General features: G+C 40.8%; 3 protein-coding genes across 5 annotated transcripts in view; 1 reads left to right on the forward strand and 2 right to left on the reverse strand.

Annotated features, from left to right (window-relative positions):
• The window catches only part of tbl1xr1b (TBL1X/Y related 1b), an 11,719-nt gene extending 5,259 nt beyond the window's left edge, over positions 1-6,460 (reverse strand). The window contains exons 1-7 of one of the 3 annotated variants that reach the window (XM_017472615.3): positions 6,257-6,460; positions 3,480-3,554; positions 2,132-2,232; positions 1,320-1,465; positions 904-1,111; positions 320-452; positions 46-187 (exon numbers count right to left, since the gene is read on the reverse strand). In XM_017472615.3, coding sequence (XP_017328104.1) covers positions 46-187; positions 320-452; positions 904-1,111; positions 1,320-1,465; positions 2,132-2,189 — 687 coding nt within the window. In that variant the 5' untranslated portion in view covers positions 2,190-2,232; positions 3,480-3,554; positions 6,257-6,460. The other 2 variants (XM_017472616.3, XM_017472617.3) reach the window with 2 other exon arrangements.
• A 14,614-nt stretch (positions 6,461-21,074) lies between these two features.
• Positions 21,075-26,666, reverse strand: kcnmb3 (potassium calcium-activated channel subfamily M regulatory beta subunit 3). The gene is made up of 4 exons (XM_017472619.3): positions 26,576-26,666; positions 23,171-23,374; positions 22,470-22,644; positions 21,075-22,201 (listed from the first exon to the last, which is right to left on the reverse strand). Exons 1-4 carry the CDS (start codon positions 26,608-26,610, stop codon positions 21,818-21,820), a joined length of 798 nt encoding a protein of 265 aa, XP_017328108.1. The 5' UTR covers positions 26,611-26,666; the 3' UTR covers positions 21,075-21,817.
• Positions 26,667-27,600: 934 nt separating this feature from the next.
• On the forward strand, positions 27,601-38,462 carry mfsd8l2 (major facilitator superfamily domain containing 8-like 2). The gene is made up of 12 exons (XM_017472620.3): positions 27,601-27,834; positions 28,562-28,747; positions 29,216-29,278; positions 29,408-29,527; positions 30,067-30,146; positions 30,276-30,588; positions 31,708-31,781; positions 33,622-33,835; positions 34,703-34,825; positions 34,928-35,058; positions 35,290-35,407; positions 36,571-38,462. The coding sequence occupies exons 1-11, from the start codon at positions 27,759-27,761 to the stop codon at positions 35,368-35,370; spliced, it is 1,461 nt and encodes a 486-aa protein (XP_017328109.1). The 5' UTR covers positions 27,601-27,758; the 3' UTR covers positions 35,371-35,407; positions 36,571-38,462.
• Positions 38,463-54,144: the final 15,682 nt, after the last annotated feature.

The following is a 54,144-nucleotide window of genomic DNA, read 5'->3' on the forward strand; positions in this document are numbered from 1 at the left end:
ACAACAACAACGGAATTGTGTGGGGGCTTGTGGTGCGTCTCTCACATTCCAGTCCAGTGAGGTGACGTCTTTGTTGCTCGGCACGTCCTGGCCTCCTTCTCGGATGCAGTGGCGCAGCACCAGCTGGGTGGAGCCTCCTGAGCTGCTTTCACTCAGGTTCCAGATCCTTGCCGTCGAGTCCCCAGACCTAAATGCAAACAGAGTGAGTGAGCATGCACCACTTCTGCACCGACGCAAACTTCTGAGCATGACGTGATGATATCCGCCCCCCCCCCAAAAAACAAACACACAAAAAAAAGTCTAAACAGACGTGACTGACCCTGATGCAAGCAGGTCGCTGACCGGATTCCAGGCGCAAATGAACACCTCGGACTCGTGTCCGCGCAGCACCATGGCCTTATGGGCCGGGATCTCCACCGCCCGGTCCACCTCCATCATGTCTGCGTGGTGGTCTGCCAGGAAAGAGAGAAGCTCTTACACGTAAACATATACAGAAAGGTGATATTTTTTTCCCCCCAAAGCACTAAGCGTCCATTTTCTGTGGAAATGCAGCACGGACAAAATGACTGACAGTTCCATAAGCTCGGACAGACAAAGCAGAGATCAGACGTTGGTGCTTCTGCACGTTTCAGATAGTTAATATAAAGAATATAGCTTAAAAAAAAGGGAGAAACTACAAGGGGCATGAGAAAGAAGTCACTTGCTAGTGTGAGCGTAAGTATTGGCGATCATGATAAATCGGGTCTCAGGTGTTGGTCAAAATGCTGAGCTTTAGCGCCGCCATCAGGACCCAAGTACGTAGCGAGGTAGAAACGGCATCTCCGTGACGATTCTTGTCTCTCTAAAAATTACTATTTAAACGGAAAATCAGAAGAGACTACACCCCCACCATCCCTCTCTTACTAGATAAGACGTGCGCGCCGTTCTCCTCTCCGTTTGCGGCACTCTCTCCGTTCTTGGCACCGGTGCTTCCCGCTGTCCCCGGTGCGGCCTGCTGCTGCTGCGCCATCTTATCGCGGTACACCTGCTGACGCGTCTGCACCACGTCGGGCATCACGGCGTCGATCAGCGACAGAGACTCGATCGGGCGGCCGTCGAAGAGAGTGCCATCCTGAGAACATAGAGTTAGGAATGCATCCACAGCATTTTTATTTATTTTTTTTACTCATACCACCTATAATGACCAATGATAGCTGATGGTCCATTTTCTCATGCTTAAATGGATCCACACAACCTTAACTACTGTTCATTCTGCCTAAACTAGTCAGCCAGACCACAGCAGAGATAAACAAACAGACAGAGAAGGCGCACACGCTCACCTCGTTGATGCTGACCTCGGCCTCGACGTACTGCAGGCCCTTCTGGATGATGGAGATGAGCGCTGCGGGGGGAACGAGCGCGCCGTTGATGTTCGACTGGCTGATGTGGCTCTCTATGCCAAACGTGAACGCTGAGTGAGAGAATCCTGCAGCAAGAGTCGAATATGAATGAGTATGTGTGTAATATGTGTGTGTATACACATACATAAAATTATATATATATATATATATATATATATATATATATATATATATATATATATATATATATATATATATATATATATATATATACACACACACACATATATATATATATATATATATATATATATATATATACACACACACACACACACATGTATATATTATATATATGTATGTATATATTACACACACATATAGTGTGTGTGTGTATATATATTTATGTATATATGGTATAAGTGGGATAATCCACAGCTGAGCATCATCACTGAGCTTTCGATTAGGTGCTTTCAGTGCTAGATTACTACTGCGCCTCATGTTATAGGTCGCGTATCACTAATCCAGCACTGAAGGCACCACGTTTATAACCAGCCATGCAGAAAAATGACACGACACGGTTAATTAAATATGTACTCTAGTGCCGGATTTGCCACCCTTCCCTATTTGCCTCATTTTTAGCGTGGTGTTAGGGTTTCCGACAATCAGATTGGCGCTCAATTTTAAAGAAAGCTTGATTTATTTATTCATACCACTACCACCCCCCCCCCCCCCCCCCACACACACCCCCCGAGAGCAAGACATGCTCCAACACCACCACCCACCCCTACCCGACTCCTGTAGGTATCTGTACACGAGGAAGTTGACCTCATCGCTGCTTATGCTCATTTTGGATCCTGGCTAAACCAAGACGTCAGGGCGAGAGAGGAGCCTGGGGAGAGAGGGAGAGAGAAAATCGTTAGAAAGGTAATTCCAAAGAAAAATGAGATTATATTTCTATAAGAGCATGTCCTAAAGTAAGTGCTTCATTCATTACTTTTTTAAATTTTTTTTATTTATAAACAGTTTTACTTATCCAAGCGGTTAGACTTCTCCACAATCAATACTAACAGTGAATGGACACAGCGCATACGATGGCCTTTGTTGAAGTCGGGTTATAAAATGTTCTGAGAGTAGTCCACGCTTTTAAGGCATTTAACAAGAAAATACAGCAGCAATAAGTGAAAAATGTGGTGAGTCTAACTTTACACACTTAGTATGTGACCAGATTCGAGCCTGTAACTATAAGCATCGGGTCTGGATTTGTTACACGTTAGAATTTGTGAAAAAATGATGGTCCAGTGACGGGTCTTTTTTTCGCTCTGGGATTGTGGTCCTTTATTTATATAAATCTAGAGTCGTGTCTAAATTTTTGTGTAAAAGTTTGCGTAAACCAAGCTAGAGGTTTCTGCAGGATTTATAAAAGTTCCAGGATGTTTTGTTCATGCGAGCATACGTTGATCACATATAACGTGCAAAGTTGGCTGGTTCGTGACATTTGCATGTAGCGACGCCCACAAAACTCCATAAATGGTCATGAACAACTGAAAGGCGGAAATGGAAGGTATTTTGACTCACTTCTATGCAAGTAAAAATGTTTAATAATATATAACAACGTTAATCTAAATCTTCCGTCAACACATTTGTTTATCGCGTTCCTCTGTTTATGCTCCGCCGTTTCGTTATTGCTGAACGCTTCGTTTTCAATTATGAGTTTGGGTTTGCTCATTTTCTTTAATTAATGACAATGTAAAACGTCTGGTTTTCTCCCCAAAATATTCTCGATGGCGTTTTTAGTCCCTGACCAAAGCGAGCTAGCATGAGGATGTTTCTGATCGAGACTGCAAAGCTCTTCGACAAGTTGCTCTGGATAACGGAGGCTACGAAATGCTGTTAATGTAATCAAAATAAAAAGTATAAACTCCACAGTATATTCCTCCTGTTACACACACACACACACACACACACACACACACACACACACACACACACACACACACACAATCAGGAGCACGAGTAAGCTGTGAACCCCTCTCACCCGCCCAGAATTTATGGGAATACCAAATTTCTTGCGTAGAACGCTCGTACGGACAATTCACGGATATAAAGCGCTTGATAGAAGGTGTGTGTGAAACTCACCATGAGATCAAGCATGGATCAGACGCTCACACACTTGCGGTCCATTGGTAAGCGTGACGGAAATCTTCAGCCAGACTGGAAAGGAGAAAAAAAAAAAAAAAAAAAAAAAAAAAAAAAGAGAGAGGGGAAAAAAGTAAAAGAAACAAAAGAAGTTAGGCACATCATATAAACAAACAAACAAATAAAAACAAACACGAGAGAAACACAAACATGAGAAATATAGAAACATTGTGCTGCGGAAGAATAAATTGCTAAAATAATCATCACATTTTGCCCAGTAATGAAACTGCAATTATTTAAGAACTGATTTATTCCTCTTCACGTTTTACCTGATAAACATCTTTTTATTTTAAAGCAAACTAAGTCCACACGAGGACTCGATCCTTGTGACAGATGCCAGTTTTACGAAGTGTCGGAAAAACAAACACCGCCGATGGTTTTTATATTACATCGTAAAGTTTCGTGGAGTCACTGACCTGAACAGCGACAGGAGTCTAAGAACCTACACTTTTGGACAGAGGAAAAAGACTGTATTTATGAGTTTCGGATAACGATCAAGAGATATATGTGTTAGGAAAAGACAGACGACTATGATAGAAAGAAAGAAAACGAATTAGAAAGGATGGGTTGGGCAGCAGAGAGAGAGAGAGAGAGAGGCTGAGGAAAGATTATTCGAAGATAAACAGAAGAAGACAGAAAGAAAGAGGACGGACAGAAAAGATCAGAGGACAGACAGAAATGGTGATAATGGATGGACAGGAAAGTCAGGATCAACAACAGACTGAAAAATAAGAGCGAGAGAGCAAATGAGAGAGAGAGAGAGAGAGAGAGAGAGAGAGAGAGAGAGAGAGAGAGAGAGAGGTGGTAAGACAGAGGTGGTGAGAGAGAAACAGGTAGACAGAGAGGAAAAAAGTGAGGCAGGGAAAAGGGAGAGAGACAGAAAGAGACAGAGCACGTTCAGGGAAAAAGGTCAATGATGGACAGAGAACAAGGGAGGTGTGGAGAGAAAGATGAGAAGAAATCAACTTTTTGGAAAAGACCAGAGAGAGAGAGAGAAAATGAGAGAGAGAAAGTGCAAGAGCGAGAAAGTGAGAGAATACAAGAGAGAAAGCGTGTGTGAGAGAGAAAGCGGGAGAGCAAGAGTGAGAGAAAGTGCGAGAGAGGAGAGCGAGAGAGACTAAGAGAGTGAGCGAGAGAGAGCATGAGAGAGACAGCAAAAAAAAAGAGAGCATAAGAGAAAAAGCGTGAGAGCAAGAGTGAGAGAGACTAAGAGAGAGTGAGCAAGAGAGTGAAAAAGAGAGCACAAGGGAGAAAGAAAGAAAGAGAGCAAAAAAGAGAAAGTGCACGAGAGAGAGAGAAAGCATGAGCAAAAAAGCGTGAGAGCAAGCGAGAGAGAAAAAAAAAGTGGGGAAAAGAAAGAAAGCATGAGAGAAAGAGAACAAGAGAGCAAGAGAGAGTGGTACTAAGGAATTAAACCCAGTCACACTCCAGTGAGAAACCAAACATGTATTACATTTGTGCATGACTTGGTCATCCCCACACCCTCATCCCCATTCCTCTTCACTTCTGCCTCCTCTCTTAACCTGGTCTAAAGCCTGGTCCGGTTCAAACAGGGCTTTACATTTCAGTAAAAATCTTCAAACATGTCATTTATCTGAGCGCGAGAGGCGTTTGGGGGGTCACAAACACCCGCATCCTGCTTTGGTCACGTGGTCCACTTCTAAACAACTGACTAGCAGGAAAACAAAAACACCAAAACAAGATGCTGAAGGTCGCGTTACAAATCTCTCGGTGCGGGATAAAGAGTGTTCAAACCTGTGCAGAGAGACGTGCGCTGTCTACTTAGTCCACTTTGATAGGGGATATGAGGCAAATTGGAACACAGCCACGCTTCCAACGCGCCGTGTATTTATATTTATTCACATTAATGACAAACAGATGATATACGTATTCTAGAATTTTCTAGAATAGTTAGAAAGTTAGCTAACATGCTAGCTAACTTAGCTAGCAAACGAAAACGCTAACATAGCTAGCTAGTTAGCTAAATGTCTGTGTTTAACATTAAATTGTTTACTACTTTATTATTATTTATTATTTACTTCATAGTCACGCATTAAACAAGACGGATACATACAGCTAGCGAGCTAAGTTGCAACGCCGGCTGTGCAAAAGTAGTCAAGTAGCTAATGCTAGGCTAAATCACAATTCTAGTAGGTGTAGTGCACTACATAGGTTGTACAAAATACCGTTATTCGTAACTTCATATTGATATTAAAGTGAGCTGAAGTGGTGAGTAGGTTAACATTAATATTATTTGTTATTGTTGTTGTTGTTTAATTCGATGGAAAACTCGGCTAACACCCATCCCCCACTCTTACTACATTACGGCTCAATCCTATACATCTCATCACTACACTAAATAGTGAACGAAAACTAAAATGGCGCCGACGCAGAATGTAGTGCACTCTGCATCCTAAAGCTCGCCGTTTAGGACGCGACCCTAGGGATACAGCCTCTGCTTGCACATGCTACAAGCCGAGCGCTTCAATGTGACCCGCTGCTAACTTTAAACGCGGCACAGCCTCCATAGTGAGAACACAAAAGTCTGAATTAAAGCCCAAGACATAAAATTATCCGAGTGAAAACGCGCAGTGATTTATTTCCCTCCCGCAAAAAAATAAACAACAAACAATACCGCGCCACGGCTGCGTTAGCCACCTAGCTAGCAAGCGAACAGTTAGGCCTCGCGCACTTTGTGCTAACTTGAAAGTGCTTACGTTGAGATCCTGGGTCACGCGCCGGTTTTTTTTTTTTTTTTTAAATCCAGACGTTGCACGAGATCTTGTTTTTTTTTTTTCTTTTAAACTCCAACAGCGTTGTTGTTTTGTGTGCTGTTTATGCAGGAATAACGAGCATGTCCCCGGTTTAACGTGTGTAATAGAGAGTAATGAGACTTTCAGAAAGTCGTATGGAGCAACGAGCTAATCGGCTCAGAGGAAGCAAAACTGACGTCATCAAACCTCAGTGACCTTCCGGGCGAAAATGAGGCGGAGTATGGTAGAATAGTATGCATAAGGTACAGTGGTGTACTGTTTACACCAAGGGCGTAGGTTTGGTCTCAATATTGGTAGGGACACCCACCCACCCCGGAAAAAAAAGGACTGTTTAATGTTGACAACCAAATGGTTTATTAAAATATAACATCTATATTTACATTAAGATCTGTATTTATATTTAAATACAAATTATACAAAGCAACAGATCAAAGACTAAAAGATTCTAAATTCTAAAATTCTGCCCTCCCAAAATATTGGTAGGGACATGTCCCTGCCGTCCATATGCAAATCGCACCCTTGGTTTACACCGACTGTTTAGTGCAGTAGTATGCACGAGTAAGCATTCGTTTAAACGTCATTTTCATTTTAAAATGATTTATAACAACAATAATACTAATTTAATAATACTATAATAATAGTTATATACTACTATTAATAATAATACTAATACTGTTGTTAATAGATATTAAAATATTACATAATCATTAAAGCTGCAGTAGGTAAAATTAGCTCCTCCCCCAGGATCTATGACAAGCATAGACTGTACAAGATGGACAACGCACCTTCACTCTCTTCCGTTGTAGAATGGTCTGCACTTATATAGCACTATCCAAAGTGCTTTACACTGTCTCTCATTCACCCATTCAGACTCACACATCAATGGTAGCGGAGCTGCCATGCAAGGCGCTAACTTGCCATAGGGCACAACTTGGGGTTCAGTGTCTTTCCCAAGGACACTTCGGTATGTGGAGTCATGTGGGCTGGGAATCGAACCTCCAACCCTACAATTAGTGGACAACCCACTCTACCACCTGAGCCACAGCCACCAGTGTTCTGCGCAGTAGCGAGCGTGAAGCGGAGCCACGCTATCAAGGTCCTCCCCACACTCCCACAGAATCGACACACCCCTGAACTTCACACCGCCCAACTCATTATGTCGGCGTGAAGTAAACAGTTATGGAATGAAAGTTAAAGCGCCAATCTCTCCCCGAAGATCCTGAAAGAAGTCCGTCGGTCCCTCATTGACTACTTTGCTCGGAGAAATTGTCACAGCGTCACGGCTGCCAATCATGGCGTCAAACAACTAACTAAAATCGAACTTGTTTAAAAAAAAATGAACACTTGAACTTACATCGGAGTGATTTAACAACTACCTAAAATGACAGAAACCATTGGATCTATTTGAAGTGTAATTTGATTATTTTGTCTCATGTCCCATTAGATTACATGGAGGGGGCGGGGTTTATGACCTGTACTGCGTCCAGCCAGCAGGGGGCGATCGAAACGGGTTAGCTTCACTTTTCAGGACTTGTGTGGCACACTCAATGGCGATGGTTACCCGTAGAAAGTCTGACAGGAAGCGCGTCCAAACACAAACATGGTTCCGGAGGTTTTTCTCAGCGACTTTATACACTTTCGCTATTGTTTTTATTTTATCATGTGCCATATGATATCTTCCAGGTTATTTCTACAAGTAAGGAATGAAGGTATTGCACTTTTAAACAACAATTGCGCGTTGTTGTTGTTGTTAACTATTATTTGTTTGCTTTATTGAGGCTCCATAATAATACAAAGAATGACAGAATAATTTGCATAATATAGTGGTGTACTGTATACAAATACTGTTTAGTACAGTGGTATGCAGTGTCACAACAATAATAATAATAATAATAATAATAATAATAATTATACACTGCAGCCACCACTGAAAATATTTTTTTTTCTCATTAAACAGTTCTAATTATTAAAGAAATGACAGTAAAACCGTATTTCGTTTGCATATTTGAATTGTAGTCGAATACAGGATTATAATTCAATCGCATGTACTCATTTTCCCGTGTCTGGTCACTGATTGGCTCCGCCCACTCTGCTCTGTTTCACGGTTGTAGATACCAAGAAATAAATCAATGTGTTTATTTATCATTTTAACTTTTTTTTTTATTCTAAAAATAGTCCACTCCTGGGGATATATATATATATATATATATATATATATATATATATATATATATATATATATATATAGTAGTAATGGTTCTTTTAAGCGAGTCGATTCAATGAATTCACTTAAATGATAAGTGTTATGTGTTCTTCACAAGTGTTCTATCACAAGTGTTCTTGTGTTATGAAAACCAGCATCATTCAATAAAGGTCTTTTTTTGTTATTAGTCATATTGTCATATTTAGGAATTTTACCGTGTTTTATTACTTTAAAATCATTTTGCACACTTAATTCATTCATTCATCTTCATCTCCATCCTGCTCAGGGTTGCAGTGGATCTGGAATAAGTGAGGAATAAACCACTTTTGGAATGCTGTGTTATGGGAAAACAATCAACAATGGTGATAGTGTGAAGTGTCCTGATGCGAAGCAGAGTCACTCTTACACCCTGAAGTTGATTATTTTCCATCAAATGTATGTCCTGAATTGTTTTATTCATTTTATAAGACAGCTATTCGCCAATGATTACAATGTTTGTTTTTTGTTTTGTTTTGTTTTTTTGTATTTACTAATAAATGACACTTTTTTTTTTATCCATTTAGAGTTACATTTAATGTTGTGGGACATCTACAAAACGAATTAGTTTGTGTTATCGCTTACGTTGCAGCAGCTCTAAAGAGTTATTCCCTCAACAGCCTCTTTTAGTATTAAATTATTGTTTAGTTGTTACTATAGAAATGATGACATTAATACTATGCTTCAGAGCCGGAAATACTGTCGGAGCCTTTCCGACCAAACAGAATCCAGAACGATGTCTCAACAGTTGCACTTCTGATCTAATGACCGAAAGGTTGCGAGTTCAAATCCCAAGACGACTTGAGAGCTACTGACATTTATTTAACCCTCAAATGCTCAGCGCTGTGCTTGGATTCTACCTCGCTTTTTTTGGGGGGGGGGGATCCCCGGGGGGGGGATCCCCACGAGCCCAATATATAAACATAAACAGGAAAGCAAGGAAGTTATCAGGAAATTACTTTATTTATTCCCCCCGTTCATCGTTCTTAATTTCTTTGAGAAATGTTATCCATAAGCATAAGGCATCACATCGTGATGAGTTCGGGAAATGAAACGTCGCTCTCTGGGTAAAAGATGAGCATGATTTGCAGAAATAGGAGCACAGCGGGAGGCTGATATGTGTTGTGGGAACTCTACAATCTCACACACTTTAGTCCTTATTTTAAATACGAGCTCAGAAAATGGAGCTCAGCGGGATCCATTGCATGTGCTCATGTATTAATGGACACACACACACACACACACACACACACACACACACACACACACACACACACACACACACACACACAAAAACAAGCCTTTTATAGCCTACATGATGCTGATTTATTTTCATATTGGCTTAAATTCTAACAACTGGCCATCAATCAACATCAAAATTATACACACAGGAATATATTGTATTTTTTGTAATTAGAAATGAAATGCTGTCTGTTAAAAACTTGGTACTGATCATAAAATGATGCACTGTGACATATGCAATAATAATAAGTATAATAATAATAATAATAATAGTATGAATGGGTGTGAGTGTGTGAGTGTGTATGTGATTGTGCCCTGCGATGGACTGGCACCCTGTCCAGGGTGTACCCCGCCCTGTGCCCGATGTTCCCTGGGATAGGCTCTAGGTTCCCCCGTGACCCTGAAGAAGGGGTATGCGGTAGAAGATGGATGGATGGATGGATAATAATAATAATAATAATAATAATAATAATAATAATAATAATAATAATAATAAGACTGGATTTAATTACTACTATATAAAACATGTGGAAAGAAATTAGCAAGCTAACTCGAGATGAATGTTTTTGATGAATGTTTTGGTCCTCTAAACCTAAATTCAGTCTTATCTTTCATAATAATTACCTAATACTTAAATATTACTAAAAAATAAATAAATAAAAATAAGTATCCCAACAGTGCCCCCCGGTGGTGTGATGTGGCATTGACTGTTTGTGTGCATGTCTGTGGTTTAATTTTTTATTTAACCTTTTAATTTATTATTTTTTTAATAAAACCCGTTAACCCTTAACGGTTGTGACGGATTCTTGATTGCTTTATCACTATTAAAACGTTTTTAGCTGCATTTGAAATGTAGAAAATGTCCAATATAAAGTAGTGATATGGTTGCTCTCAATCAGAAATCCTGTCAAGTTAGCTTATCTTAGCCAGCTTGGTAGGGTTCACTAGGTCAAGAATGTAAACATGACCTAAAAGTCCTCATTAAAAAAATAAACCCCTGTTAGGTTAGTGAATATTATCTAGCTAGCAAACAAAGATTACAAACATTTATCATTTATTTTCCTGAAATCCCCTTAGGTTAGTTATCTATCTATTGTTAGATGGATATTCAGATATATCAGTCCATTCAGAAATCCCCTCATGTTAACTTCTGTTAGCTAGCAAGCATTATCAGGGAAGTTTATGATATGAACAAAATATTTAATCCTGTCAGAAATCCCCTCAGGTTAGCTTATGTTTGCTAGCTAGCTAGCTTTAGAAGGGACAATTAGACTCATTTGAATAAACTATTCAGCCTTGTCAAAAATCCCCTCAGCTTATCTTATGTTAACTAGCTAGCTGGCATTAGCAAGGGAGATAATTGATATTTGTGGACAAGATATCCACTTCTTTAAGAAATCCTGTCAAGTTATCTTGTCTTTGCTAGCTAGCAACCATTAGCAAGGACGTTTACAGACTTCTTTGAACAAGATATCTAATCTTCTCAGAAGTCTTCTCAGGTTAGCATATGTTAACTAGCTAGTTAGCATTAGCAAGGAAGAGCTTAGACTTTGTGAAGAAGAAACCCCTTCAGGTTATCTTGTTTCTAGCTAGCAAGCATTAGCAGGGAAGTTTATGATATGAACAGGATATCTAATCCTGTCAGAGATCCCCCTCAGGTTAGCGTATATCATCTAGGTAGCTAACAAAAGCGTATATTAGCTAGGTATATAGCGTATATTATCTAGGTAGCTAACAAAAACTGTACAAATACATCCAAACATCTGAATACCGTCTTCCTTCTTTCTAAGATTTTTCAATTCTGTAGTGTATAAGCTGCAAACCTTACAACACTCACCAAAATGGATTCTTGTAGAGGGATGAACTTAAAACTGAAGGGACGGTGGATCCTAAATGGAACATTTTCTTGTACAGACCCATATAGCAGAAAACCTCTCCAAACGTTCAGCATGGCTTTAACACACTCTAGCAAACATCAAGTGTAAATGACTATGATTATGCAGAGGTTAGAAAAGTGGCAAAGTGCTAGAGGGTGACTCGGTTATCTTCCATTTGAGACGTTTAAGGTAAATGAAATCTTACACAAATGCCAGCTAGTCGTAGTTGTGGGTGTCATCTGTCAGAGATTGGTAGCAGAAAACATGCCCATTCATTAATGGGAGAAGTGGGTTATTGTGCTGCCCTCAACCTTTTAATCTTTTGATTCTGTACCTCCCAAACCCCGCCCCCGCAAGTTATCCCTGAGGTCTTCATGTTCTTTTGATGTGCGTGCACAGAATATTCATTTGCCAGAAGAAAATGCTTCCACGGTGCATCTTCACAACCTCCGCCGCTTTACAGTGTTTTCCTCCTTTCCTCTCAAGGAGAAAATAATCGGCGTTATTTGGAAGAGCGACTCAAGAACTCCATTCCTTTGCACCTTTCAGTTCACAATCTGTCAGCTTTTTGATCCTGAGGAATGCCTGCTTTGACCGTGACTAAAGGCTTGATTATGGTTTGTTGGTGAAGATGGTGATGGTAGTGAAGGACTCATCCGTATGATTGCATGATGCTGTATCGCAGCCAACGTGTGTGAAAGAGAAGCAGAGCTCCTTTAATTCATTTGATAAATGGCAGTCCTCGCCTCCTTTTCACCACGGGAGGCCTAATGACTTCCCGTTAGATTTCTGACTTGTTCGGACGGCGACACTGATTACATTGCGCTATTTCTGTACAGCGATTCCGACTTCCCAGTCATCTAGAGGTACTGCGTCTACAGGTACTACAAATATCTAATTTGATGAAAAACTCTTAGAATGTAACCCAAACTCAAAAACGTGTGTTTAAGATTTTAAAACCACTGGAAGCTACTAGAAAGTGAAGATGAACCATTTTTCATATTACACTGGGCCCAAACTTTTAGTTTAGCGAAACACTGGACAAACTCTGACACCAATTCTGCCCATAATAAAAAAAATCGCAGGTTTATATCAGTTTGCGCATACGTTATCGTTTCTATAGTAACAACTCCTTCGCAGGGACTTGCCAGACACCCCAAGTAATTTAACTCTAATCCATCCGTTCCTTTTCCTGTACCACTTAGCCTGGAGCCTATCCCAGGGGACTCGGGGGAACAAGGCGGGGCACACCCTGGACGGGGTTCCAACCCATCACAGGGCACAATCACAAACATGTTCACACACTACGGACAGTTTGGAAATGCCAACACAACGTATGTTTTTGGAATGGGGGAGGAAACCAGTGTATCCGGAGGAAACCCCCGAAGCACAGGGAGAACATGTAAACTCCGTGTACACAGAGTGGAGGCAAGAATCAGACCCTGAACCATGGAGGTGAGAAGCAAACGTCACTTATTATTTTTGTTACATAACAAAGAGAAACAGCTAATCACTGATACGGTGAAGTGATTTGTAACTAGATCTTTATTTAACATTTATGAAAGGAGTCTCCAATCCAAGGTAAAGCTGTCCATTTACATGTTCCTCCATGGGTCTAAGACTAAGACAGTGGTCACCAACCCTGTTCCTGGAGATCTACTTTCCTGACGACTTTAGCTCCAACCATAATGATGCCCACCTAACCATCTAATCACTGCCTTAAGAAGATCTTGATCAACTAAAACAGGTGTGTTAGATTTTAGTTGGAGGCGAAACCTCCAGGAAGGTAGATCTCAAGGAAGAGGTCTAAGAAGACATTGTGTCACATGCTGAATTTTCTTTGTCTCGTTAACTTGAAATGACTGTTTATAGCTGCTATAATGTAAGTGAGAACAGGAAGTAACTTGTTTCCGAAGATGGTACTTTCAAGACATGTTTTTAATGGAAAATATTCATCTTCTGGTGAACCCCCCACCTTCACCCCCCCACATCACACCAGTGTTTATTTGCTGATTTTCCTATAACAGCGCACCCGCAATAGTTTTATTGCTCAGATAATGGTTCTCGTCTTCCGTAATGCTATTTTTGTTGTTGTTGAGAAGGTTGTGTAAGCAACGTGAAGCGGCGATTTTTTTCAGACCTTTCCAGGATCTTTCTTTCTATACTGTTACGGTGTTAACCTTTGTAGAAGCTCATAAGCGTTTATGATAATGTTCTCTGTTACCAGGGACAGTAGAAATGATGCAGCCGCAAGCACTTTCAGGTGCTGAAGCATCAATTCATCAGCTTCACAGCCAGCGGACAGCATGCCATATACACGCCATGCCGTCTTTACAGAGAACGCTGAGCCAGCAAAGACATCCAGGCCTGCCTTTTTTATTTTTTATATAGGCTTTGGGAAATGGGACTATACTATGATGCTGAAAAGACGGTCGCTGCTGTTCATGTCTTGGGAAAGTGATGTAATTAAAAGTAGGCCACCATGACGCTTCGGTAATATACAGTCGCTCAGCGTGAACATGAAAATAAAGAGTGTTAGGTAGGAGAGGACATGCGCTACCATTCGACTGAAACGTTGGAAAAAATTAAGCACTTTGGGCTAGGACGTTTTTTTTTTATATAAAATGCTTAACACAGTTGAAAAGAAGTTGTTTATGCTCGGAGCTCATCTGCGCACTCCAGCCCTGCATACACACATACACACACGGGTCTTATAAAAACCCTTTACGACTTTCAGCGTGGCCCTCCGAATCATCAGGGGGAAGAGGGCCGATGATGAGGTTGACTCAGCAAAGAGGGTTATTAGCTGCTAGCTTTGGATGGAGGGGATTTATTTAAGCAGACAGACCACACGCTGTGCGTTTTTAAGCCGTTTGGCCTTCTCTTGAACCGACGGGTGCCTCCGTCCAATTAAGGAAAAAAGGAGAGAGAGAGGAAAGGAAAGAAAGAGATTAAATATGACAAGAAACTTTTATGTTGAGGAAGGAGCGCTCAGGCTGTTCCACAACTGACTTGTTTGTAAACAATGCTGCTTATTTTCCAATTGGAATAAGACCTTATTAGCAGATTAGCAAAACCGCTTTGTACCAGCTAACTATTTTAGTTTAACTATACTATTTATGTTTCCAAGAACGATCAATCTGTTACACTTTCCAGGTTTTGTGACATCATGTTTATCAAAGTTTCCTACAATCTAAGTGTTACTACCTCATGACTTCCAGCTTTCCCAAAGTATAAACACAGAGCTTGCGCTAAAAGGATTGCTCTTCTCATTGCAATTATTATGCTGCACTGAAATGATATGGGTATAGCTGTAATTATCATCTTCGAACTAGGAAAAGGCGTTAACATTGAGTGAGAATTCCAAGCCGGAATTTTGGGAGCTATCAGGACATCCATGATAACATGTAACTGACTGTGAACGTATCACATGTCCAGGAAAAGGCATCTTAAACCAGGAAACCAGGAAATAGGAATATTTCTATTTTTCAAACATGAATTACAACTGATCTATTGTAAAAAAATATATATTTTTAAACCTTCAGAATATGCTGTTTTTGGAGTGATGATGATTTGAAGCCATTTTTCAATAACATCACATGTCCTGAAGTGGCTTTTTTTACTCCTCTTATACTGTGACCATTTGCCAATGATTACAATTTTATTTGTATTTATTAACAAGTACCATCCATTTATAGCTATGTTTAACGTCGTGGAAAAACAAAAAGAAGTTAGTGCAAGTTATCGCTTATGTTATAGCAGCTATAAACAGTTGTTCGCTCAGCAGACTCACTCTTGAGGTTAATAAGACAAAAGAAATGGCACTCGTTAATTAATTAACGAAAAACCTGCAACCCCCCCCTCCTCCCATCGTTGGTGGACACTGGAGACTCCTTCCATGAATGTTAAGTAAACGTCTCCTTACAGAAAATAATGAAATGCGATGTATAACGAAATGCGATTGGTTGTATCTTTTATTGCTGTTCTTATTATGTTCTGGCAGCGATCCATCGTGCTGTTTGATCAAATAAGGAATTCTTCCTGCTAGCTGTTTGCACAGAGTTGGCACCATAGAGTTTGGCTAGATAGCTCGGATTATGCTTACACACATAGGTGCATTTCTTACATGTCACATTAGTGACTTTTCTTTCACATAGTGACTTTTATTCCCCAGGCCAGATTTTTTTCCCCTGAAACGTCTCACGTCGATCGGAAAATGACGCTCCAGAAGGTATTTTGCTCATGCTAAATGAGACCCCATTGCTAACTTGTCGCTTAAATGTTCAGACCGTTCAGTGTAATCATTAATGCTGTGTATACACAAGAGCAGGAAGCTTCATTCGTCTGTAAATTGATTAGCCGTCCTGAAAAATGTGGTTAATTAACCGGAGCGGGTCGCATTATAAATATTAATGAGCTTGTTTTGGGAAAGTGCTCTGTTAGTGTCTGATAGTGAAGGATTAGCACTACAAAAGACAAAGCTGCTTTGTCATAAAAACTAATGCTGTACTTAGAAGGGAATTTAATGACACTAGAGGAAAGAAGGATGGATCACCTGACATATGGGGACAAAACAATCATTCCTAGTCAGAAATGCTGCATTGTACAGCGTTAGAAATATAGAGTCGATGACAAAATGCCCATCCATCCATCCATCCATACGTCCATCCATTTTCTGTACCACTTATCCTTACTGGGTCATGGGGAACCTGGAGCCTATCTCAGGGGGCACAACGTAAGGGACACCCTGGACGGGGTGTCAATGATTACAAAATGTTCACACTTTATTTCATCTACAGTATGGATACTTCATCGATTCTGTAGAAACTTCTATATTTTGTCACAATTCATGAAAAATGACTAGGTGTTTCTTGGTAATCTTAAAACAAACAAAAAAAAGCAAACTCGTATAATAAATAATAAATGATTCCCAGGAGATCCTGGGTCGTGAGATCACCATTGTTTAAAGTGTGTTAAATGTGTTTGGAAGATATGTAACCTTCATAAGGAGTATTTTAAGAGCGGATGTGACACTCGTAGTGAGTGTTATCAATTCCAGAGTAAAAGAAATTTCCAGTTTTCATTTCAAATTTCCCATTTTGCTTCAGACCTTTCCGGAGTTTTCTTCGGAGACGGTCTTTGGGCAGATCTCAGTACGGATCATCAGGAAAGTTCTTTCGGTTATGGAAAGAAAGGTCGTCAACGAGGAGAGGTCAGCTAATTACCTTGAGTGTCACACATGGATGCTTTATAAACATTTCCACTAATTATGCATGCACTTAGGTTATGGTACAACACTTTAAGGGATTACAACATGATAAAATCTACAAGATGCAAAAACATTTATTCATTCCAGATTCAGTTTGTTGCTCGAAACAGGATATGAGATAACGCCAACAACTAATTAACCATTTCCCTGGAGCTCCAATATTATAGAGTTTGTCTATGCTCAGGAAAACAATTACAAAGACAAAGAAATTGAATTTAAACCCAACAAGACACATCAAGACAGCCCCTCCAGGATTTTGCAATCGTCGGAAACGAATGCAAAACTCCACGATATTCGGAAGAGCTTGCAATTTTTCTAATTTACCGCAGATTTTGGCTGAGACACGTCATCACGCCAAGCGTTCTGTCAAAGCCCTCTTCGATTCATGTACGTCAAACATGAGTACAACTGAAAGGTCTCATTTATCTACAAACATCACTGCGGAAGAACGCGCAAAACAATTTCCCACGATTGCAGTTTCGCAAAAAAGGACAAAAAACTTGCAGCAAAAAAACCCCATGAAATTAGCGTAAGGTTTCACACATGCTCCTTCATTTAGGAAAAAAAACTGTCAAATGATATGTTTTATTGTATGGTTTTTAGTAAATCAGTTCAAAAGTATGTATCTCTCTTTCTGAATGTAATCTAAATAAAATTAGTTATAATAATAGTTAACTCGCATAGTTAGTAACGAATTAATTAACTAAATAAAACGAATAAAATCTAATAAATGGTGATTTTACATTGTGTTGATAAACTCCAAATGGCTAAGCCGCATGAAACTGAATAGTCATTCTAACAGTTGCTAAATCAGTGCACACTGATATACTGTTATTATATATATATATATATATATATATATATATATATATATATATATATATATATATATATATATATATACTGTAGTTATTGTATTACATATCAATTTTGGTCATTTCAACAATTTATGAACACCTTGAGGTCATATTACCTGATCTTCGAACCCTAACCCTAAACCTAGGGAATTTCCCCAGTGTGCGATCATTAAAGTTTATCTTCTTCTTCTTCTTCTTCTTCTTCTTCTACTCCGCCATGATGTACTTTGTGACCTGTATCACTGTGTGCACTTGTATAGCAACAGATTAAAAAAAACACCCAGCTTAGTGTACACCACCACTCTGCAGAGCTTTCCAGTAGCTTCTACATGCTTCGTTAGCTTTAAATGACAGATTTGTTGTTGGGTTTTCTCCTTCACGGCCTAGCAAGTGGACGGAGCAGAGCGTGCGTACCATCCTGAACATCTCATTAACTGTGGAGATGAACATATGGATTTAAGTCACTGACTCTGAATAAGGAACCTTCTGGAACCCTGGAACCTTCTGTACTTTTATATCGGATTATGATGGAATGTGAAAGTGTTATGGAAAAACATGGATTTCTCCACAGTGCTTCTACATCTCGAAATGTCAGGAGGACCACGCTGCTATTTCCACTGGGATAATGAACGTCTCAGAGAACTTGCGGGAACAGCGCCACATCCCGTGCTACTACGATCCCTCTGATCACCAGGCCAACTTTGTCCTGAGCCGATTATATGGGAGCAGCGCCATTTTCCTCTCTTTTTTTCTGGCCTTCTTGCGTGCTAGTGGGAGGAACCACAATCATCCTGTTGGTCAAACTTATATACTCAGTACCTGTCCATCCTGTGTGAAGAATGTTCTGATAAATCAAAATGGTTTATTGAATAGTGCCACAGAGTAATAGGGATTACGTTTATATTTATTTAAGTGAAATAACCGAAAAAAAAGCAGAGCAAACATAATAAACACATATCTGAAATAGTAAAGGAAGAATCAGTCATTCAGCCATTCCAAAATATGGTGGAAAACAAAGTCTAGTTTATTGCACAGCATTTCAACAAGCTAAAAAAGTAAAGATTTGTTTTATTCAAGAATATACTTTTTAACACATTTTTATTAGCAGTTTAAGGAATTCGCATATAAAAACTAAAATCTATCTGACCATGAAGAAAAATAAGCTGAAGCACTTTAGTGATACTGATGAGAAAACATGGTACAATCTTTCCTAACATAACTGGTTTGAAAATAAGAGACAACATTTTTGTTTTGTCTCTAGAAATCTGGAAAAGTTCATAAAATGTCAACATTGGCCATAATTTGTCAATATTTTAACAAAATCTTAATGTTATTAATGTGTTAATGTTTCCTAATAGCACACCGAACGAAAAATTTGTGTGCATATGTTGATAAATGCCAGTGAGACAATGATTACCAAGCACGTTCATGGGTTTAAATTTAGCCACCCCCACAAAATGGCATAAAAGGCAAAGCAGAAAACTTCAAAATGATGACTAAATGGTGAAAGAGCACTTCTTCACTAAATCTTCCAGTAATGCAGCTCAGCCACTGCAGTGTGTCAGCTACCATAGACACACACTAAAGCTTCCTTCTTTTTATAGGGTGCCATTACTTTTATCCTAACCGGCTATCCGATCTTATTTGTCTTCAATTATGAATTTGTTTGGATCGCTTCCTTTCAATCTAAGTTAAGGTTCACATTAGTGAGTATTCTTATACATAAATTTACACAAACTTCTTTATGAACATTTTACAGAAATAACTGGATTAACTGCAATGCTCCTACGAAGGACTTACAAATAAATCTGTTCGTGTTCAGTGTTATTAAAATTTAGATTAGGCAAATTTGCTCCACATTGATTTAATGTCTAATAGTACTTAGGGATGTCACAATACCAAAAATCCAGTAGTCGGTACCGATACCACCAAAAGTACAAGATACTCGATACCAAAGTCGATACCACGGTGTGGTTTAAAAAAAAAGAGAAAAAAAAATTCAAGATAAAATTAAAAACTCCTGGAGGACATCCTCCTCTGGCTGATATTGGCAAAAGAGAGAGAGAGAGAGAGAGAGAGAGAGAGAGAGAGAGAGAGAGAGAAAGAGAGATTTTAGTTATCAAACACTGGTCTGACAATGACTAATAACAAGTGCTAAGGTGCACTCCTAAACGCGCACACGCGCGCACACACACACACACATACACACACATACACACATACCTTATACTCTGAATGCAAGCATTAGTTTAAATTCACTGATGGTGGCAGGCCAAAAAGATTTATTAAAAGCATGAACATGTGAATAATTATTGTGACATTAGGCAACATTTGCTGACACGACACGGGCTGAATGGCGATGCATGGTGGACCATTAGGAGGTAGTTTATAACATTTCATGGAGCATAACGTTAGCTGGTTTCACGGGCACAATGCCAGCTGCTTCAAACAAACATAATATAGGACGTCTTTCATGTGCTTCACCAAATTCCAGGTGTTTCCTCGCTTTGTTTGAAATGAACGAGTACAACCGATGCTACCTTTCCTCTCTTTTCCTCTCAATGAGTCGGGGCGGAGCTAAACATGTTCAGCTAAGCTAATCTTAAGTAGTTTTTCCCGTGTGCTTGTAGGCGTTCTTCTTCTTCTTCTTCACCACTTGTGGACCGACTAAAACACCTGCACGTATTTCCTGCCCCCATCAGGTCCGGAAGAATTGCAACCTCAGTACCTCCATTTACACCGGTACTTATGCTACTGCAGAAAAACAAGTACCGTCACATTTTAAGAATGTTGGTACCGACTTGGTAACAAAGTATCGGTTCTCGTGACATCCCTAATAGTAATACATCAATAGAATTAAAAAGAAGGTGGAGCTTGAGGTGTGGTCATTCTCCAAAACTTCAATTATGTCATAACTCCACTGAGACACTTCTAAAGGGCCCAAATGTGTTCTTTCTAGCAGTTCTGGGACTTGATCTCATAACCTTTATAACTACCTCAGAACGTTAACCACTGAACCAGCACTGCCCACATTTCACCGTTTCATCAGGACTTCCTACAAGAACTACAGACTCGAATATTATCAACTGTATTTAAGAATTAGCATGAAAGCACCATTGAGGGGTCTACATAGAACCTTTAAGGGTTGCCCAAATGGGCAAAGCAAAAAACTATTTATGGGGTTGATTGAACACTAAAAGTTACTATATATATATATATATATATATATATATATATATATATATATATATATATATATATTGTTAAGTAATTTTATAAATGTTATCCCTTAATAGTGCATAGATAGGACTTCATAGTAACAGTTTCTGTTAGCTCTTCTTTTTTCACAGAAATGTCCTATTTTAATTTCAGAGCTAATGGTACCATTTTTGTCACAAGCACAGCAACAAAAATAAGGTCACCAGTGTCCTTCAAAAGCTGCAGCAGTGCTCATATTCACCTGGCCTTGTAAACCACTGGGCTGCAAACACAACTATGTGGCGCTCCTGTGGAGTTGCCCAACGGATGGAGGTCTGATCTTTTCCTGGCACATTGCTGGAGACCAAAGTAATACCAAATCCTTGTAAAAATCTAGCTAGTGTGACTCTGCTGGATGGTTCTTGCTATCTTGCTACTAGTCTATGCGACTAGGAGCCCTGCACTGGCTATCCTGGCAACACCAGGTGTGAGGCGGGAATACACCCTGGATAAGACATTCACATCTCGGGGAAATTTAGAGTCACCAATCCACCCACCTGCATAGGACATGTGGAACTCCTCACGAGTAGCTTGTGCTCAGGATCAAACCCGAGAACCTGGAGCTGTGAGACGCCAATGACAATCTGCTGCCCAACATTTTTAAGATGCTTTCGCCCAATCAAGATGATGTAGTAAGCAATTTAAGATTAAGGGTGTTGCTTAAGAACCACTCAAGGGGCAGTCCTGGGATTTGATCACTAGGTCCAAGCATTAAGCACTGCAGTGTCATTGTATTGTACACATGGAGCTCGGTTAGTTGCCTTAGTCTTCCTCCTCTATGCTGGGACTCCAAGGCCTGCAGGGTAGAAATTTGTAGAGTTTGCTCTGCCCCGCTGCGCTCTGCCTGTCCTCCATTCCTTCTTCTTCTTGAATCATTTCGTTACACATATGAGCGAGGTACTGCGTGAGCATGACCAGACCGACCAGCAGCGCTCCTCCGGATAGCATGAGGCTTGGCCACACTAGGCACTGCAGCGCAACACGCAGGTTGTGTCGCTTCGTCAGGATGGCATCCTCCGGGTAGCGCCAGTCGCTCAGGTAGCACCTTACAGCCTGGCCTCGCAGTTTACAGAGGGTGTCTTTGATTTTCTGAGCCTCTTCCATCATGTCAGATTTGTTTTGGTGGTTTTTCGGGGTGTAGAAACACTAAAGGGAAAAGAAGATGCAGTCAGCGATGGATGGCAAAGCATCCAGAAGGAAGGAAGTTTAATGGTGCCCAGTCATAATCCCAACCCTGTGAAATAGTTAAATAAATTTAAATAAGACCTTTTTCTTTGGTCTGCAATGTAAACAGTTGCTGTTGTTTGTGTGGCAACATTCTTACAATAACAGCCCATATTGCAAATTTATATTCAGACCTGTTTTAATCTGTGATACCGGCTCTTTAAGGTTCTCTCATTACAGACAGCAGTACCTCTGGGCTCAGGTTCACAGCTGCTTCATCATAGCGCAGATGCAAGGTTTTTTCAGATGTTTCAGCTGTGACGTTCACCAAGACCTGCAGACACGGATAATCGCTGCCTCGTTCATCAGACTCGTTTAGGAACTCGGCCTGGATCAGCGAGCAGTTGGTGTCGTCTCCCCAGTCACTGCACGGCAAGAGCACTTACCATAAACCGGCATGTTAAAACACTGAGAAATAGATCGTGAGTTTATTTTTCATGACCAAACCTATCAAATTTTGTAACAAAAATGTGAATGAAAATGTTTTTCTCTCCAATATAATACCATTTAAGGACCTACTGTCTTAAACATACAAATATTCTTATTTATTTATTCATAAATTACATTGAATGCCAGTCATTTACATTGATTTATAATATTGCACATTACATTGAGTAATTAAGTAAAAAAAAAAAAAAAAAAGACAGCTATATGGCAGAAAAATGATCTTAAATCAATCAAAATATTTGAATGTTTTGAACTTATAGTAAATGGTACTAAATTTCAGAATTGGAAAAAAAACTTCCTTTACTTTTTCCTCACATTATGCTTGTAGAATTTTGCTTAACCTGACAGAAGTGTAAATTTTCCAGTAACATTCCCCAACGACCCAGGAAACCATTGACATGCCAACTGTAACCTGTATAACAAACACTTTCTGTTTGTCCTTACTTGTGAATACACGGCTTTACCACAACGATCCCCACCACAAAGTACATGAGGATGGAGAAGGCCATCATGCTGAAGCCCAGGAGCAGCGTCCTCTCTTCTCCTACACTGGAAACAGAAACCTGGGCTTTGGCCTTGTCACCACCACCACCACGTTCTCTTCTCCGTTGTGACTCAGGCACGTTGGTTGGGTACTGAAGGATCTCTCTGCAAGAGCACAGACCATCTTGAAAAGTGATGTAGGACCAAGTTTTAGAATTTGAAGTTGAGTAGTTACAATTAGAGATACGCTGATACTAAATTTCCCAGCCGATATGATAAACGATTATTCAGAGATATACCGATAACCGATACTGATAGTTCTGACTTTTATGCCTTCTTTTAAATGAATAATAATTAATTCCACAATTCTGAAAGAAATGCAAATAAAAAATTGTATTCTCTCCATTTGAACAAGTTGTTTGACAGTAACTGGTCTCATAAACAGAAGCAAGAAAGCATTTCTATTTCATCACTGACATCAAACTGGTAATATATAGGCCTAATATAAACCTTTTTTTGATGATATTAACTCATACTAACATTAACTGGATATGAAATATACTACTCTACAAATATAGTTTTCTGTTTTTTGTGCTTTTTTGTCACTCATCTTCATTTAAATCTTTCAACGGTGTACTGGCCCTGTAATTCAGTGAGAGCAGCACGCGAGTAGTGCGGGGAAAAAATTTGACTCGGCGCCGCTTCACTGCTGCTCACTTCCAGTGTAAAATTTTATCAGTGCAGAGATTACAGACAAAACTGCAGTTTTGTCATCATTCCACACAAGAAACATCTTTACACACAGCATGAAATCGATGTGTTTTCCCGCCCACTTTTGATTGACAGGATATAATCAGCCCTGATCATCGGTTGTTTTTAAACTATTGGCCAATAGCCGATAGTGGGGAAAATAGCCTTTATCGGCCGATACATCGGTGCATCTCTAGTTACAATATAGTTATAAAGACTGAAGACTAAACTGCTGGAGTATATACACAAATAAATAATTGAAAGAAGTAGGCAAGTACAAATGACAGATTTGTAATAGTAACATTAGTTCTTCGAGGATTCGACAGTCATCTGGATGTTAACTCTTAGCATCAAGAGTTTTCACTATAGTTACTGTAGTGAGGTTTAGGTTTAACCCAGGGATGTGTATATGTATATACTGTACATGTATGTATTTTTTTTTTTACAGCGCCTCCTAGTGACTAGGAGGGTCTGATTGACTTTTAGCTATGATCAACACTGATTTAACCCACTGAGGTAGCTTTTCCTACAACCTCATTCATCAAAGGCAACAAAATTGACTTCCACTTATTTGAATTCCCGCAGATTCAATAGTCAATAGTACAGGACTGGGAAAAAAATTATGCTAGCTAGTTTTACAGAGTTCCACAACTGCTTCAACATGAAATATCATATCACACTTTGCGCTGTATTATAGTTTAGTTTGCAATATAGCTTTCATCTTTAACCAAAGGTTCACCAATTGGTTCAGTTGGTAATATGTTGCAGTAACGTTCCAGTGAGAGAGAAGTCTATAGCTTTCTCTAAGACTTAATCGATTTCCCCTGAATCGAATCCAAATAAAAACTGATCTCTCATTCCCTGCCAGAATTCCCGGGCCTCACCTCGTGCGCCGTCTCCGGAGGTTGATGTGAACAGGAATGCTGAAGGACCCTCGAGGGGTCGGACTCAAAAGCATGCCTAATTCTGATGAGCTCCAGCACCGAGTTATTTGAATTTGCACAGTTCCTGGTGAACACGCTTCTGTATGGTGCCGCAGAGGGCACTTTGGGGACAGGCATCTTACAGCCAGAGTTTAAAAAAAACAAAAAAAAACAGGCCTGCCTTCTGAGATCTAATGCCCCAGGCAGGGGTTTCTATAGGAACCATCACCACCAGGCAACATAATAATTATGTCCAATGGGACCATTATTTCAGCTGGATGTGTATTCGTACAGTGGGGCTTACAAGTCTGAGTCCACTAGCACCAGCTACATTATTTATCAAAAACTCTACAGGTTTTCAGTTATTATTAAAAAAAAATCATCATTGTTTATGCTGAATGATATCCAAGTTCCCTGTTCCTGTTAGTGGACTTTTTGAGACCACTGCGATTTCTTGGCCAGATATTACAACAGACTGAGGGATAACATGTTCCTCTAACGATAGATCTGTGATTAAAGATAATTACCACGTTCTGCTTACGTCATCAATCATCATGATCTGGGCTTAGCAGGAATATTTGTAGCTGTTCTGTGAGTTTTGCATCATCCTATGCCATCCTCCTACTGGTTTCAATTTTTAATGAAAACTTTTCTACCTGGGCTGCGAATTTAACTTATGCGAAAAATTGGAATAACGTATAAAACATTGGCAAAAAAAAGCACAGTTTCCGTGCACTTCTGAGGAAACTGGAGTTTAATCTCGAGTCAATTATCCAATCACAAGATTTGTTGAGGTAAAGTCACGTGACATTTTTGATGCGCATCGAGGAATTTATTCTATGTATACTCTATGTATTATACGTACAATGTGTTTCCATCGTAGTTTATGCACTTCTTATGTCTTCTCATCGAATAAAAAAAATCAAGCACATATGTTTTTTATGCGCATTTTGGAAATTTTATTCGTATCTGGTGTTTCCATCCAGTGCGATATCCCAAAATTCACGGACGGAAACATAACTATTGACTGTCCTTGGTCGCAGTAGCACTAAATTGGCTGAATTAAATCTAAAATCTTAACCCAAAACCAAAGAACTCTTTTACAATTTTTTTGTGTGTGCCTGAGACAGCTTTCGTTGTAGCGGCCTTTTAAACTGTACAACACAACTTTAACAATGGACATTGTCTCAAAGCAGCTTCACATAAACATATAAACGCAGATATATATAGATCTTAAGCGTGTGGATTTATCCCTAATGAGCAAGCCGGTGGTGACGGTGGCGAGGAGAAACTCCCTAAGATGTTATGATGAAGAAACCTTGAGAGTAACCAGACTCAGAAGGGAACCCATCCTCATCTGGGTAACAATGGATAGTGTGAAAGTAAAGGAAAGTTCATTATGGTTTTTATATAAAGTCTGTTTGTTGAACTAGTCCACTGTTCACTAAAGGAGACCTGAGTGCAAAATTGTATGTGGTAATTGCAGTCCTAAGGCCAAAGAAGCAACCGTAGTCCCAGCAACCACAGCGATGTCCATGTAAAATTGAGGTCCAAAACCATTTCTATTGTACTTCAAGTGGTACCATCATAAGCAACCTCCAGTCTGTAGCCTCCAGTTGATGAGAACCATCTTGCCCTGTGGAGAATTTTGATTTCAAAACATAATATCATTGATTAGAATTGAGCATCTTACCCCAAAATATGGGTTCTCCTTTCTTCCCGTGGCATCGCTGCTCACGCCCGGATTTCTCATTAAAGACTTCTGACTAGAGGACAGAGCTCATACATCGTTAAAACTCGCTCAACCACACTTCATGAACACGTTCATGTGTGAATAATGAATGAATTTAAAATAGTATCTATTATTCACGAAACACTGATGTTAAAATTTGGAAACATTCGAAATACAATGTAGCACACCTGCGTAGCTTTATCTCCTGAGGCTAAAGGGCTTGGCAGCATGCAAGTCAATCAACAGGCCTGCTATTGAAACTGTTCAGTGTAGGGCCTGAGGATATGGGATACTATCCAGGAAATTTATAGCATTTCGTTGTTATTATTATAATTTATTTTTTATCCCACCACCCACTCTTTCAGAGGACAATGCAATTTTTTGGACAGCCATTTCTAAGAGATGGAGAGGAAATGTTTTTAAAAAGTAAAGCAAACTTATTAAAACTTAGAGCTGACGAGGGTCTGAAAGTTGGTCAGTTCCTGTGGTGAAAACGGGATAAAACTCTTCAGGATGTCCTCTTAGTGAAGAATTATCGACTTTGGGTATCTCTTCACCCAGTGGTTCAGTGTTTTTAACCCACCATCCTCTTTAAAACGGCCATATTTTCCTAGGATCACGTGAATGAACTGAAATGTTATCAGATGATAACAATGAGGCTCAATGAGGCTCATTTGGAAGCTAATACGCTGTTCATCTTTCCACAAATTGCCCTAAACTTAAAAGCACTTTTTAAAATGGAATCAGATAGCAACTCATCTTTATTTCAACACGATTAATAATACATCGACTTTGCTACTGGTCAGTGTACTATTTCAGAGGCTTTGACCCTATGCAGGAGGCGATCAGGCTAGCCGAGACAGAAATGCCTCCTTGACAAAAGTGTTTTTATTTATTTAATTTTTTATAAACGCCTCAAAGAAGTGAAACATCCGCCTGTTTTTTTCTTCTGCGTGTAACCTTGATTGGAAAAATCGGCAGCAGGGCACAGAGAGATGCATTGAAACAGCCTCCATGCGGGAGAAAGGCCTTAAGTGAGGGCATCACGTCTCTCATTTGGACCATTTCCTCAAAGCGAGGACAAAAAAACAGAGCAATGAAGACGCTTTGGGTGAAATAAGCACCATTGTAGTAAGTCATACTGATGGATTACGGGCGTAAGAGGAAACTTTCTTTTCTGACAATTGGACTGCTGTTTTTCCTGAGCGGGATTGAATATGGTGAGTGTCTGTGTTCGGGGACTTAGAGGTTATAACAGATTGTTTGTAGATTGAATATGAAGTGTGTGTGTGTGTGTGTGTGTGTGTGTGTGTGTGTGTGTGTGTGTGAGACCGTCTATCCAATTCCCAAAAAGCACAACCGAATGAGAAACCAGAAAAAAAAAATGTATAATAAAATTTGGTGAAGAGAAAAAAAAACGATTTAGGCTTATATCAGACTCATATTAAAGTCTTCGTAATTATAGTAAGTTTCTTTTTATGTATTCTTTTATGCCGTCGTGAAAATGGATGACTCCTTGATCTTAGTTTTTTTTATATTGTATAATAAAACCACTGGAAATGAGATGTGGGTTGTAAACCTGTAAAACACAATGAAGGAGGCGTGGCCTCTGTGCATGTCAGTTCCAGGAAATGAGGGGTGGCCTATAAACCTTTCAGTTCCAGTGAAGGAGGCATAGCGTCTGCACCTGTCAGACCAACAGAAGGGGTGTGGCCTGTAAACCTGCCCATCCCAACAATCTATGTGACTCCCAAGTTCTCATCGAAATTAAATGTAACCTGTTGAATGTACATGGGGGGGTGCAAACATTTTCCCTTGACTATCATCAGGTTGTATACTGTACTGTACATCATGTGATTTGATTATACAGGTAATGACTTCCCGCATTCCCCTAATTGACCTATGATGTTATCCCACTCCCTCTCTCTCTCTCTCTCTCTCGCTAAGCCGTTATCCTCCCGACTATATGGAGGTATCTGCAGATTCTCAACGCCCCGCCATATTTCCTCGGACTCGGCCTGTCTGCGTTCAGTTTCAGTGGACTTGTGACGGGGCCGTTGTTCGGACGCTGGTCTGATAGAACTGGCGCTACAAAGACCATCATCCTTTTCTCTAACCTCTTTGAAATTGTCGGTAAGTGTTGAGAGAAGGAGCCTGGGCCAAAATCGTGAGATCCACACTAGCATGTGATTTGTCAGGAATAAACACACTTTTGGAGTGAAATAATCAACAACAGAGTGGTGTGATGAAGCAGAATTATAGATAGCATCCCAAAACCAGATTATTTTCCCAAATCAGCATATCATGAAGTGTTTTATTTCTCGAATACCATAGCAACTGGCCGACAATTACAATATTTTATTGCTTTTACTATCATGTCTATAGTGACAGGGATTTGTATGATGGGCATATAAAAAAATGTAAGCATTGGCCAATTGATGTAAGAGGAATAAAAGCTTCAAAACATGCAGTTATTGGAAAAGAATCAACTTTGGGGGTTGGTGGGGGGGGAGGGGCTTGTTTTCCTTTAACAGCACGGCCCAAAGTGTTTTATTCCTTACATAGTTCATATTGCACACTAAGAACTATTTCTTCATCTAGGGAACTTCATGTACTTCATAGGCTACTCAAAATGGCTTCTCCTGTCCAGTCGACTTGTTGCAGGTGAGAATGGGCTTTGGCTTCGATCTACCAGTTGGTAACACTCATTAAACTACAAATTCTCATGTAATCAGTTGGTGAATCTTTAAAACTTGCATTTTACAACATGGCTTCTATATGAAACGATCCCAGGCATCGGCGCTGGCGCAGGGTCATCCATTTTTGGTTTCCTGACGCGGACCACCGTCCCTGAAGAACGAGCTCGGGTGTTTGCCGCTGTGATGGCATCACGCCAAGCCGGACTCCTGATCGGTCAGTCGAACTCCTTTGTGGTTTTGTGGTTTAGTATGATACTAAAGTCAGACTCCATTACTGAGAACTGGTCAGAAGAAGACTGAAATGGCTAGGTACCTTAACAAATATTAGCACATAGATGAGCGCTGATAGAGAAAGATAGATCTTATTGTGGAGCATCATTAAATCTGTTATTTAAAAAAAAACCTGAAAGGATATGGCACAACAAGAATTTGGTGCTAACACCACCATGCTTCGCCTACAAATATTTTATCAATATGTTCTCAGAGCACTCGATTCGTTGAATTTACTTTGAAGTTCATAAACCTGTAATGTTCAGAAAATATTCTAAAATTGCTAGCTTCACGGTTTCAACTAGTGGATTGCTCTCACAGGGCATGGGTTCAGGAGATTGTCTTGTTGTAAAGGAAGGAAGGATCATATTTCTGAAAAGCAACATTTTCACCCCATGGGAGAAAGGAGTTGTTGATTATCGATAGAAAGCATAGGTCTTATTGTGTGTTTTCTTCCATGATGACATACTTTGTTGTTTTTAGGGCCTGCTTTTAACATTTTCCTTCGACTGTGTGATTTTCGACTGGGACCCTTCATTGTGAACAAGTACACCGCCCCGGGGGTAAGACTGCCCAAAACAAGCCGTGGAAACATATTCTATGATGTTTTAAAAGTGAGATTAACGACACTGTTCAACTGTTGCTGCTACACCTAAACTCTAACCCGTTCTTTTACCCTGGATGTGCTCCAGCTCTTCATGTGTGCCATGTGGCTGGTCCTCCAGTTAGCAGTGGTTCTGCTGTACTGGGATGTCCCTCCGCTGGACTCCGTGCCCGAGATGTACACTGCCCTCCGCCGTGTCAAGGAGGAAGAAGAGCGGCCGCTCGTGCGCCTGCAGGGTGAGGATGGTACACCAGGGTCAGGCTCCTACACCATGGCGATGTCTGATCAGACCGAGACGCGGCTTTCAGAAGAACTCGGGCCATCCGAGTATGAAGCGACGCCTGCCTCAGACAGTCCTCATTCCCCTGATGACCCCTTCGAGAACTTCAACGCCAGCCAAGGTGAGTTTCGCGTTTGCTGAAGTTATAAAGGACGTGAAGAATGTGCGTGAATAATAATTTGAACATAATTTAAGAATAATTAGTGAATCTGGTGAGCTATGAAAGGGGGTTGTTAATGCATACAGATATTTATACAGATTTAATTTATGTTTTTGCTACCTGCACAACTGAGTGATTCTAAACATTGTTATTTATCTCCAACTGACCTTCAGAAGACGGGAAAAAAAGCCGGGCTACGTGACAGGCAGTGGGAATGGGGGAAAAAAATTTATGACCGTATTGGAGACATCTCTTTAGGGCTGAATTTCGTTATAATAATAATTATTCTGAGGGTTACAGAAACATATACACACAGGATACAGATTTTAAGCGTGCAAGTGTATCTCTATTGAGCAAAAAGTGCAGAAAGTAAAAGAAAGTTCATTATGGTATATACATGAAGTCTATATACATAAGGGCATTCTCGGAAAATCCAGAACCCAATTAGCCGATTAGCCGAAACACGGGCGCGCTTTATTAACTGGAGAGCTCAAAACAAAAGCAAATCGCAAGCCACACATTACAATTTCATCACGTCAGTTTACAATCCCATGGCCAATATTCAATTGTCAACATAATGTAGTAGCCTGAAACATAAAAATACGTCAATATTAAAAATAAATAATAAAATAAATATTATCAGGTATGTTTGTACAAATAAACCTGTTGCAGGAAAGTTGTAGGAATGCCTACAAGTGTTTTATATTAAAAACAAAACGTTCATAGAACATCCCATAATCTTAGATTGAATTTTTCTCTGAACTAAAAAGTTCCTAAAACCGAAATTGCTAGCTGGGCGGTTCTCCGCAAAACGTTTTCATCACCCCTGGGGAGAAGGGAGTTGTTGATTATAGATAGAGGCTGCACCTGTGTGTGTGTGTGTGGGTGATCTCACTCTTCATCGATTCCTCCTGTTGTGACTGAGGGAGATGATCTCAGACTGTGCTGAAGTCTTTATTGACCCGTGCACCTTTTCTACGCTTGTGTGTTTGTGATATATCGTGATATAGCTTTGTATCGATCTGTGCCAGAGCTTCGTCTCCTTCACTTATCCGTCTCTCTCTCTTCTCCTCTCTCTAGAGTTCCTGAGGGAGGAGGTGGTGGTTCTCCTCACCGCACAGTTCATCACGCTCTTTAATCAGACCGCACTCGAGGTACGTTCCTTCTCTCAGACAAGAATCTTCCTTCATTTGGACTCGGACAGTAATTCATTAAACTATTCCTCAATCCTGATTGGTCAGAAGGTTGTTGATTCATTTTCTAGAACAGCAGTCATTCTGGCTTAAAGGCAAACCACAGGGTTATATACCAACACGCTCCTTCTAATATGTTATCGTTTCTATAGTAACAACAGAGACTTGTATTGCAGACGTTTTTTTTAAAAGAAACGTGTGTAGTTGTCGGTGGCTTATTGGTTAGCACGTTTGCCTCACACCTCCAGGGTCGGGGGTTTGATTCCCACCATGGCCCTTTGTGTGCAGAGTTTGCATGTTCTCCCCGTGCTGTGGGGGTTTCCTCCGGGTACTCTGGTTTTCTCCCCCAGTCCAAAGACATGCATGGTAGGCTGATTGGCGTGTCTAAAGTGTCCATAGTGTATGAATAGGTGTGTGAATGTGTATGTGATTGTGCCCTGCGATGGATTGGCACCCTGTCCTGGGTGTACCCCGCCTTGTGCCCAATGCTATCCTGGGTTAGGCTCCAGGTTCCCCGTGACCCTGAAGAGGATAAGTGGTATAGAAGATGGATGGTGTGTAGTTGTTGAAATTTCCTGTGAGGAGACACTTCTAACATTTAGACTTGTGTTTTTGTGTTTTTATAGACCCTTTTTTTTTAAAAAAAAAAAAAAAAAAAAAAAAAAAAGAATGATTCATGGGATTACATGCGATTATAGCTGCGATAATGCAAGTGATAACCAGTTTTGTGGAATATATATTAAACAATATTAAATGCAGCAATAAATTAATAAAAAGTACGACGTGCAGTCTTACTTAAGGAATAAAAATCGTAATTGCTATCAAATTGCTGTCAAGTGCGAAGAAGTGAAAACTTGATGTGTGAAATGGAGGTACTTGTACCACCTTGAAGTTGATTTATTTTCCAATAACAACATGTCCTGAAGTGTTTTAGTCCTCTTTGCAACGACTAAAAGTTTTTCATTAAATAAAAAATGACACGTCATACTTTTTAAAAAATCCATTTACAGTTTTAAGCTAGTTATGTGTAGTTAGCTCAGTAGTTTTACGTAGACTAGCTAATTTTATGTAGCAAAAATATTAGCTAGTTAATTTTTATGCAGACCGTACAGGTGAGGAGGAACAGGAGGACGTTTGGATTTTTAGGTCACAAGCTGATCGTTTGTAGTGCTACGTAGTTTTATAGAAACAGCAAGTTAGTTGTGTGTAGCTGGTTCGCTAGTTTTACACAGACTAGCTAATTGTATGTGGCAAAAATGTTAGCTAGCTAATTTTATGTAGACTAGTGACTTTTTTGTAGCTGACTAGCTAGTTAACTTTTATGCAGACTACCCAACAAGCTAGTTATGTATATTCGACTAGCTAGTTAATGTAATGTATACAAGCCGGTTTTATATCGCTGATACCCTAGTTACGTGGAACTGAGAAAGTTTACTGTTACGTATCCAACTGACTAGTAATGTTTACGTAGACTAGCTATTCACTAGTTAACTTTTAATGTACACTAGCTAGTTTTACACAGTCAAGAAGGTAATTGTGTGTAGCTGTCTAGTTAGTTAATATTCTATGTTTAAAAAAAAAAAAAGCCATTTACAGTTACTTCATTATTGCCATGAAGTCTCAAACACTAACGTATTGCACAAAGAGCTCTCACATCTCACTGTTTCCATGGGAACCACCACCAACCATTTGAAAACCCAAAATGTCTGCTCTTGTTAAACAGTATAATTGTATTCGCATAATTACAAATTAGTAATGACAGAATAATGGGATTAACGAAGCATCTTGGTGTCCTCTCCAGACCATGGTTACACCGATGACGCAGAAGTACTTCGGCTTTGGTGAGCTGGGGAACAGTGTGATGTATGGCCTGTGCGGCGTGGAGGTGATTGGCGGGTTTTTCCTCGTGCGCTGGCTGAGCCGAGTACTTGAGGAGCGCGTGCTGCTCGCCGCTGGCCTGCTCGTGAGCTGTGTGGCCTGCGTCTGGTGCCTTGTCTTCCTTGCCGACCCCAAGGGTATGCATGTGTGTGTGTGTGTGGGTTATAAAGTACGAGTGCTCTGTTGGCCAAATGCCCGAACAGACTGGCACACACCTGCGTGCGGACAGCCACAATATGCTGGCACTGTTTGATGCCAGGTGGTGCGTGTAGAGCGATGCTCTATTCTTCCTGCAATATTAGAATGGTGGTGTTGTCTTTTTTAATGAAAATGCAGTATACTGTATATTCCAGAAGATTTCGAACACTGTCAAGAAGTGCATGCAGCTTTCAAAACCGTTTATTTATTTATTTAATTATTCATGACTGCCGTCTGTGCTTCACAGTGAGAAACACAACAAATGTAGGATAATTAGAAAAAGACACAGATGTTTGCCTGATAGGTCTGGATGACAAAAAAAACAAACCCATGGCCAAGTAAACCAGCCAAAAAACCACTCTCAAAATGTATACAATGCTTTTAAAGACCGTCACTGTCCCAACATTGTCCTCTTTTGCCAAGAATGAATGTTTCCTTTACGGTATGTTCGATTAATATTAGCATATCTCAACGTGTTTTACTCATCTTGTACCATACCAATATTCCAATGATTACAATTTCACTCATTAAAGAATAACATGATGGCATCCATTACATGAAAGAAGTTAGCGTTTTATTTTCTCAAGCAGCTACAAATATAACATTGCTGCGTTGTACTTCAGTCACTTCCTGGTTTTGCAGTTAAAGTCTACAGTGTTGTTGTGCTTTGTTGGAAATGTGTCTTACTCCATATATATATATATATATATATATATATATATATATATATATATATATATATATATATATATATATATATATGTGTGTGTGTGTGTGTGTGTGTGTGTGTGTATGTATGTAATCAGGTGGCTTTGCGCTGGAGCTGACCGAGTTCATTATTGGGGTGTTCCTGCAGTTGATGGGGCTTCCCTTCGTCGCCGTGTCCCAGGTGTCCCTCTTCTCCAAAGTCACTGCGGAGAAGACGCAAGGTGCGTACGTGCGAGAATAAAATTCAACCAAAAGAATAAAATCTCAGGATCTGTTAGTATCAAAAATCTTATTATGGTGTGTGTGTGTTTATATATCTGCAGGCTTTAGTCAAGGTGTACGGCGCTCCATCGGAGGTCTTGCCACCATCCTGGGGCCACTCTGGGCGGGTGGTTTGACTGGAAACTTGTACGTGATGCTGGGAATGATGCTGTTTCTCCTCACGCTCATTATGGTCAGTGAGGGCATTTGGAATAATCTAATAAACTAGCACGATGTAATGGGAGTGTAATGGAAACTAAAACTAAATCAATGTATATACGCAAATATGTCTGTGTCCACCATTTTGAATTGTTCTTTTTCTCCGTTGCATTGAGGGATTTGTTTAGGATAAGAAATGTGCCTATAGACACAGCTCTGTATGTATCGAGACACGTTGAGAGTGTTGTGTTGTGTCGTCGGTCAGATCATGATGGCGCTGTCCTATGACAAACTGGTGGAGCCCCCGGTGGTGCGGCACGCGGATGACTCTGAGAGCGAAGGGTAGAGGAGGAGGTCGCTCATTCGCACGTCAAACCATACAGGTGAGAAGGAACAGGAGGATGTTCGGATTTTTAGGTCACAAGCTGATTGTTTCTAGTGCTACATAGTTTTATAGAAACAGCAATCTAGTTATGTGTAGCTAGCTCGCTAGACTACCCAACAAGCTGGTTATGTGAATTTGACTAGCTAATTAATTTAATGTATACAAGCTGGTTTTATATTGCTGCTACCCTAGTTATGTGGATCTGAAAAGCTAGTTTACTTTTACATATCCAACTGGCTAGTAATGTTTACGTAGACCAGCTACTCACTAGTTCATTTTTAATGTACACTAGCTAGTTTTATGTAAGCAAATAGCTATTCTAGCTATTTTCATGTAGCCCACTAGCTAGTTAACGTGTATATACACTAGCTAGTTTTATGTAGCCAAATAGCTAGGCTAGCTATTTTCATGTAGCCCACTAGCTAGTTAACTTGTATATACAATAGCTAGTTTTATGCAGCCAAATAGCTAGGCTAGTTTTTTTCATGTAGCCCACTAGCTAGTTAATGTGTATTTACACTAGCGTTTTATGTAGCCAAATAGCTAGGCTAGCTATTTTCATGTAGCCCACTAGCTAGTTAACGTGTATTTACAGTAGCGTTTTATGTAGCCAAATAGCTAGGCTAGCTATAATTCGTGTAGCCCACTAGCTAGTTAACTTGTATATACAATAGCTAGTTTTATGCAGCCAAATAGCTAGGCTAGCTATTTTCATGTAGCCTAATAGCTAGTTAACTTGTATATACACTAGCTAGTTTTACATAGCCAAGAAGGTAATTGTGTGTAGCTGTCTAGCTAGTTAATATTGTATGTATTTTTTATGTAGATTATGTGCAGGTGATTAATGTGCCATTAAGTTATGTTGTCGAACCGGGATGGTTTTCTGTAGGACGCTTTAAATCAGTAAAGCTGAATATAAAAAATTTTCACAAAAGAAAAAAAAAAGTTATGTGAAAATGCTAATGTAGATGATGGTGAATTAGCATTATATATGGGAAGCCATTTAAGTCCAAAAGTCCTAGTCTGTAACCAAGAGCACTGTTCACCACACTATTGTTTACAAATGGTTTAACTCTACTCTAGTTGCTCCACTGCGTCTCCAGATGGCCAAGTGAAATTAAAAGATCTATGATTTTTTTTCTTCTCTTTATTTCCATTCAGGACAGCAGCTCGCGGTGGTCCGTCTGGCCCGGGGTTGGGGTGCGTGTGGTGCTCAGTGGAACAGATGCTGGAGCGGTGGTAGTTACCGGCTCGTGCCAGGAGCAGCAGACCTCAGACAGCAAGAGACATGGACACACACACACACACACACACACATACACACACACACATATATATATACGCCCACACATATGCTCACACCTCATACAGCTCTGCTTATTATTCTTATGTTATTCCACAGTTTTGCATAAAATGCATTCATACTTCATTCAAAGAGTCTTTAGGTTAAATTAAATTGTTGCTTTGATTTGTGTGATTGTAGTTTGCGGTGAGTGTACAGATGAGGGCGCTATTCCTCCACAACACTGTGTGTGTGTGTGTGTGTGTGTGTGTGTGTGTGTGTGTGTGTGTGTGTTTGTGTGTGTGTGTGTGTGGGGACATGTTTTTATATGTTATTGGGGACTAAATGTCCTCACAAGGATTGGAATATCTGACCGTTTTGATCTAGTGGGGACATTTGGTTGGTCCCCACAATTTGTGTGTGTGTGTGTGTGTTTGACAAAAACTTCAGCTTTTAATAATAATAATAATAATAATAATAACAATATTAATAATAATAAATGAGAAAAAACCCAGTTTTGTTCTGTAGCGTTACCTGCTACTGTGTAAATAATTATGTCAGTGGAAGGTCCTCATGAGGCTAGTAAGAAGAAAGTGTGTGTATGTGTTTTTATATCTTAGTGGGGAATTCTTAGACCAAATTCCAATCCTTGTCCCCACAAGGGACAAAAGCTTCAGCTTTCATGAAAAAAAGTTTTATCATTACTGGGGATAAGGCTAGTTAGATTTAGGTTTTGGCGTAGCATTAACAGCCAATGGAAGGTCCTCATTAGGCTGGTAAAAAAAAAATGTGTGTGTTGTTGGGGTGGGGGGGACCATGTGGACAGGAATATCTAATAGTTTCAACCTTGTGGGAACATTTGGTCCTCAAAAAAATGTAAACACCCACACACACACACACACACACACTCTCTCATGTTTGCCTTACTATTCTTATGAGGACCTTCCATTGACAATTATTAATTGTCCTAATAAAGATAGTAAAACAAACACAGTTGTCCCCACAATGATAGCTGACCGTTTTGACCTTGTGGGGACATTTCCTTGGAAGGTTCTTATAAGGATAGTAAGACAAATCTGTGTGTGTGTGTGACAGAGAGAGAGAGAGGGGGGGGGGGGGGGGGGGAAGTTCTGAAATAAATTATGAAGAAATTTGGAATAACTCTCAAACAAACCTAACTACTCTGTAATTTGAATCTTCCCAGCCTCCGTGTTTGCTTTTAATAACCCGGGACACAGAACCAGAACGTTTATATTGTTTCGTCTTGACAAATCTCAGATTAAAAAGCAGACGAAATGGAAGAATCTGACGCCGAATGTTAACGCTGCCGCGCTCTCTCTCTCTCTCTCACATGCAGAATTGATTTTCAGTGTTTCAGTCTTCGGCATGATTTACAGCAGAGAGACGGATGAATACGTGTTTAACCTCTCGCACTTTAATCCAGATTATCTCCCAATCCCTCCTCTCTCTGTGTGTGGCCTGACAGGTTGTAATCCCGGTCTCACAACACAACACATTCACACTCACCCAGCAGACCACACACACACGCACACACACACATATGCACTCTGGGCCTGTTAATGTGCTTGATTTAAAAAGAGTCGTGACATTATTCATCATAACCCCCCCTTCATAATTCTGCCAGACACGCCGACCTGATGTTGAGTGACGGCTCGGTAATGATATCCCCTCAGCCCCTTATTGCGCTGCAGAAGGTAAATATTTATGATCCCTCATGTCCCTGCTGTTAATAAACGCTTGACGAACGCTCCAGCTGTGTTACATTTCAGATTTTTACTTCACCTCCATGACTTGCCATTTCCCTGCCATCTTAAGGGCTGTGGTATTACATTATCAGCATGCAGGAATTTCACTAGACCTCTCATCCAGAATGCTATTTTTTCCCCTAAAGAATGTTCCTAAATATATAATCAAATACTTGAAATTTTCAACGTTTATGATTGAAACATTCCTTCAGTTTCATTTTTAGAAATCAGCTCAGCTGACGTACTCCACAAGCTAGTTCGCAGCTAGTTCTCATATTTGTTGTCTTCCAGTTAGCTAGCTAGTTGGAATGATATTTTCGGTATTTTGGTATTATTTAAGGGGCGCACAGTGGCTTAGTGGTTAGCACGTTCACCTCAACCCGCCAGGGTCGGGGGTTCGATTCCTGTGGCTCTGTGTGTGCGGAGTTTGCATGTTCTTCCCGTGCTGCGGGGGTTTCCTCTGGGTACTCTGGTTTAAAGTGTCTGTAGTGTATATGAATGGGTGTGATTGGCACCCTGTCCAGGGTGTACCATGCCCTGTGCTTCCTGGGATAGGCTCCAGGTTCTCTGTGACCCTGAAAAGGATAAGCAGTATAGGAGATGGATGGATGGATGGATGGATGGATGGTATTATTTAACGCCCAGCGGTTAAGAGATGTAACCAAGATGCAGGTGAGATTAGTTCGTTTCTCAGAATAAAACGTATTAACGTTTATAATCAGCACAAAATCTTCCGTAACGTTAGAGATTGATTTTTATATCGGAAAGTCTACATTTTCGATTGACATATCGGTTTATTTTCACGTCGGTTTACCGTGTCCTACGTTACTATGGAATTAAATTTGTGCCAAAAGTCTCGAAACGCAACATTTCAAGAAATGCACAAAACTGTACAACGGGAAAGAAATGAAGAAAACACTTGAGCTCGGTGGCGAAAACGTTTTCCTGTTCTTTGTTAACAGTTTTCGAAGCTAATCGTGGTTTATGAATGCGCTCGCCAGACTTTTTATTTACGCTTTCAAACTTTTTGTTTACGCGCCGCAAATTTCTGGCCCAAACGTCTCATGTGGGTGGGGCTTGACAGCACTTTACTCTCATTGGCTAGTGAAATTTAGGTCGACAGCTTGAGTGTCCAGCTAAGGAGGAAGAGGATATGATGATGATGATGATGATGATGACCTTCCATCCTGAGAGCTCATCTCTGCAAAATAGTTGTATGAGACGAACCAAACCTCAAATATTAATTATGAACTAATTTACTGACTAAGTAAGTAAGTCATTTCCACTACAAAGCACAAACATGGTAACTAATCAGAGAACCGCATCCAGAACGCTCTCCAAAATTCTCTACTTCCAGGTCAGGGAGGTGTCCATCCAAATGTCACTACCCAATGAGAGTAAATCGCTATTAAGCCCCGCCCACACGAGAGAGTCATGCCAGAATGATGAAAATAAACATGGCAGAGTGTAAATGAAACGTTTGAAAGCGTAAATGAAAACTGTTAACAAAGAACGCTGTTTATTTGAAGACCATGTTACATTTTTGCCGCTGAGTTCACTGTTTTCAGGATTTATCCCTCACGTCATTTCGACCTAAAGAGAGTGATACAGCTTTAATCCTGCACACTCATCCTCCAAAGCTTCAACGTTCCTGTGAATACCACCGCCAATACCATTGCGCTCGCCATCTCGTAGATCGCTCCCTGCCCGAGTAGCTGCATTGCATTCTGGGACTTTTGAGTCCTTCGAGCGTCTGGATTTTCTCACGACTGTGACATTTTGGACGTTGCAGGAAACCTCTCACAGGAACACTGCACCGGGTGCCAAATTAGCACCAGGAATGCTCAACACATCACAAATATTTCAGTATAAACATATTTTATGCGGTTCAGGGTGAAGATGGAATAAATATGTATTCGATTAAACGGGAGTTCAGACGTAGGATAAATCTGATCCTGTGTAATGAATAACATCTTACTTGACTGGTTCTTTTACTAGAGACTTCTTTGTGTTTACTTGTGTAATCTGTCAGGATCTCATATTTTATGATGGTTCTGAGAGCACATGAAAGCAGCAAGGCATGATAGAAGGCATGTCTTCAAAGCGTTTTCTTATTAGAACGACATATAGTGTTAACGTAGGTGAAAAAAAAAGTCACTCTCTTGTAGCTGTTTGCCATTTCAGATTTTCGTGCGCTAGGATGTCACGAATGCCATTTCGAAGCAGTGCGTAGCGATTATACTACACTCGAAATCCTATTTGACAAGCGTGTCAGACGTCACCGAGTACTCAGGGATCGAAAATGTCGGCCGAGCATGCTGAACATCGGGGAAAAACACCACGCGGGCAGCTAGAGCGATATAAGTGCAGCGAGACAGCTGCCTCGGTCAAGCCCGGGGGTCAAAGGTCACACGCTGTAGCGTTTTCAGCATCGCTTGCATATGGTGCGGTTCTGAATGAGGGAAGGCTGGCTCATGGATATGACGTTAATCACACGCATTTTGAACGATTCTTCTTCTTTTAATCGCAAAAGGTTGGTACCATGCCGAAACCCTTCTTCAAACGGCTCCCTTAAACGCCAGACCTAGTCCGCTTGAAATGCTTCCAGATGAATAGCTGAAGAATAAACTGGGATTTTAATGGGTGTTCAGGATGAACTCAGTGCTGGATTTTTCTGTCAGCATGAAGTGTGTAGCCATCTTGCTAATGTGGTTGGGCATGAACAATTTTTTCCCCCTCAAAGACAAATCATATTCGTTGTTATATCTCGATGAGAAGAACAAATGACTAATTCCCCAGATCTCAATCCGATCGAGCGTCTGTGGGACGAGTCCAATCCACGGAGGTCCCACCTCGCAATTTTTACAGGACCTGCTGCTAACGTCTTGGTGCCAGATACCACAGCACACCTTCAGAGGTCTTGTGGAGTCCATGCCTCGACGGGTCAGAGCTGTTTTGGAGGCACAACGGGTATACACAATATTAGGCAGGTGGTGTATCTGTGTAGAAACTTTCTTTAGTTCTTCGCTACGTTATTGACATTCAGCGCAAGCCTTGTGTTAGTTGATCGATTGCGTGTAGACTAAGTGGACAAATTATTCCTTTAATTCAACAAAGCAGGAGTTCGCTGAAATACCGTGGGCAAGTAACCAGATTTCACAAGCTGTAAAAATCAGCAATATGAAAAGCGGTTGGATGACAATCGTTTCATTCAGATCGCGGCTCCGGGTGTGGATTGACCCGAGCATCCGCCGTGTACTCTCGGCTCCGTTTCAACGTCTTGATCTCATTAGATGTTCACTTGGAAGTTATTACAAACTGATAAGCGTGTCACATGAGGTCAACAAGAGATCGATTGCTAATCTCATTACAACGCCATCCTGAAGGGCAGCGTCCCTCTCTCTCTCTCTCTCTCTCTCTCTCTCTTTTGCCTCTCTTTCACTCACATACACACACACACACACACAAACAGCATTTCAGGTCATTTCTCATGAGAGCATAAACCGCATTACCTGTGCATTACCCGTATGAAGAGGGAAAAAAATGCTTTCGCCCTGTTGCGCTTTTAAAACCAGGCCTCTGAATCAACCTTGAAAGGATGCAGCTGCCTCCATTTGTCTTCATTGTACCTGACAGGTAATCTATTAGTCCTGATCATGGGGAATGCCATATTGTAGAATACAAGATTTCTACACCGTGGCTTTAGAGTATGACACGATCCACCTGACGCAAATTCTCACAGCAGCTCCAAATATATACGTACACACGTACACAACCTCCGCCGTGCGCAGGCGTGTATTTCAATACGCAGTCGTTGACTTCATGTTATGACTCAAAAGTGCGCAACACCTTCACGTTACACGTGAAGTTCAATTCAATTGTATTGAATTCCCTGTGAACCCCCCCCCACCCCCCCACCCCCAACAATACACAGAAATTCGAATGGTTTCCACTACAAATACCATTTCAAACCATCAGCTATCCATTACAACCAACACGCTTACTGGTCCTGAATTGTATTCACTAGACATAATATACCACCAATAGAATATGCAACCAATTACCAGTAGAGACCCACACGGGCCGTTACAATTTCCATTAAAAACAAGACAATTCCCATTAAAACCATTACAAATTCTATGAGGGTTTCTATTGTTTTCTTCAGCAGTGTTCTAAATAATATGATTGTAACATTAGTAACCAAGCTTAGAATTCCATAGTCTTGATTTTTAAAATGGATAATTATATCATAAACATATATATAAACTGTTAAATACTGAAAGTCTGTAGGTGTAGTATTGCTGAGAAATAATTATTAGCGTGTCATTTTTTAGGTAAACTGTATAAAAAAATATAAGTAAAATGTCATTTTATGCTTAGAATAATACTTCATTCTTTTGTGTTTGAATCTCTAGCCTTTGTTTTTCTTTTCCATACACATCCAAATGCTAAGTCAGTGAGGTAACTTGAGGTGAGTTTAGCTAACTAAGCTAACTGTCGCTTTGTTTGTATATAATAGCTATCTCCTCGTTAGCTTCAGTAGGGTAGCTAGCTTATAAGCTATATTACTGAAATCATCAGGAGATAAATGGTACCAGGTGGAAATTATGGGGTTTTTTGTTCATATTTAGCTCCATTATGATTTTATTAAAATTTAATTCCAGCATAATTTTTTAGCAAATAAGCCACAGCCAGTACATGAATACCAACTCCTCCTTCCTTCCTCCCTCCAGCCCTAGAAAAAAAACAAAACAAGGGAATACCCTGAAATTAAATGCAAGGGAATGCAAATCGCATCAGAGCGCTGTGCTTTCTGGGTAAGTTTTGTTCCTGAAGTACTTGGTCCCGTGAGTCTCAAAGGGCTCATCTAACAAACTTTCCTTCAGCTAATAAAGTATTGCAGCAGTCCCTTGGGTTGGCGAGCAGAAGTCAAGAAAGTTGTGTTAAAAACAGTACTGGAACACAGCCCAGCTCTTCAATTCCACAGCGGTTATCAATTATGAATGGAGGGATTCTGCTTGATCTGCGCCTGTTGATGTGTGTGAACAGTCGGAGATGAAGAAAGAAGGATGAAAAGACGAGAAGAATAAAGCGACGGGGGAGAGGAGGATCACAGCCACTTTCCTCATAGTTTACTCAAATCGATTACTTACATATTCATGCGAATACTCATAAATATTCATTTATGTTAAAAAAGTAAAGTGAACATACCTTGTTTTGATCGTCTAATATTTCCCATTACGATAGATTATAATAAAACATATATAAGACAATTGAGCGTAATTTTACACTCATTTCAAACCTATTTATTAGCAGATTGTGTTTTTATTTGGTGCAATTTCATGCATTTATTTCTTGTAAAACAGTGAAATTATGTCGTTATATTTCGGAAATAAAAGAGAAAATCCCAATAATTGGCTTAATAATATTATCTTTTATCATATTTCATAACGAGTAACACTTATAATACATTCGACGATATTTGATCCATTTCCACTTAAAATAGTCATATTTAACACGGTGGACCTTCTGCAAAACAAGTTTTAGCTTATGTTATACCAGCTATAAACGCCCATTCCTTCACCCGCCTCTCTTTTCTTTGTTAATAAGACATAAAAAACAAAAACAAACGTTGCACGTTACTGATAAACCGCATCAGAAAACGTCCAGCGTTAACCCTCTGACTGTTACAAAGCACTGACACTGGAGACTCCTTCCACAAATGTTAAACAAACGCCGAAAACGTCATCATAACGACGATTACACGCATATTTTACAGCTATTTACAGTATGCAAGCTGTTACGTATTAAATATGAACCGCTGTCAGAGCTGCTGTTACAACAAATCAAATCAACACCTTCTGACCAATCAGAATCGAGCTGTGGCATAATTATGACTAAACTGACATGGTGGTTAATCACACTCGCGCCATGCCGACTCCTGCACAGCTGGAAACATTGCTCAATGCCGCATCAATGTATTATTAACAAGACATTCATATTTAATGTGTCGGGTCTAGGTGTCATGCTGAGGTGCGAGTTAGCATAACTAACCACAGGATGATGATGCATGAATCCTGCAGCTACGGTGTGTATTAATGACCGTATTATACACACGGAGACGTGTATTAATCACAGACATCGTAGCGTTACACATCTCTTTCCGAACAGCTTTGTTAGGAAACGGATTAACCTCGTCCCAGGAAGAGAAAAAAAGACAACAGAGAAAACAGACAGCTGCAAAACGAGTGGGTTTAATTGAAAACCGCTCTGGATGCGAGAGCTGGGCCGTGTTCCAATACCTTTAACACGACCTTGTTGACTTCCCCTCACCATTTCAACTCTGCCAGCCTGAAGGGCCGCTCCAATTAGCCAGAGTGAAGTTTGTTAGATGAACCCTTGCAGGCTCAAGGGATCGAGCCGACACCACAGCAGAGAGGCGAGCGCGTGGAGAAATAATTGGGAAGGCGATTGGATTGTACTGCAGGGTGAAAATTGGGGTTTTGTGTGTGAAATATCAGTCCAAAACATCAGTTGATACTTACAGTTGAGTTATTCTGATTGTTTAAACTAAGGCTATAAAAATAGATTGTTCAACAGAATGCACCCCACAACAACAACAAAAAAATACTAATTATAATATTAAAAAATTATTTAAAAATTATTTTCTGTTCGAAGGACAAGACAAATTAAATGGTGAGGGTTTTTTTTTTTTTTTTGGGGGGGTCCTGAAGTTAAATTAGCATTTTAAAATTACATTTATTGGATTGATTTTTTTATTTATTTTTTTTTACTATAGCTTTTCTCTAATTCGTTTTATAATTTGACTATTTATAAGCAATTCATTATTTGTTTTTTTTTTATTTGTATTTAATATTTTCATTTAAATGTGTTTTTTTTTTATATTCAATTCCATATTCTCCTCAGTTTGTTATTACTATTTATTATTAATTCCTTATTTATTTTACGGTTACCTTAGTATTTGAAAGAATGTCTTTTATTTCCGCTTTTCCCCTTGTGCTGTATTTGTGTTTGTGCAGTTTTTTCTTCGTAGATGCGCTTCAAAAAGCTGATAAATAAATAATGTACGAAATACTTACGCTACATTCCTAGCACATAGTTGTAATTTTTTGTCATGTCCTAATAACTAACGGTGTCGTCAAGAAATACATGACGAAATGTTTAAAGGATGCAGTAAAGGCACTTCTGGAACTTCTAATACATCTTAGATAAACACTTTCAAATGTACAACCGTTAAGTGTTCTTCAGTCGTCCCTCTGGGGAAAACCCTTAAAGCCGAACTATAACCTTTAACCCCTACAACTGAATGTTTTTCTATCGGAGCGTTTCATGTAGAACCTGTAGTCAACCTAAGGACACTTCACTATCCAAATAATCTTTGAGGAAGTTTTTTCCTTTCCCCAAAAAGGCATGTTCTTAATTAAATAAGGGAAGCTTGCATGATAAATACAAGGGAAATGAGTCTGACTAGTGAAATCAGCAGTAAAAACAACAGGGGTTAGTCCTGAATAATACAAAGTGGCTAAAATATTCCTGGGAAATTGGCGAAAAATTGGTGTCTGTGTCCTTTATGGTGCAGACGCAAAGACACTAAAGTGACAGCAGGCTGCAGGGGTTCAAGTTCCCAGCATGGACTCCGCCATGGGTAATCCTGTCTAACACGCATGCAAATCCCATCTCTACACAAACACAATAGGCAGCTTGTGTACGCCGCTGCCACAATTAAGCCCAGGGGACACAGGGGGGCCTAAGTTCAGACATGGATCTGCTTGTTTGGCATCAAGAAATGGAGATTTGGGGAGAAAAAAAGTTTTCATTTATCCAATTAGACAGCATGCCATCCTGCTTCTGAGTCAGGATCACATTCAGCTGTTGTTGGAGTGATAACTATGATTGAGTCTCTTTAAAACCCCCATCGTAAGTTGTAGCACCGAGGCAAGTGAGTGTGTATGTCTTGGTTTTATCGAAGCAATTATACCCCAACTCTCGATCTCCTTCTTCATCCTCTTTCAGTGAAATGCCTGTGCGTTTGCCATTTTCTCTTCCATTCAGACCCCAGCGGGAGGCCACAATAGCCCAGCTGGGGGTCTTCATCCCAATTTGCCATTGTTTGTCACCATTTCACATTCTCCGAGTGACACAGTACCCCCAACCCCATCACCACCACCACCACCACCCCCAGCTGCCCCTTTGGCACCCAGAGCCACAGCTTTGTCACTCTCAAACCCACGATAAACCTTTGAGGTTGTTTCTCATATTCCTTTTCCCTCCAGTCCTTTATTAAAACAGGGCTTTCAAGTTCGCATGTGCGCAGATTCATTCCTCAAGGGGGACGACACCACAGACGACGGACGAGCTCCCAAAAGACACCTTTTGTTCTGGAACGTAAATGCTGCCTGTATGTAGTTGAGTTGGATGAGAACCAACAATTTAGCTCTGTCTCAGATGAGGCATAATGTGGTCTAAAATCTATATTTATACCACAGCGCTGTTAAATTCTCCATTCTGATTGGTTGATTCATTTTTTTTTTTTTTTTTACAACATCACCTCTGGTAGTCGGTCTGGCTGCCAGTCAAATCACACGTTTATATAGTAACACCTCTTTCACTGGGTTTTGTAGGGTGGACGCTCACTTGTATGGAAGAACTCTCCTTTGTCAGTGCTTTGTGACTGTCATTCCACCATTTGTGACATTTCCACCATCTTCGAGACAGGGGATGTCAAATGTGCAATGGTATATGAGGAATAATGACTCATTGGCCATTTTATCAGGTAAACCGACCATATATGTGCAATTTGTAGGTGATTACTGACCGTGTTTGTCTATTTTCCGTCTATCAGTGGAAAAGGACAAACAGAACCAGCACTGAACAGATATTATTTAAGTGATGGACCATTCCCAGCATAGCAGTGACACTTACTAGTACGTGGTTTTCATGAAGTTCACCTTTGCCGTCTTGGGAAGGACATCTGATAATGGACATTCGACATTTCCTGTTTATCATGAAAGTCTTGATAGTTAATAGTCTTGGCTTATCAGTCACATGGCGTTTTGGCCAGTGGAAGAACAAAACAAGATTTACAGTATTTACAAATCACCTGATTCCAGTTAGAGTCCAAATAATTACATTTCCACATGATGGATCATCGCTTGAATGAAGGTCACTTCCATCCTGACCTCAGCTTCCTTCTTAATCAAATCTGCTATCCCTTGTAATGCTAACTTCATTTCCAACCCAAGGCCTGCCGTGAATGGCCGCATCGCGTGTGCACTGTCGCTACGCATAATAGCATGACGGACACAAAGATCAGAAGTCGGGCATCAAATCGAGACCGTTCCTCATTGGTTTGCACCGTACAGTATTCCTCTCATACCTGAATTTTGGCCGTAATTCGAAAGGCTTGAAACGCCGACACAGTCAAAGACAAGAAACAACCTTCTTCATTTAAATACGCAATAATGTGAAGCGTTCAGATATTACACCAGCTTCATTCTTCTAGTTATCTATTCACCAGTTGATGGTGGTTTTGGAGATTTGCTCCATGCAATACAAATGGTAATGTTAAAAAAAAAGAAAAGAAAAAAAAAGTAGCATCTCCCATCCTCCCCTTGCTTCCCCCGCCATTCTTTCTTCACTCTCCCTCTCCATCATTCTGCTCTTGCACTCCGCCTCCCTTGTCAAGACTCTTCTTTTGTTGACATCAACCGGGCATCAATGGTCTCTTTGTGCGCCGGAGTGTTTTCACTCCAGCAAATCTGATTAAAGGGAGACCTCAGTGGTGTGTTCATGCCAGAGCTTTGATGGGAGTTTCAGCAGAGGAGCAAAGGATAATTCGGTCTACCACAGTGTTGGTGCAAACGATATAATCAGTTCAGTATGGAGTTGCCAAAGTGTCACTTTCAGGATCTGGTTTCCCCTAAGCGAAAAAAAAAAAAACCGAGAGCTTTTTTCTTTTTCTTCATCTTCTTTCTATCTTTCTTCAACTTTTCAGGGACATACAAACGTCGTTGAGGAATCTGGAGGTTAGCTCTCGAGGGCTGCTATCCATCCCACACACACACACAAAAAAATGCTGTTATGGGAAAAAATGAAAGACTTTTTACAGAGGTATGAAAGCACGTTCCGCATCAGTCCCGACTTGAAGTCCTTGGCGATTTTGCCTTCACGCTCTGCTCTGCGATTTGTTTAAGTGAACGCCGCGGGAGGCCGAAATGCAATCCTACCATCTGTTTCTCGGCGCGTCATAACTTCGTAATTTCATCCTCTAGTGGCGTCTCCGTGCCACTCCAATACCTGCGGCTAAATCGCCCTTTCTTTTTGTCTCTCACTCCTTTTCCATACACGCAGAGCATAGAGGAATCCTGGAGCGATATCAAGCCACGGTCCCCATATGAGCGGCAAGCCGACAGGATTGTGCAGTCGATTTATTGCAAACACGCACCTGGTGCCTAACCGAGGAAGAAGTTTCTGTCTGAGCTAGGGCGCTAAACCTCGATGTGATGCGATGGCGCCAAGAAGTCCTGGGTCTTGATTAATCTCGTGACACATCTGCTTGGCTGATTTGAGGGCTGCGCTGACGCCCTCACGAGGATTCGCTGAGACCCAGCTGCTGTTTGGGTGGCCTTCCCACCCAGCATGGCACGAAACTTCCCTGTTATGACCAACAAGTAAACAAAAGCACGATCAGTCAGGCGACTATGTATTTCCTGGTCACCACCACGTCTGAGGCAAAGCACTCTTGCATGAACCGTCGAGGCTGGAGACGAGACCCTCTGGCTTGGATAAATGAGCTCAGAAGTATTAGGAAAATTCTGATGGGGTTACGAACTGTACGAACATTTTATACGACTGAAAATGTCCAGGACTTTTATATGCTAAAAATAATCCGACAACAACAAAATAATCAGATTTTGCCAATAAGGTTACTGGCAAAATGTTATGATAATAACCCTAACTTCTTTCTAAGTACTTGATGTGTGCACATCAGCTCAACGGTTTTGTTAACCCACCAAAGGAAAAAAAGGATGTGACGCGTTATTCTGGAAAAAAAAAAAAATTGAGAGTTTAATATTGAGTTTCTTTGTTTCATTAAGCATGAGCGAGGGTTACTGCATCCTTGGCAGGTATCCTTAATCTGGTATCCATACAAATGCTATATACCGTATGACCTGAATAATCCAATTATTGCGCTATAATCCAGGTGTTTTTGCCAGATTTCTTAAACTCTGACAATTGCCTTCCAAATATTTGGTAATTGCTAAAACTGGATAATTATAATATGTGTAAGAAATAAATCGATTGGGATTGTGCTGTTATAGGAAAATAATCAACAGTGGAATGGTGTGACATGGGCCAACACTATTACACAGTGTTACTCTTAACACCATAAAGTTGATTATTTTAAAAGTATTTTTAAGGTCTTTTATTCCTCTTATACCACAGCCATTTGTAAACAATTCGATTTTTTTGTTTGTTTTATTAATCAGTTATACTTTTTATCCATTTATATTTACGTTTCATTTCATGGGACCTCTGTCCCTGTTAGTCGCCATTATCACTCGCGTTACAGCGGCTATCAACACTCCTTCCCTCACCAGCCTCTCTTGTTTTCTCTCTTAAAGTTCATTAAAAAACAACAACTGCAACTTGTCATGTTACCAAGAAACCGCAAATCATAAACGTAAAGCTTTACAGCTTTACCTCGGACTGTTACAAAGCGCTGACACGGGAGACTCCTCCCACGAACGTCTCTTCGGATAAAATGTTTCACTGTTAGGACGAGCGCGTTACTATAGCCCTGTGATATAGAAAATGAATCAACACCTTCTGACCAATCAGACTTAAGAATTCAACATCATCATTTCCAATCTTGTCTCAGTGGTTTATTTAAACAGCCTCCAGGAAGACAGAGGCATGTTGGGAATCCATCTCCAAAACCCGAATGGTCACTTGGCCCCGAGGCCCAGATCAGAAACCGTAAAGGCTGATTATAAAGAGTGCTGTGAATTGCTAATCAGCCCAACACCTGTAATAACAGTTTCTGTTGTTCCTCCATTCAAACTGAGGCAGTTGCATAAAATGATGGTCTCAAATAAGCCACATCTCCATTTTATAAGCAAACCCCAAATGGAAGTTAGTGCGTCTTTAAAGGGTAATGGCTTCCGAAAACCGTCGTAAAAGGTTAAACTGCCTATCAGTGTCTTTTTCAAGATGCCACATGTCACTGTGACATTCACTGACTTTAATCAAGCGAGAAGGATGTGACAGGCGTCAGGCTTGCTTTAAAATATGACCCCGAAATAGATCTTTCCGTCTCTCCGCTGTCATAACAAACGGTTTTCCTCGTAAACGGATAATGGTGCGAACTTTTGTCTGCTCTAAAAGGTTTGTGAAGGTACAGTTTTCACGGAGAGTGAAAGGGATGCGGTCCGAATATTAAGAATTTGTGTTGGTGTAACTCATTAAGATCTTCAAAACCGTACGAAGGAGGTGTGCGGTCAGTCACTCCGAAGCCTATCTCTCCCTCCTTGAGTCCGTCTCCTTCCTCCAGTTGCCATAGCAACCGCTCAGCAAGGACAGGGGCATTGCCGCGACGCGGCCCTTAGCGAGCGATCAATCACTGCGCTCCTTTCTCGTGCTTCTTAATTGCTCCTTGGACCGTCTTCGCTAACGTCACACGCCGGGCCCGACTGATCCGTGCCATCGATTTATTTTAATGTGTTCCACACGTCGACTCAGAGGCCCTAAAAGAGTGGATCCGCCCCTTGATTACATTTTAGTGGAATTTTCTTCTCGATTTGAAAGTGACCCCAGCCTCAATTCAGTCCAGAGAACGAGGGAGTGCGAGTCTATATTACGGTGCTTAAGAAGTGGCCAGGAATGGGTGGGTAATTTATGAGCGGTAACATATACCGCTTTTTATTTTCCTTTCATTACCATAAAAGTGACTGCTCTACTGCACTATATTGCAAGTGCATTAGCAATAAGAAAGAAAGGAAAGTCAGCCTGTGCGTTCCTTTTTTTAAAAAAAAATCCTTGATCAAGCCTGGTGGAGGGGACAGAGAAGGATGGGAGGGAGGGAGGGAGGGAGGGGTGGTTGTGATGATTTGCATGACTTCTTGGTGAGGTAATCCGTGGCCCTTCTCAGCCGTGTGATTGCGCAGGCAAGTGGTGGCAGATGTCAGCCACGGACGGAGGAAATCAGGTACACGAAGGGAAGGAGGAAGGGGAAAGAAAACAAGGAGGTGGGGGAAGGGTGGAAAAGAAGCGGGAAGGGCGGGGGGAATAGAGCAGGGATTCGCATGGCATTTTCCAGCAATTTCCTCTGGGCCGCCTCCAAAGGCCACTTGAGCGTAAAGTCGCTTCGATTCCACATGGTGGTCCTGCTAAGTGCTGGTGGCCGTATTAGACTACTGAAAGGATCCTCCTGTGCCCATCCTGCCTTCTACTCTTCCTACTGTATGTCGACGCCAACGGATAATGTATGAGGTCCCTGCTGGGCTCTTTTTTTTTTTTACTCTTTTATTTATCCCAGCCGTTTCACTGCCTCCTCCACTGATTTACTGCTGCTCTTTGTTAGCAGGAACTCTGGCAGGAGGTCCTGAACCCCCCCCGCAATCCCATCAGCAAACACACAGGGACTCTAATCTCCTCTTTGAGGCCCTCTCCATTCACTCAGCGCCTTAGGGCGGGCCGTGTTGGGGTAAGAAAGTCACACATCTTCCAGCGCCGGATCTCAAATCCGCACGCCACAACTTACAAGCGAGTAGTTCTGGAGGAGGTCACCGTTCAGCTGGGGAAAGTCACTCAGTCATTCAGGCGGGGTGGCGAAAAGCAGTCAAGCTTCACCGGGTGTTTAAGTAGGCCATAAATATAAATCAGGCATTACGTGAGCCTCTAAAGGCTGTTCGGAGGTCAGCGGATTTGATTCCACAGCTCCAGGCTCAAGGGGTGCATCTTGAGCCTTGAGGATTTGGCAGCCAGTGAGAGGAGATCCATAGTAGAACACAGAATTATATCCCGGCCTCTCCGAAATAAAAAGGTACCAAACTGTACTTGTCCTTGTCACTCAAGTGGAAGCACAGAGGGTGCGTCTTTTGTACCTTTAGTACATCTTTTAACCAAAAGTTATCTTTTACCTATAACCATGAATATAGCGCAGCTCTACCAAAAGATGTACCCTTGATGGAACTGCTTTATTTGGTGCATTTATTTGTGAGCCATTTAAAAAAAAAAAAAAAAAAAAAAAACTTTTTTATCACATTTACGCCCACTCTGTACAGTCCCCTCTTAAGTGGGCAGCAGATTTTCAACCTTTAGCATTTTTTTTCTGATAATGCTGCCGGTTTCTCATAATCACCTCTATGCAACATGCACAGCGCAAGCTAACGGAGACTTTCCAAGTGCGATGCATTAGGAGCTATAGGAAGGGAAGCAGAGGCATGACGAAAGACACGAGGACGGTGCCTGCGCTGAGTAGGTGGAAATCAGTGAGACCGAACTTACTTTCAACATTCCTAGACAGAGGTGCGGGTCGAAGGCTGTTATCTGGAGGCGTAGGACGCGCTGGAACAGAGCTGTGTGAATGTTCATTTAATGAATCACCCAGTCCTTATACTTACTTTTTCCCTCTCTCTCTCTCTCTCTCTCTCTGTGTTGCAGCATATTTGCAGTGGTGTGTGTGTGCGTGTGTGTGTGTACGCCTGCAGTGTCTAATTGGATTCACAAGTTTTCCAGCAGACAGTTGAGAAGCACATATTGACAGCGAGGACTTGCACAGCTAGCAGATGAATCCTGGCTGTAATGCGTTCGACGAATGTTCAGCTGTACCTGTCTTTCTGTTGTCACACACACACACACACACACGCACACACACACACACACACAATCTCTCTCTGACAGTGCCCTGCAGTCTTTAATGAGGAGTCTCGCATTGTGATTATTACAGCACATTTGGACTAGCCTTTTTCCTTTCTCTCTCTCTCTCCTTTTCTACTTCCTCCCTCATATTTGTTTCTCGCCTCTCTCTCTTTATTCCTCTCTCTCTCTCTCTACTGATGAGGCAGCGAGAACGGCGGCGGCTGCAGGCCCAGCAACCTCTGGGCAAATTGCTATGCCAGTTAAAAGAGTCCGACGCACACCCGACTCGGCTGCCAAGCTGTTCTCGCCGCGTTCGGCGTAATTGGCGAGATCAAACGCACCTTTGTGCAAGTGCGGGGAACGAGGGTCTGCTCGCTTAGGGAGATACGACTGGGGAAATCAGCCAGACGAGTCAGAGCGCCTCTGATCACGCTGACAAAAATCGCTTCCAGAGTCCACGCATATACACACACATAGCCAAGACCCATCACTTTGATTACCTATGCGTGGTGTAGATATATAAATAATAATAAGAACGCTTTTCCGTTCTAATTAGTCCGAAAGTTTTCATCCAAATAATTTCCGACATCTCGGGAGAGCGGTTTATATCATATAACGCGTAATCGTTTGATATGGTGTAGTTCTCCGTATTTACGGAAGGAGTCTCCAGTGTCAGCGCAGAGGAGTCGATCGTCACGTTAGCGGGAAACAACAAAGCCATACAAGTCCCCGTGCGAGTGGTTACTATAAAAACAGTACATCTTCTGACCAATCAGAATCGAGAATTCAACAGCTCTCCTGTTT

Source organism: Ictalurus punctatus, chromosome 7 (assembly GCF_001660625.3).
Source record: "Ictalurus punctatus breed USDA103 chromosome 7, Coco_2.0, whole genome shotgun sequence".
In the NCBI taxonomy this organism is placed as follows: Eukaryota; Metazoa; Chordata; class Actinopteri; order Siluriformes; family Ictaluridae; genus Ictalurus; species Ictalurus punctatus.

Bases quoted from the DNA above. Each gene is read 5' to 3' on its own strand.
- mfsd8l2 (XM_017472620.3), top strand. From the start codon at position 27,759: ATGGATTACGGGCGTAAGAGGAAACTTTCTTTTCTGACAATTGGACTG. The intron at 29,279-29,407 runs GTGAGAATGGGC...AAACGATCCCAG, and splicing joins GTCCAGTCGACTTGTTGCAG to GCATCGGCGCTGGCGCAGGG. The intron at 34,826-34,927 runs GTGCGTACGTGC...ATATATCTGCAG, and splicing joins CACTGCGGAGAAGACGCAAG to GCTTTAGTCAAGGTGTACGG.
- kcnmb3 (XM_017472619.3), bottom strand. From the start codon at position 26,610: ATGCCACGGGAAGAAAGGAGAACCCATATTTTGGG. The intron at 23,375-26,575 runs GTAAGATGCTCA...GTGCTCTTGCAG, and splicing joins AGGAGAACCCATATTTTGGG to AGAGATCCTTCAGTACCCAA. The intron at 22,202-22,469 runs GTACTGCTGTCT...TTTTCCCTTTAG, and splicing joins CTGTGAACCTGAGCCCAGAG to TGTTTCTACACCCCGAAAAA.